Below are 72,089 nucleotides of genomic sequence, written 5' to 3'. Positions count from 1 at the left end.
TCTGTCTCCCCTCCCCCAAAGTAAACCAAGATTGCTCCCAGGCCCCCTTTCCCTCTCCGTCCCCTCCACTTCCCTGTGCAACAGCAGCAGCATTTCCCTCCCACCCTTCCCTGTGCAGCACCAGCATTTCCCGGCCTTCCCTGTGCAGAAGCAGAATTCCCCCCCACACACACACACACTTCCCTGTGCAGCAGCAGCATTTCCTACCCTTCCCTGTGCAGCAGCAGAATTTCCTGGCCTTATCTGTGCAGCAGCAGCATTTCCCGGCCTTACCTGTGCAGCAGCAGCATTTCCCGGCCTTCCCTGTGCAGAAGCAGCATTTCCCCCACACACACACACACACTTCCCTGTGCAACAGCAGCATTTCACACACACACACACACACACACACTTCCCTGTGCAGCAGCAGCATTTCCCGGCCTTCCCTGTGCAGCAGCAGCATTTCCCGCCGCCCCCTTCCCAGCCGCCGCGTTTAAATTCAGAGAAAAGCATTGCACCGCGCTACCGCTGGCTTCGGCGTCTTCTATCCACTGCTGCCAAACCTAGCAGAAACAGGAAGTATTCAGAGAGGGCGGGCTGCAGTGGACAGAAGACGGCAAGGCCAGCATTAGTGTGGTGCAGCCGCTTTTCTCTGAATTTAAAAGCGGGTGAGCCGGCGAGAAGGAGGGGGCTTTGGCAGTGGTGGTTTTGGCAGTGAGTGAGGGCGGGAGGGGGTGTCGCCGGCTGTGCTGTGTTTCTCACTTTCCGATTTGGCTGGCTGCCGCATACGCACTCCTGCTGGCCACGGACCTACTGATGACAGATCAGAGATCACGGAAGCACGCAGGTAATTGCGCATGCGCGGCTAGTGTTTTATTATATAGGATTGGGCAGCTACCTGTCACAAAATTAATTTCAGAAACTTCTCTTCTCTGCTTCAGGATTTCAACCAGCACTAAACGCTGCCAGGCCTTTTCAAACCCAGAAAAGCCATCATGTCCTGAAAAACCCGACGTGATAGCGTGTACTCAGAAGAATCGCCAATTAGATGCTGCCAAAGAACCGTGAACTTTACAAGAAAGCTCTCCATTCAGTTTCATTATTTAAACTGCTAGGATGAAGAGTATTTAATTTGTAAATCCACCACTGTTCTCTGGTCTGTAACTCATGTGCTGCATCACCACCCCTGGTCATTTTTGGAATATCCAAAATGGAAAAATGCAAATCCTCAAGGAGATGTTGCCTGTCAGCCCCAGTTCTAATTTTGCTTAAATGCACTCCAATCTATATTTTGACACATAAGAATAATAGTTTGAGGTGGTTTACAATAAGATATACTGGATAGTCAGTGAAGTGTATAAATCATCAGAAATATATAATAGGCAAAAATATTAAAAGCAATAAAAGCTGGTTTGCCCCACGTACTGTAAATGGCACGTGCACTGTATGGCACTGGTGTTACAATCGGATGTCATTTGCTTGGCTCTTTTACTGCCCCATTCAGGTACATTAAGAACGCTGAGTACAGCACTGAACTGACAAATTTTATAATGTCCACATGCATGGTGGCTATTGCCAGCTATTGCAAAGACCCCAGACTCTGCTTTAAACTGTGATCTCATGAGACGTTGTTTTAGATTGGATCCCTTAGCAAAAGCGAGCCTAGGGAGTTCCTGAAACATGGGGTGATGTTCCAATGCGACTTGATTATATGTGGGGGGTCTTCACCCCGCTGTTGGGATTGTAATAATGTAGGACGGTTGGCACATAAAGCGCATTTATAAGCTTTCTTAATGTCTGCTTTAGGGTAACCTCTCTCAATGAATATAGTTCTCATATCCTCAGCTTTGATAACAAAATCTTCCGTGAACAAGCACAAGCGTTTGAGATGCAGAAATTGACCACTTGGAATATTGTCCCATAAATGACATAGATGAAAACTTTCATATCGCAACAAATTATTTCTATCAGTACTCTTTCGTAGTGGTGGTGAATGCTACATTCTCTAATGTCATCAGAATGTCTTAAAAAGGTAGCTGCTTGTTATGTGTTTGAGATGAAAACTATAAATTTGTATCACAGTTATTGAGCCAATCCAAAAAAACTTTTAACTCAGACTGTGTACCAACCCATACAGCAAAAATATTGTCTATGTATCTCTTCCAAAATAGCAACTGTTGAAAAAACTGAGAAGGATACAGAAACTTATTCTCAAAATTGGATATGTACAAGCAGGTGTTAAGGGCTATTTGGGCTAATTATACCAATAACGCCACCCGCTCCTCAGAAAGATCAAGGTCCTCAAAATGCTGCCGAATGATGTCAACCACAGCTTGATACAGTATATTTGTATACAATGCTGTAAATTCCAAAGCTATTAATATCGCATTTGAAGGGACATCATGCATGTCTCCTAGAAAATTAATCATGCTTGTGGTGTCCTTTATATAAGATGTAATCTTAGGTACTTCATCTTTGAGGTATGAATGAATGAGTGAATAAATTCAGATAGAGGCTCCAGTACCGAACCAATCCCAGATACAATGGGTCTTCCCGGGGAATTCACCAATGATTTGTGGACCTTTGGGACAAAATTAATGATGGGAATCCTCAGATGTTTATGACTTAAAAACTTAAATTCCTTGTCACTAATGACCCCAGATTCCAGGGCCCACAAAAGAATGTGAGAGATCACATTTATTATTGGTAGGATCATTATCCAATTCTTCATAATATACTGCATCAGATAACTGATGCCACGCTTCTTGTGTGTATGTATTGGTATCCATAACAACAACTTGCCCACTGGAAGGATTACACTAAATTGAATTACACTTTTTGGTGGAATTCAATTTGTCATATATATAAAATGGAAAAAGTACTGGCATTACAACAAGGTTATATTAACAAATTTAATAAAATATGGAGACCATTGACAATTTATTCCACTGATCAGATATAATAACACATGTATAGAACATATAGAAGGGGTAGGGAGGGAAAACTATTGTAATATTAATATGATATAAATTCTGAAAAAGGGTTTATTTAATTCACATTGTAAGAAAATTTAATGATAATTTCAAGTGTTTTTTTGTATAATTGAATGTATTACATGTATTTCACTTGATGTAAGAATTTAAAAAAAAAAGAATAAAAAATATTTATACCAAAAAAAAACAACTTGCCCACCCTTGTCTGCAGGACATATGATATTGGTATCTTTAGCCAACTGGAGAAGAGTTGTTGCAGTTTTCTGGTTAAATTTGACTGGACTCTTGTGCTATATGATTCTAAAGCTCGAATATTCCTCTCAACCATTTGTTCAAACACTTGAATGTGGTCCTGGTGGGCACCATGTAGAAGTTGTCTTGAAAGAAGCAGTACTGTGAGAGGAAATGTCTTGAAAGTAGTGTCTCATTTTGTATTTTCTAACAAACTTACATAAAGAAATACATGTGTCCAAAGTGTCATATCGACTCGTCGGTACAAAGGATAACTCTTTATTCAACACTAATGACTCCACTTCACTCATATGTCTTTAAGATAAATTACTTCTCTCTAAAACACTAACTATTCTTTGTACTCTTTTTAAATCTCTAATCTTATAAAGCTATATGGTGCCTGTTTACATATTGCGGCTCCATATACACTGTAAAGAGATTATTGGTCTAATACTAACATACACTTCATTATATATGTTTATGTATATATATATATTAATTCTTTGTTTTTTCATTTTTTCATTTGTATGGACCTTCGGATATCAACTGGACCATAAATAATGCCCAGCAATCTCTTGTCTTCATCAGTCCACTTTATTGTTTATTTACTTAAAACTCTAAAATTCATTTAATTTCATACTCATTCTTAATTTCATAACTCCATAACTATTTCTTCATTGTATTTCATTTTAGTTTACTTCATTTCCTTACTTAGCTAACCTTGAAGCTAAGTAACTAATTAATAAGATTAAATTAGAAGAAAAAGACATTAAGTAAGGAAATGAAGTAAACTAAAATGAAATACAATGAAGAAATAGTTATTGAGTTATGAAATTAAGAATAAGTATGAAATTAAATGAATTTTAGAGTTTTGAGTAAATAAACAATAAAGTGGACTGATGAAAACAAGAGATTGCTGGGCATTATTTATGGTCCAGTTGATATCCGAAGGTCCATACAAATGAAAAAATGAAAAAACAAAGAATTAATATATACATAAACATATATAATGAAGTGTATGTTAGTATTAGACCAATAATCTCTTTACAGTGTATATCAGGGGTCTCAAAGTCCCTCCTTGAGGGCCGCAATCCAGTCGGGTTTTCAGGATTTCCCGAATGAATATGCATAAGATCTATGTGCATGCACTGCTTTCAATGCATATTCATTGGGGAAATCTTGAAAACCCGAATGGATTGCGGCCCTCAAGGAGGGACTTTGAGATCCCTGGTGTATATGGAGCAGCAATATGTAAACAGGCACCATATAGCTTTATAAGATTAGAGATTTAAAAAGAGTACAGAGAATAGTTAGAAGGGCATAATCAAAAGGGACGTCTAAGTCCATTTTCGTCTAAGTCACAAGTCGTCCAAAAGTAAAAAAAACAACCTAGGTCACATTTTCAAAAAATACGTCCAAAATTTTTTTTTTTTCGAATATCGTATAGCTATACATCCTGCCGATCTGATCAAGCCGCTAAATCGTTCATCTTTATGCCACATTTTCGTCCAACTTTTCATCCAAGTCAAAAACGCCTAGAACAAGCCCTGTTGGATGTGGGAGGGGTCTGCAAAGTGATGGACTAAATACCCAGACATGGCACCTAAATAGTGGGGTACCTTACTGCTGTGAACTTCACAAAAAGGATGCCATGTCTTCTCCTCACTACAGCTCCCTTATAGGTCATGGTGAGCCCCCCAAACCACCTCCAGAATCCCCTAGACCCACTTATCTACCACCCTAATAGCTTTTATGGCTGCAGGAGCCACTTATATGCCAGTAATAAAGGGTTTTGGGGGTGTATAGGGGAGTGCACATGTTCAAGTATCAATGCAGTGATTAGAGGGGCTTATGGGCATGGGTCCTCCTCTCCATGAGTCCCTAACCCACCCCCAAGATGGCTTAAGCCACCTCTGTGCTGAACGACTAGGTTTTCCTATGCCAGGCTGTCAGGTGATGATGTTCTGGAGGCTAAATTTTAAAGGTGTGATTAATATTTTTATAGGGGGGAGTCGGTGATCACTGGGATTGTGTGTGGGGGTCTGTTTTATGTGTTCGCAGTGCTTATCTGGTGACTTTAGGTGGGTTTTTGTGACTTAGACCATGTTTTACATGGTCTAAGTCACCACGTCCAAGTTCCGTCGATCCTGGGCTGTATAACTTTCGGTTATACATGCTGTATGACTAAGTCTAAGCCGGCCCATGTTCCGCCCAACTCCCGCCCTCGACACTCCTCCTGAAATGCCCCATTTAGCTTTGGTCGTTCAGCGGCACTATGAAGGTCTAGGTCGTTTAGAAATACGTCCAAAACCTGTTTTTATTATCGGCACTTGGACATATTTGGACTATGTTCGTCCAAGTGCCAACTTAGGCTGGTTTTTGGATATTTTTCTCTATCGATTATGAGCCCCTTAGTGTTTTAAAGAGAAGTGACTAAGGACTACACTAACAATTGGTTAAGATTTATCAAGTGATTTTAAGATAAATTAAACACATTAAATATTACTGCTAAGTTTTCTGCACTTTTGACCGCACCGGCCTGGTGTTGTTGGATTTTTGGGTTCCTCACAAAAAAGGCTTATTTTGAGTTTTAATATTATTGCCATCTTTGATAGTTACACTTCGTTTATTTTGTGACTTATCATCATCTGGGGTGTTACTAGAGGTTTGTGTGTATTAGGACATTTGTTGCCCCAGGACTTGTGCATCCAAATGTAGACAAAGATCTTTGCATAATCCATTTCATCTAGATGTAATAAAAAAAAATATATATACCACTGCATCTACAATGTTGGATGACTTATATATTAGCATACATAGGGCTCCTTTTATAATGCTGAGGTAGAGGTTTCTACTGTGGGCCCGCAAAGTAACCCCCACAAAACCATGATAGTGGTTTTTAGCGCAAGTCAATGCACTGAATGCTCTGCACTTGTCCCGACACTTATAGAGTTCTTATAAGCGTTGGGAGCAGCACAGAGCCTGCCTGCCAGCACAAAGCCAGCCTGCACTAAAAAACGCTAATCACGGTTTTATAAAAGGGGGGGCTTATAATGCCGGCCCGCAGTAGAAACCTCTATCACAGCTTTGTAAAAGGAGCCCTATTGTTGCCACAGGGGGCCGTGAGCTGCACAGGGGTGCCCCTGACTGGTTGCAAAATGAAAAACTGGCACGCTTACCAATATGGGGACAAGCCCTACAGGTATTATTTCACAAGTTTTAAACCCAGTCAAAGAAAAATCAAATACTGTTCACTGAACAGTTTTGTGAATCCACCAGGCAGTGCTTTATTCCACCAAAGCAATAGGCAATGAAGGCTTTGTGAGAAGACCAAGAAATAAATGTTTAAAACAGTCCTTCAGGTCCAAGGTAAACACAAAAGCAAAAGCAACAAAAAGGAAAGCAGTCCAATGGAGGTCAGCTTCTCCTAGGCCTGGACTTTTTCCAACAAACTCATAAGCATGTCCTGATTTCCTCCTTCTCCAGGAAAGCAGTCTTTTTAATATCACAGTTCATACACTTGGCTCTGCGGTTAAACACCAGGAGTCTCCAGCCCATCTCACCTGGGTTGGGAGAATTGTTAAACTTGCTGTATTTTATGGCTGTAAACAGCTTTCATAATTCCCACCCATGAGGTATCACCAGACTTCTCCCACAAATAACAATCCTCAGCTTCCTGGTGGAACTCAAAATCAAAAACAATATATCTCCAACATTCCAGCACTGCAAACAGTTCAGCAATTTAGCACAAAAAAGTACCCTTTCCCCCGCAAAGGGTAACCAACACTGAGGCTCATGTCTCTCTCCTTGCACAAGCCAACTATAATATTTTCAGTGAAGGCAAAAGAATATCCACCACAACTAAATCCTAAACAATCCAGGTACAAGAAGAGCAGAAAAAAAACAAATGTTCATTTTAAAACTTTCAACAAACAAAAAACAGTTCTTGTGTAGGCTTAGCATAATAAATTATATCACACTAACTCACTTCCATGATATCAGGTTCTGTCACCACCTGTTCAGTAACCTCCATGGGCTCTTCCAAGATTATGGTTTCCACCCCTGAACATAGAGAAGCTTCTTCAGATTCTATCAACTCCAGGTCATTACCTTGGCCCAGGCTGGATTCTCTCCCCTGAAGAATGAGGCTCCTTTCTCTTCCCTGCCTTCTGCCATTGTGAAGGGAAAGCTGCCTGCTTTTCTGTGTAAGAACCCCACCCAAACCTGTGTGTACCTGTTCTAGAACTGGGCTCCCTTGGGCTCCTCCTGTGGTCTTCCTGAACACTGCAAGGTCTCCTAAGGACAGTTGGTTACATTTTCTAGTTGTCAGTTTACAGATCACTGTTTTCCCACTGAGTAGGGTTTCCATATCCTCAACACTAAATATATCCTGGCAGAGTTCACTTTCAGACAAGGTTTCCTTAGGATAGTCAGCTAACACAGAAGGGAAATGAAAACTGGGCTTCTGAGTTGGTTTTCTAACCCCAGTACTGCTTTCCTTCGGGTTCTTAAAGGGGACCAATGGGATTGTGATGAGGTGTACATCTGGCACCCTTTATTTGAAGTTCATAGAAGTGCCCTCTAAGGTGTTCCACTGCTCCAGTCTAATTGATCTGGATTTGGATGATTTCAACATGGACGTTTTTGTGATTGAAAATGGGGTATAAAGTTAGGTGTCCTAAGGGTTGAACATCCTGTCAGCCAAGATGTCCAACTAGGCAATTCCCCCTCCCCCCACCCCCACCTAAAAAAAAAAGATTATATTTAAATATCTAGCAGTTTGGCTTTCAAAAATAGACATTTCTGTGCTTCCAACTTTGGACATTTTGTGGGAAACATTGAAGTCGGACTTAAATGTCCTTTTCTAAAACGATCTTCCATCTGTCAGTCATATTATTGTACCTTAGTAAAAGGACCCCTAAGTGAACCTCACTGACTTGAATTACTATTGGATTTATAGGAGGTAACCCTTTTAGAACATAAAATAATGTTTTACAAGCATTAAAGGGCTTCTATAAAATTAACTCATGCTTAAAAGTATGTGCTATGCAATTAGGCATGTGCTTGTAAGTAACTTTAGAAGAGGGGTATTCAGGGGATGAGTTTGGGTAGAGTATCAGTGGAGCTGTAATTTACATTCTGGCAATGTCTGAGAGTGTTGGCTTTCTGGGAACAAATCTTGTTTTTTACAGTGAAACAACGGATGAGATGGATTGCGTCAAAACCTATTGTGCTGTTTGGAAAATATGGCATATCCATCCCAGTTCCCAAGGGGATGAAGAGTTTTCTGGATTGCACAGTATTAATGGCAAAAAAAGCCCACACTAATTACGTGCATATTAATGGACCTGCCTACCTTGGGGACTTATTAAACACAGATGATTAATCTACTAATGATGAAGAGACATGAAATAACTGACATGAACTCAGTGTCTGGGAAACAGTTCATCAAGTTTAGGAAGCATTTTAGATCACTTTAATGCCAACAAGAACTCAAATTTTGAACTTCTCATAGCTTGCATAGGTCTTGGTTTTCCTTGCTACCACTACCTGAGCTTGGTTGGATGTTCTGTGGGTGAGTAGGAGGGTATGAGTGGATGGGTGGGTAGGAAAACTGGGGAAAATAGTTATACTATTTCTTTAAAGCTTTATGAATGGTATTTGTTATGTGTACTACCATATGTATTGGTGCAAGCCATAATTCTGGCTCAGTTAGATTATTGTAATTCCATCTATATCTGCTTGAGTAAAGGAAATATTAATCGGTTCAACTGATTCAGAATACGGTGACTAAATTTATTTATAAATCTTTATTAATTTTCCAGACTTACCAAAAAGTGCATACAAATAGGCATACAGATATAACAATTAACAGCCCTTGTATTTGCACAAATATTAAAAACAAAATACCCTACAACTTCCCCCATCCCTTACCCTCCCTCCCTATCTGGATGTGTGTGGAAAATTAAGAAATTCTGAGAATCTTATCAATTAATCACTCTACAATTTAACAAATGTTTGCAACAGACCCCAGACTTCTTTGAACTTTTTATTGTTTCCCACCTCTTCCGCATCCATTCTCTCATACCTGTAATATAAGTACAAGGTTTCCAACCAAAAGGAAAGGTTTAACCTGTCATAATTTCTCCAATTCCTGATTATCATCTGCATAGCAACCCCCGTCATAATCAAAAGAAGTCTGCTTTTATGTTTGTCGATTGGATTCTTAGGTCTCAATAATGTTCCAAATAAAACCACCTCGTAAGTCAATGGCATAGAAACACCAAGGGCTCCTTTTACTAAGCTGCACTAGTGGTTTTAGTACGCGCTGCATTTCCGCATGTGCTAGACGCTAAAGCCATCATTGAGCTGGCATTAGTTCTTGGCGCATAGCGCGGGGGGCAGCACACACTAAAAACAAATGCGCACCTTAGTATAAGAGGGGGCAAGTGTCATATTAATCTTTCCCCATATTGATTTCCAGAAATTGAGTATCAAGGGGCAATAAAATAATAAGTGATTCAGTGTCCCTTCAAGATGACAATGGCAGCATCTATTAGACTTCGAACTATCCAACTTTTGTAAATGAACTGGGGTCCAAAAAATTCAATATAACAAAAAAAAACAACAAGTTTGTCTCATAGATGCTGATGCTGAATACGGTGGCTAAATTAATTTTTGGAAAAAAGAAGTTTGACCATGAATTTCCACTATTGAGAAATTTACATTGGCTTCCTGTCCATTTTAGAATCTGATTTAAATGCGCTTGCATGATATTCAAAATCGTACACGGACTATTCATGCCCATAGTCCCTTTAACATGGAATTCTCTTTGATTGTCTGTCTCAAGAAATTCTCTGAAGTATAAACTTTCCTTTGTTGAAAGGAATAAAGTCTGTTAGTAATATTTCCAGGTCTTTCTCATATATGTTTACAATGATTTGGAATGATATCCCTTGCTATATTAGAACTCTTTTCTCTCTTCAAATATTTCGTAAATTGATGGAAATTATGCTATTTCAACAGCTTTTGGGTAACAGTATTAAGGAGTATTAATAGTTTCTTCTCCTTTTTATTAATTATTATGCTTCATTTGTCAACTGATTCCCTGTATATTGAACTTTCATGTAAACCGAGTTGAGCTCCTGATTTCAGGAGATGACACGGTATATAAATTTAAGGCTTAGATTAGATATGTGTACATTGTTGAGTTGAACATAGGCAGCGGAACGCTTTTTCATTGGGGGGGGCCCTAACCCCAGCAGGATCCTGTGGCACGATCTCTCTCTCCAGCTCTCAACTCTCTCACCTACTTTCCCCAGCGATAGGGTCATAACTGACCGCCAATTTTGGGGAGGCCATGGCCCCTCTGGCCTCCCCTGTCCAATGTCTATGAAGTTGAATAAATTGTTTTACCGTTAACTGTTTAATAAAAAGATTTAAACATAATTTACATGTCTACTTCACACACTAACTTATGAGCAGGCATAAATGTTCACAGCTTCAATATATGCATAATTTTCTTCAAGGGTTATGCTAGTACTTTATAAATACATATAGGTGCTTTTAAAATATGCTAAAAATAGGAGGCTTCTCTAGCTCCAAACTTAGATGAATGTTATAAAATTACCCTAATTCATACAAACTACTATCATACTGTATACTGTATTTGGGGTTGCCATATGGCTTCAGAAAAAGGAGGACAGATTGAGACATCCGGGTTTCACTTACTAGAGAATGACACGGGGACCATTTACCGCAGTAAACTGCGGGTCACTGCAGTAAATCCGCAGGAATGGGGACAAGACCTTTCACCGCCCTGCAGGAATGGGGACAAGACCTTTTACTGCCCCGTGGGAGCAGTGAAAAGTCTTACTCCAGTGGTAAAAAAAATTGCGCCAGTGTCAGACTCGGCATCTTTTCCCCAGCTCCTCTTGCGCCTATTTTACCTTCAGGAGCCAGCTATGCCACGGTGAAGACAGAAGGAGCCTAAAACCAAAGCCTGAGACCAATGTGATTTGAAGAATAAAATTACCAGAGAGCAAAAAGAAAAAAAAAAAATTTATTTTATATTTTGTGATTAGAATGTTTCAGATTTGAAATATGTATCCTGCTAGAGCTGGTATTAGACATAACTGGGGACCACAAAGTTCAGGCTGTGCTTCTTTAGCTTCTAGCTGGCTTAGGGCTTTCTCTCTGACCAGGGGGCAGTTGCCCTAGTTGCACTCCCTTAACATTATTCTTGCCATGTGTGACTAAAGTATTCTGTTAGCTTGATTTTTCTATGTAGCATTCTGTAGTAATTTGGTTTGTTCAGTTTTCACAATAGTGAAGGGGATATTTGTGAAAGGGAGGGGAGATGGGTTTTGTTGAACATTGCTCTGTTTTATTTGTGTTTATAACATGACAATTGTCAGAGGAGAAGCTTCCACCCACACACACGCGACTGCAGGGTGGTACAGGCAGTCTTCACTGGCATCAGTTTCTTTTCTAAAGCACCACGAAGGTAAGGCGAAGGGAGGGAGGGAGATAGATTTGGCCAGAGGGAGGGAGGGAGGGAAGGAAGGGGCCACATGCGTGATCGGTGACCGTGCACCTTCCCTCCCTTATGTTTCTTTACGCCACGAAGGTAAGGGGGAAGAGGGAGATTCTCGGGCCACTGAAGGGCGGTGAGGTGGCAAGAGGGAAGGGTGAATGCTGCGGGGATGGGTCAGTGAAGGGGACAGCGGGGACGGGGCAGTGAAGGGTGGTCCGGTGACGGGGCAGTGACAGGGACAGATTTTTCCCCCGTGTCATTCTCTATTACTTACATTGCTTTCAATGGAAATAAAACCCAGATGTCTCTAGCTGACCTCTGTACTTCCATTGCTTTCAGTGGAAATAAAACCCGGATGTCTCAATCTGTCCTCCTTTTTCTGGAGCTGTATGGTAACCCTAACTCTATTGAAATCATGCTCTAGGTCAGGGTTGTCCAACGTCAGTCCTTGAGGGCCACAATCCAGTCAGGTTTTCAGGATTTCCCCAATGAATTTTCATGAGATCTATTTGCATGCACTGCTTCTATTGTATACAAATAAATCTCATGCATATTCATGTGGAAAATCCTGAAAATCTGGCCTGGCAAGGACAGAAGTTAGATGCCCCTGCTCTTGGTAAATTTGCATTTCATATTTGGAGTAGAAAGTTGAGTGTTGTGGCCAGTTCACCTTAAAGGAACATCAGGGACCAACTTCTCCTATAACAGTTCTCTTTCTCATCAGGTTGGGTCCTCCAGTATTTGGAAGCTGCCAGAACTTAAAGTGCAAAGGTCCTGAGGAGGAATTTCAAGTTTCACGTGTATTTGATATATCACCCATTAGCAAATTATCTAGGCCAGTGGTATTCAACCCAGTCCTCAGGGACCACCTGGTCAGTCAGGATATCAAAGTCTCTGTCATCCATATTCAATGTGGATATCCTGAAAACGCAACTGGCCAGGTGGTCTCTGAGGACTGGGTTGAATATCACTGAGCTAGGCAGTTTACATAAAATCAATTAATTATATAATAAATAGAAAGAAAACTGTTCTGCCCACACACACATGAAGGTAGGTTGCTTGGTGTTTTGTATTTATTTAGTATTGCCTGTGCCTTTAAAAATTAGATTGTTTCCTTTGAATGGGTTATCTCTGAGTCCCGACACTACATCCCCTCCACCCCTGCAGATGCCTGCAGATGTAAATATTCATGTGGAGTCCGTACCTAATGGGTTGCAGGACAAACCTAAAATAGTGCAAAATTCTATTGTAGCATCTCAAGGGACTGATAACTTAGCTAAATTGCAACTGGTCAGTTTTGATACAGTTGAGATGGTTTCCACTCAAGATGTTCCTTTTGATTTCACTTGATTTATCAGCAGCATTTGACACCATCAACCATCTTTTACTTATTAAGAGACTGTCTTCCATTGGTATTTCTGACCAAGTTCTACATTGGTTTAAAGCATACTTTCAAGATAGGTCAGTTAAAGTTATCTTCAACAATTCATCATCAAATAGCTATACAAACTCTTATGGTATCCCTCAAAGGCTTAATTCTGTCCCCTCTTCTATTCAATATCTTTTTAGCACCTCTTCTCACTTTGAGTCAATCGATTGGATTCTCTGCTTTTGCCTATGCAGATGACATTCAGCTTTTATACCCATTAAATACTGTGGACTCTAATGAGATAACAAATATAAACAATAAGTTAAAACAAATTAGTCAATGGCTAAAAGACAACATGCTGGCCCTGAATCCATCTAAATCTTCAATGATGTTTTTCCCATGGAAAAAGGATCTTACATTTTTATCACAAATACTCTTGGACAATTTCCCACTACAAAAAGTAATAACGACAAAAATACTGGGAGTATTATTGGACCATGAATTATCCTTCCATGATCAGATTAGCTCCGTAGTTAAAAACTATTTTTACAAACTACGTCTCATTAGATCCTTAGCCAAAGTCTTAGAACCAAAAGCTCTTAATGTTCTGATTCATTCCTTGGTTATTTCCAGGCTGGATTACTGCAATACATTATACCATAAAATATATCTCAGAAAGAAATAAGAAGGTTACAAATTATACAAAATACTGCAATAAAAATTATTACTAACTCCAAAAATTACGATCATGTCACTCCCCTGTTACAAAAAGCACACTGGCTACCAATTTCACATAGAATAATCTATAAAATTGCACTGTTAACCTTCAAAACTCAACAAACCAACACATCAATATTTTTACATCGTTATTTGATACCATATTCCCCAGCCAGATCTTTAAGATCAATAGATCAGCATTTGCTGACCATCCCGTCTCTGAAAATAATAGGCACCAGAAGAGCTACAACTTTTTCAATCATAGCACCCCAGCTATGGAACAAGTTACCAATTTATCTGCGTGGTGAAACTTCTGTAGAAAAATTTAAAAGCACATTAAAAAGCCACCTATACAAAGATGCATTCGAGTCATAAACAGGATAACTCTTTTATCAACAATCTCAGGTTCAAATATTTATATCTAACCAGATCTATATATAGGTCACAACTTCTCCCTTTCATTTTTAGACCTTGTTTTATTTGTAAAACATTTTTAATTACCCTCCTGATGTTGTTTTTCCTTAAATGTTCTCTTACTTTCTTTAATAATTGTAGTTTATTCCTGGATGCAAACTAAAAAAACACCATGAGCATTTTCTCTCACATCAGGCTGCTCTATGGGGTAAAGACCTAGAACAACTCCTATTACCCACCACTTTTGAGGTATTCAGGAAACGCCTCAAAACTCACCTATTCTTGAAATACCTAGACAGCTGACCCACTTCCCTCCTTCCCCTCTCTTGCCCTTTCTCCCCATTGTTCCCACATCCCTTAAGTTAACTCAACTTGTACGTCAACTCAACTTGTACCCCATTAATCTTCTGTAAACCGCATAGAACTTAACGGTATTGCGGTATATAAATTGTTATTATTATTATTATTATTAATTGTGTACATTGATTGTATGTTTGCCTGTTTAAATTTTTATTTTGTCCTCCCCCCAAAATTTTTTTATTGTTATACGCAATGAAAATATTTGATATTGCGTTATATCAAAATTTTAATAAACTTGAAAGTTCCTGAGGGTGATATTTCCTTTAAAGATATTTGGCAAGTTATCACCTGGATTGAGAATTTGCTTAAAGGGAAAGTAGCACAATTATGTACTTTTTCTAGTCAAGTTGTGTCTTCTATCTCTGTATTATAAGATGATGTTACAGAAATTAAATTTGCTAGTGAGGAGATGCAAAATCAAGTGAAAGTACTTCAATCAGTACCTCAGATGTGATTGTCTCATTTTGCATCATAAATTGGAACAATTGGAAAATCGTTTGCGTGTTAATAATCAGCACTTTTTAAATTTCCCTTGTCCACCTTTACTTTCAGCTGAAATGTTGCTTAGAAAATATTTTAGGAAAATTTTAAAACTGGAAATATCTGAGTCAATTGTATTTCAGAAGGTTATTTGCCTGCCCTCATCACTAGCAATGTCAACTAGAGCAGTGGTATTCAACCTAGTCCTCAGGGACCACCTGACTAGTCGGTTTTTCAGAATATCCACAATGTATATGAATGAGGATATCCCGAAAACCCAGACTGGCCAGGTGGTCCCTGAGGACTGGGTTGAATACCACTGAACTAGAGGAGCGGTGAATGTAGCCCCAGCATTAGCAGCTGGGGAACTCACTTTCTTCTTAGAGGAAACTCAAGATATAATTTCCACTCGTTCAACTTTGTTGGTAACTCTCTTCTCAGAAAGAGATTAATTGCTAGTTTTAAAGAATTACTTTAAATATAAAAAAGTTGTTTTTTGCAGGAAGCCAATTCAAAATTTTCCAGATGTAACAAGAGCCATGTGAAACTGGTCTTGATCCTGAAATCCAGGGTTTTGGCTATTGGAGCAACTTTTTTTCCTGCGTTTTCCCTGTAGATGTATTTTACATTATCAGGGTAAACAATTTATATTTTTTGATCATTCTCATTTGGAGAAAATTTTTACTGGAACATGAAAAAAGGGTAATTAAAACAAAAATGGATCTCAAAGGTTATAGTTAGAATGGTAACTGTATTCCAACAGGAATAATTTACTTTTAGTTTATCTGCACAAATCTCTCTTTGAAGTGGACTTTAGAATTTGTTTCTTTCTATTTGTAATATTTCTTGTAAAATATCTTTGTTATTATTTTCTTGTATAGCTATACTTGATATATATAATTGAAATTAGTAAGCCCCTCCTTTAAAAAAGCATGCTAGCGTTTATAGCATCAGCCATGGCATTACGAACTCCAACACTCATAGAAAATCTATGAGCGTCAGAGTTCTTACCACCACAGCTGGCGCTAAAAACACTAGTACAGCTTTGTAAAGGAGGGCCTAAATTTTTTTAAAAAATTGGGTTAAAATCAGTTTAAAAACAGTTAAAAATCACATTAAAATCATATTTAAATCATAGCTGTGCAATAAAATGCTCAAATTATGTAATGCCTTCTCTTTCAGGCCCAACCCAATGACCTGTTACCACCAATGAAACTTTTCGGATAAGTTCTTTTTTGTATTCCCTCTCAACCCATCAATTACTGACTTCTTTAAGCACTAGGTTGCTTTGGATTGAAATATATCCCTTTTTGTCTTTGCAGGTACAAGAATATTCAGAAATGGACTTTCAAACCCGGGTAAGTATTACTTTTTCAGTTTGTACGAGAATGTTTTAAAAAAATTGTTTTATCTTTCAATATAGTCCCCTGATAGCTCAATGCACTTCATCCACTTTTCCTGCAATGACTTTAACCCCTTTGAAAAGATTTCTTCTGTTGATCTTCAAACCATCTTCATCGCTTGAAAACCGCTGTCCTTGGAGAGATTTCTTCAAAACTCAGACCTGGAAATAATCCAAGAAGCCAGGTCAGGACTGTAGGGTGGATGGTTCAGCTGCTGAAACCCACATTCTCAGATGGCAGCCTGTAAATTGTTGTAACATGTGCACCAGCACATTGTCGTGAAGAAGCAGCACACCTGCTGTGAGTTTTCCTTGCCTTTTCTCCTAGATTGACTCTCGCAAAGCAATCATTGTGTTGGTATAACTCTCCCCCGTTATGGTTGTCTTGTATAGCATGAACTCCAGAAGCAAAAGTCTTTCATTATCCCAGAAGACAGTTGACATGACTTTGCCTGCAGAATTTTTTGTCTTGAACTTTTCTGAGGTGGGGGGATGACTTGTGTTTCTACTGCATTGACTCCATTTTGGACTCAGGATTAGAGAATGACACGGTGGCTGTTACCCGCAGCTAACCACGGGTAACCCTCTGAAACGGTGAAGGGGGAAAAAGTGCTCACTGGAGCGGTGAATGGTCTTGTCCCCACAGTTAAGGGAGGGAACACGCAAGGTCACCGATCGCGCGTGGCCCCTCTCCCTCCTTACTGGCCGAATCTATCTTCTGTATCACCCTCCCTCCCCCTTACCTTCGCAGCGTGTTTTGTTTAGAGAGCAACTTGCTCAAGCTGCTGGAGTCTGCCTGCAGTCGCATGCGTCTGTGGGAGGAAGCTTCTCCTCTGATGTAACCGGAAGTTGCGTCAGAGAAGAAGCTTCCGCCCACAGACACATGCAACTCCAGGCAGACTCCGGCGGCTTGAGCAAGCTGCTCTCTAAACAAAACGTGCCACGAAGGTAAGGGGAAGGGAGGGAGATGCTCGGACCGCACGAGAGGTGCTGAAGGGCGGTGAGGTGGCGAGAGGGAAGATGGTGGTGGCAAGGAAAATAAGAGACAGTGAAGGGAAATGGGGAACAGAGAGTGGGGGAAGACACTGAAGGGAACTGGGGAGAAGATGCTGAAGAAATTTTTGGGTGACCAGAGAGACAACACTGCACAACCAGAAACTTTTCAAAAATTTATTCATGAGAAACAAAAACCAAAATGTTCAGCTTAGTTACAAGCAAAAGCAGTTTGTGAAGCAAGAAAAACAAGCAAAAAACAAGATTCAAACAGGGTCAGAATGCGCCACAACATATAAGTGCCTGAACAGGCACAGAAAAGGAAAAAACCCTTTAAACAGTCTTTCAGGATTGTTAGTACTTGTGCTGTCTTGCACAACTTCAATTTCCAGCACTTAAGCTTTACTGCAAACACTGGTCTCACTCCTTTCCCAGCAGGGGTGAGCTTATCTCAGTCCTGGCTTCCCTGGGCTAATCAGTGCTGAGCAAACAAACAGGTGATTAGAAAGCTCCTGCTTCTAGTCCAGTCCTCACAGCAAGCAGAGAAAAAAAACCGTTTTTAAAGTTTAATTCAAAAGCATGAAAATAAAACACACTCCTTTCAGGAATTACCGGCAGTAGGGAAAAAGAAAAAGATAAGTTTATTCCAAGCTTAGACTTCTAGTCTTCTTGTAAAAAAAACCCCAACAACTTCATAAGCCTACAAGGCATTAAAGCTCACTTGCCTTAGTGTTCCAACACACTTCTGATTGCTCTGCTGACTCCAGCTGTTTGTATGGCGCAGTCTCCATGGCTTGGTTCCACTGGCTCTCGGGTTCTGGTAGTCCCTCACCAGCCTCTACCAATTCCATGACTTCTGACCTCTCCTGTCCATTTAGAACCTTCAGCCCCGATCGCTGTGTGTGCCTCAAGTGTCTGGCATTCCTCTCCTTCTCCTTTCCCTTCTCCTCAAGATGCTCTGCCTTCCTGTGTAAAAAGGCACAGCCACACCTCAAACCTTCAGGTGTTGCAAGTGCTCTAGATGCCTGTCCCCCTTCCCTCCCTCGATATATTAAGGGGAAACGACCCGCGAGGGAAGCGATGGGACCATTGGATGACTATGGAATAAAGGGAGTGCTAAAGGAGGACAAAGAAGTCGCCGACAAACTGAACACATTTTTTGCGTCTGTATTTACCAAAGAGGATATACACAGCATACTAGAACCCATTAGCTATATGCTGGAAACAAAGATGGGAAACTGACAGGGTTAACGGTCAGTCTAGAAGAGGTATGCAAGCAGATTGATAGGCTTAAGAGCGACAAATCCCCAGGACTGGATGGCATCCATCCGAGGGTCATCAAGGAACTGAAAGGGACTATAGCTGAACTTCTTCAGCTAATAGCCAATCTGTCGATCAAATCGGGAAAGATTCCGGAAGACTGGAAGGTGGCGAATGTTACGCCGATCTTCAAAAAAGGTTTGAGGGGAGATCCGGGAAACTACAGACCGGTGAGTCTGACCTCGGTACCGGGAAAGATGGTAGAGGCACTGATAAAGGACTGCATCATTTATCACCTTGACGGACACGATCTGATGAGGACCAGCTAGCATGGTTTCAGTAAAGGCAGATCTTGCCTGACAAATTTGCTGCACTTCTTTGAGGGAGTAAAAAGGCGGATAAACAAGGACAACCCGGTTGACATTGTATATCTGGATTTTCAGAAGGCGTTCGACAAAGTTCCACATGAACAACTACTTCGGAAAATTGCATGCCATGAAATTGAGGGTGAAATACTCATGTGGATTAAAAACTGGCTGGAGCATAGGAAACAGAGAGTGGGGGTAAATGGTCAATTCTCAGACTGGAAGAGCGTCACAAGAGGGGGTGCCGCAGGGCTCAGTGCCTGGACCTGTGCTCTTCAACATCTTTATAAACGATCTGGACATTGGTACGATGAGTGAGGTGATTAAATTTGCGGACGATACAAAGTTATTCAGAGTAATGAAGACACAGGAAGATTGTGAAGATCTGCAACGTGACATAATCAAGCTCGAGGAATGGGCATCGACATGGCAAATGAGGTTCAATGTGGATAAGTGCAAAGTGATGCATGTCTGGAACAAAAATCTCATGCACGAATACAGGATGTCCGGTGCAGTACTTGGAGAGACCTCCCAGGAAAGGGACTTGGAAGTTCTGATTGACAAGTCCATGAAACCATCTGCACAATGTGCTACGGCAGTGAAAAGGGCGAACAGAATGCTAGGAATGATCAAGAAAGGGATCACGAACAGATCCGAGAAGGTTATCATGCCACTGTGCGCCCTCACCTGGAGTACTGCGTCCGGCACTGGTCGGCGTACATGAAGAGGGACACGGTACTACTCGAAAGGGTCCAGAGAAGAGCGACTAAAATGGTTAAGGGGCTGGAGGAGTTGCCATACAGCGAGAGATTAGAGAAACTGGGCCTCTTCTCCCTTGAAAAGAGGAGACTGAGAGGGAACATGATCGAAACATTCAAAATACTGAAGGGAATAGACTTAGTAGAGAAAGACAGACTATTTACCCTCTCTAAGGTAGGGAGAACGAGAGGACACTCTCTAAAGTTGAAAGGGGATAGATTCCGTACAAATGTAAGGAAATTCTTCTTCACCAAGAGAGTGGTAGAAAACTGGAACGCTCTTCCAGAGTCTGTTATAGGGGAAAACACCCTCCAGGGTTTCAAGACAAAGTTGGACAAGTTCATGCTAAACTGGTGAGGCTGGACTCATTTGAAGCACTGGTCTTGACCTTGGGGCCGCCGCGTGAGTGGACTGCTGGGCAGGATGGACCATTGGTCTGACCCAGCAGCAGCAATTCTTATGTTCTTAGAGCAGGGGTGTCAAACTCAAATCACACAAGGGGATAAAATCTAAAATGCAGGCTAAGTCGTGGGCAATGTGGACCCCAGCACCGGTGGCGGCTCCGATGCTCACAGGACTTCTGTAAGTGTCAAAGCAATTGCTGGCGCTGGCGCCAAAACCTCGCTGTACGCCAGCAAAGGAGGGGGTTAGTCTTAGTAGAAGTATAGGGATGCAACCTTTCCAACCCCACGCCAGCTACAAAATAAATAAAAAAGACTTTTCCTCTCTTTTAGGTCCTAGTTCACGCTTGCAGTCTAACACCAGCTCTGGCAGGATACATATTTCAAATCTGACATATTGTAATCACAAAATAAAAAATAAAATTATTTTTTCTACCGTTTGTTGTCTGGTCATTTTGCTTTTGGTTTCAGTTTCTCTTTCTGATTTCGTCTATTTTCTAATTCTCTTTCCAGTGTCTGCTATCCATTTTTTTCTCCTCTTCTCTCTTACTCCAGTCCCTGTCTCCAACATATTGATTTTTCCCTTTCAACTTTTCTTTTTTTCTTTTCTGCCTCTGTCCACTCAAATCTTGCCTTCTTTCTCATCCTTCTCCTTTTTTAAATTTTCAGCTACCTATCAATTTTCCATCTTCTCTTATTCTGTAGTTCTCCCATTTCCCATCTCACTCCTTTCCCAGCATCCTATTTCATTCTATCTCTCCTCGTGGTCCAACATTTTGCTCCGTCTCTTTTCTGTTGTTCTTCTTCCCTCCCCCCTTGATGCTGAACAATGAGATGGAAGGAAAAAAAAAAAAGAGATGCTACATCTCTCTCTCCCTTCCACCCCCAGGGCTAACATTTCTCCATCCCCTTCCATCTTCAGATTCAACTTCTCTCCCTTTCTCTTCCCAACTGCCCCCTATCCCATCTCTGCCCCCTGTCTGCCTGCCTCCCCCCTCCAGGTCCACCATTTCTCGCTTTCTCTTCCCAACGGTTCTCCCTTCAAGTAACTTTTTCCCTCTTTCTCCACACTTTTTCCTCTCTCTCCCTTCATCTCACTCTCTTCACAGCCCATCATTTCTGTCCCTCCGGCACCGGTCCGATGTCACTGCTGGGCTGGGGAATCTGCTGGACTTGGAAATTTGGGAGTGCTGTGCGTGGTTCCTCTTCCTGCTTTTTGCCTGCCACAGTCTGTCTCCAATGACACGCAACTTTCTGTTTCCGCCTGGGTGGAACACAGTGGATGGAGGGCAGGAGGGGGGAGCCACAAACAGCATTGCCGAGTCACTACCAAGGCCGGCGGACTTTCTGGTAAGGTGGCATCGGCGTCAGACAGGCGCGGAGGGGAGGACACACTAGGCTCAGAAGGGGAAGATCGGGAACGTTGCTACGGGCCGCATAAAAAGGCCAGGTGGGCCAGATTTGAACCGCGGGCCTTTTGTTTGACACATGTGCTCTAGAGTGACATGTACTAGGAAGTGCAGGCTGCTCACCACTCAAACTCCTACTAGAGCAGTGGTCTCAAGCTCAAACCCTTTGCAGGGCCGCATTTTGGATTTGTAGGTACTTGGAGGGCCTCAGAAAAAATAGTTGTCTTATTAAAGAAATGACAATTTTGAATGAGGTAAAACTCTTTATAGTTTATAAATCTTTCCTTTTGGCTAAGTCTTAATACTAATATTGTCATATATAGCTAAAGAGATATATGATCAAGAAAGTGTTTTATTTTACTTTTGTGATTATGATAAACATACCGAGGGTCTCAAAATAGTACCTGGCAGGCCACATGTGGCTCCCGGGCCGTGAATTTGAGACCACTGTTCTAGAGGAATCAGCGGGAATGTCCTCAAACCTATCTGCCTGAGGTTTAAACTGTGTTGTGATTTGCATCTCTTGATTCAGTGTGTGCACTTCTTTGGGAACATCTCTAGCAGACATAGGTTGCACATCACACTACGTGTGTGTACTCTGTCAGTGCCTTCCTTTGCAGAAAAGCCTTGTTTCTCTAAATAAATTGAGATAAAATTAACAATTACAGTTCCCTATTCTAAGCCACCCAATAGATGAAGTCATAGAAACACATGCCACTCACTGTAGCAATCCCGGTCAGACTCAGGAAACAATAAGGAGTTCAGCCTCACTAGCCACTCCAGAGTCATAATTTTGAGAATTTACAATCATTTTTTTTTTTTCAATTCTCCTTTGTGTTTCTTAGTGACAACATGCTAATTACCCAAGTTTGGCACACCAACAAAGCAGCACAGCTCTGCTCCCAACATTCCAAACAGTTCCAGAATAAAATACTTTTTTCCCTTTCCTGAAAACTGAGGAAAATCAGCAAAATTACTTTAAATAAGAGTTTTTCTGAGAGGTTTCTCTCTTCTGTAATGGCATTTCTCTCTTCTGTAATGTCATTGGGCATTTTCTCAAATCCCCAGACTTCAGAACAGCCTAATTTGAAATAGACATTTTTTTTTAAACCTCAATTATCCCTTTCCAGGAACTTTAGTTTCTCCATATTATTTTAAGAAGACAATATTGGTCTCTTATAAAAGTTTCTCTCAAAAGTCTCACTAGAAAACATACCAAACTCCCTAAAACTCTTTCAAAACAGTTATTCCATAAATGAAACTTGCCCAGCTTTTCCTATAGACCCCTGAAAACTCACAGGAACTCACTTAGTTTTAAACCTGTTTTTCAAGAAACCTCAAAATTACTCCAAAATATTTATAATATTTAACAAAAGGTTCCCCTTATAAAGCTGTCACCAAAACTGTCTCAATTTAACATTTTCTGATCAAATTTGACCCAAAAGAACTCTCCTAAAATTCCACTCATTTCACAGCATCCACTTCTTCCTAACTGCCAAACAATTTCCCCTGAACTTGGAACACACACACTACTCCGCATAGAACATGCAACATTCATTCTGCAAGAGGACACCTGGTCCCTCCCCATTCTACCCACAGCTCTGCCCCATTCTGTCCCCAGCCTCGCCCCCACATAAACCTATAGGCACGTGGGATCTCTCAAAGAGAGAAAGAGATAATGGTTACATTACATTACATTACATAAGTGATTTCTATTCCGCCTGTGCCTTGCGGTTCTAGGCGGATTACAAATTAGAAGAAATCTGGACATTTCCGAGAGAATTACATAACACAGATTCGTGTGAGTTATATGATAAGGTAAAGAGTTACAACTTAGAAGATATCAGGATTTTTCCGAGAGAATTACCTACCAAAGATTCAAGTAAATTACAGATTACATTCAAGTAAATTACAGATTACATTCAAGTAGGTTACAGATTACATTCCGAGAGAGTTACCTAGCAAAGATTCAAGTAAGTTACAGATTACATTGGATAATAACAATATGTTCAGGTAACATAAGAAAATTATCTTGCCTTGAAGGAAGAAGTTTATTGGATAAAGAAGATGGTCGCTTATTTAGGATCTGAATATATATTGATAGGTATGATTCGAGGGGTTAACTAATGTATTATTTACGGGGGAGAAAGCATGTGCGAGTAGGGAGGAGATTAGTAAGTAGGGAAGTGTTTTTTGAATAGAAATGTTTTGATTTCTCTTCGAAACACTTTAAAGTCTGTTGTTTTGATCATCAGTTTGGTGATGGTAGGGTCAATTTTTGCTGCCTGTGTCGCTAGAAGGTTGTTGTATAGTTTCTTGCGTCGGGTACCATTGTGAGGGGGGAAGGTGAATAGGTTCTGAGTTCTCCTTATTCTGGGTGTGCGGTAGCGGTATAGGCGGTTGTTTAGGTAATTAGGGGCAGTTCCATGGATTACTTTAAATAGAAGACAGTAAAATTTGAATTGAGTTCTTGCTTTTATTGGGAGCCAGTGAGAGTCTACATAGGCGGCGGTGATGTGGTCAAATTTTCTAAGTGAGTAGATGAGTCTGATGGCTGTATTCTGAACAGTCTGTAGTTGTTTGATCATGTTGTTTAGGCATGGTAGGTAGAGGCTGTTGCAGTAATCTAGGATACTGAGTATAAGGGATTGAACAATGATCTTATAGTGCTCTTTGGTGAAGAATTTTCTTATTTTTCTTAGGTTTCGCATGGTGAAGAATGCTTTTTGTATGATTTTGTGGATTTGTGTCTGCATTGTGCAGCATCTGTCTAAATGTACTCCCAGGATTTTGAGGGTGCTTTGTATTGGATATTTAATTGCGTTTATTTCCAGTTCTGTTATGGATGGTTTTTGTTCCTTCTCTAGTAGTAGGAATTTGGTTTTTTCCGCATTCAGTTTCAGCTTATGGTTCATCATCCATTTTTCTACAGTTTCCAGTGTTGTTTTCAGGAGTCCATTGGAGATGGGGTCTTGGATGTTGAAGGGGAGTAGGATGGTTATGTCATCCGCATAGCTGAAAGATGTTATATTTAGGGCATCTAGGGCTGTGCCTAGGGAAGCTATGAAGAGGTTGAATAGTATGGGCGATAGTGGGGATCCTTGAGGAACTCCGCAGGGGTTTGTCCAAGGGTCGGATAAAAGGTCTTTTGACTTGACTGCGGATGAGCAGATTAGATAGGCCATTTGGACTTCCAAAATCCAGTCAAACTGCCAGGTTTTAGGAATCCCTCTTGGCACCTGGACAGTCCTCTAAAAAGAGGATATGTCCGGGTTTTCATAGACGTCCAGTAACCCTACCCTACCAACGCACCCCAGCTGGCCTTCAACAGTAAACTGCCCCTGATCCCTAATGCCCTCCCTCCCCACACACACACACACATGCACACACACACAGTACTGCCCCTGATCTGCTCACTTTTTCTGGGGCCAGTCAGAGATAATAATAAGCTACACTGCTCAGTTTAGTACCATTGAATAACAGGGATTAGCTGGCCCAGAGCAATTTAAGCAGGCAGGAGCCTCTCCCGTCTACTTAAATCACTTTGAATTTTTTTTTGGGGGGAGGGGTGGTATTTACATGCATAAATGGACACTTACATGAGTAAATAAATAGAAAATTTCCATTTATAGTATGCACATTCCTGCTATCTAAAACTAGGCAGGTTTTTATAGAATTACCCCCTAAGTGATCTCCTGGGATTTGAACCCTGGTTTCCCTTGCTTTTAGCCTACTTCTCTAACCACTGGGCTACTCTTTACAAGATGTGGATGTCTTTTTAAAATGTGCATAAATTAATTTTCACCTAACAACTGAATACAATTTTTTTCTTATTTTGAAGGAAAATGAAACGACTTTGATAAACTTGAGGATCTCTCTATGAATCCAAAACCTGCACATTTGGAAGCATGGTATTTTCTGATGTCCAGCTATTAAAACATATCTGACTCCTACCTTTTGCGTATGAGAACTCCTTAAAAGCAAAGAAACGGTGCCACCTGATTGGCTGATGACTCAGTTGTGGTATATAATTAGAAAGAGGAACAGCTGTGAAAGTTTCCTGACAAAATAACATTCTCATTAAAATAACCTGGGCTGCTGAGTGATTATTCACCAAAACAGGTGACTCATTCACTATTTGCTCTATTGAACACATCTGAATGAAGAAGGGCTTTAGGGAATGGTCACAAACAATGGCAAGGTTTTCAAGATTAAGCAAATAAGACTATGACATATCAAAAAATCTGTGCAAAATGATTTCATGTCAATATTCATAAAGAAATGTTCCAAATGAGTACAGCTTCTGCCCCCAAGTTCATACACTATATTACAATCTGCCTCCTCCATTGCACTGAAAGTCCTGCCTTCCTATCTGCATGTCTGGAATCAAGAGTTACTCAGTGTTGGTATGTGATATCAAGACTTTTACTATGCAACTGCATTTCTCTGAAGACAAGCAGGCCTTCCTATTCTCACTTCTCGGTAATGTCTTCCAACGGAGCTCAGAGTGGACAATTGCTAGCTAGTTGTAGTTACAGTAGAAGTTTCCATCAATGTCGCATCATGCATGCATGAGTGCCATCCAGTCCAACTCACAAACACAGGTTGAGCAATCGTTGTCTATCCACAGAGCAGGGAGGATACGTCTTCATGTTCTCTCACCATAGCGCTTGATTTGAGAGATTACAGTGCCTTTCAGCTCAGGATTACAATTCTTCATTATTGTAAAAACTGTTCCTTTATTATAAACCCTAGTTTGTTTTTTGCAACTCATATATAGCCCCCTTCTAATCTATCACTACCTCAAGAAAGAAAAAGTCTCTTTCACTGGTTTTGTCAAGGAGTTGACTTTGGCAATCCCATTTAAGTTGGAGATGAAGGAGAAGCCTTGGGCAGAGATGTTGTCTGTCCTGAACTATGAGTCTTCTCCCGAGGAAGGGGTTTTAGTACTATTGCACCCTATCCTTAAAAGACACACTGATGAAAAACTGGGAACTCCCCTCTCAGTGCTGGTCACACCTAAGAAGGTGGATATAATGTACCATATCCAGAAGGCTTGTGAATTCGAGAGAGCCCAGCTACTTCAACACTCATTGGTTGTTAAATCTATTCACAAATGAGCTAGGAGCTACAGGACTCTTGGCTCAGCTCCCCCAGGTACAGAGGCCAGGACTCTAGATTTGTTTGAGAGAAAAACTTTTCAGGCCTTGATGCTCACTACCCACATCCAGTCATATCAGCTCTACACAAGTATCTACTTGAAGTCTCTGGAATGTAGTATACAGACTCTTACAGATTCTCTCCCTCTGGAGCAGGCTGCAGAGCTTCACCAGCTGGCCAATAAGCAACTGCAGTGTAGAAAATCTGGCCAGGAGTGCCTAAGAGTGTGGGGATGCACATATTCTATGGCTATGTGTCTCTGACCTTGAACCAGTGGTTAAAGAGAGGCTAGAAGATGTTCCCTGCCAAGGAGACAATCTTTTTGGGGACAGAGTGAAGGAGTTTGCTGACCTCATAAAGAAACATACCATCCAGTCCCTGTCTCAGCAGCCTGCAGCTACAGCCTCCTCTACTGAGAGGTTTTCCTACTACTTTCAAAGGCATAGGTATCTGCCTCCCTCCTGCTCTGCCCAATAATCCCAGCCTCAGCATTCATGTCCCTGCCAGCCCTGTCAGCATAAGTCCCTTTTGGCTTTCGAGTCAAAGCAAGAGGTGAGCTTTTGACTGGCTCCAGGAGAGCATAGCCACAGTTCAAGTAACCATCCTGGATGATTTACCCATATGGGGAATGAAGCTGAATTTTTTCCATCAAAGATGACACATTGTAACCTCCAGCAGGTGGGTTCTTCAAATAGTTACTTTGTTACGCTCTCCATTGATGTCAGAGATCTCTATATTGACCACTGAGGACATCATTCTTCAGCTCTCCGCAAAGGCAAGCACTGGTTAAAAAATCTCCACCCTTCTATAGGCCAAAACAGTCAAGCACATGCCACCAGAGGAAAAAGAAAAGGGATTTTACTCAAGGTACTTCCTTTCTTACTCAAGGTACTTCCTTGTGCCCAAGAACACGTGAGGATTTCATTCCATCCTAGATCTAAGAGCCCTGAACAAATTCCTGGTCAGAAAAAAGTTCAGAATTTCCCTGGGCATCCTCCTTCCCATGATTCAGGAAAAAGATTTGCTATGCTCTCTGGACTTGAAAGATGCCTACTCCCACATTTCAATATTTCCCAGTCAAAAGAAGTATCTCAAATTCTGAATTTAAAAAATCACTACCAGTACCACATTCTGCCTTTTGGCCTCGTGTCCGCTCCCAGGGTCTTTACCAAATGTGGTAGTACAGTAGAAGCATTTCTACTTAGGCTAGGGGTGTATGTGTTTCCCTATCTGGATGATTAACTGGTCAAGAGTGCAACTCAGCAAGGGGCATCAGAGTCCACGTGCAGAACTATTCAGGTGCTGGAGCTACTAGAGTTCATCATAAGCTACCCCAAGGCCCACCTACTTCCTGTTCAGAATACATAGGAACCCTGCTGAATACATTGTATGCTCGGGCCTATGTGCCCCAAGTGAGCACAGGGTCTTTAATGACTCTGGCTTCGCAAGTTCAAAGCAGCAAGCAGGTCACAGTTACATAGTAACATAGTAGATGATGGCAGATAAAGACCCGAATGGTCCATCCAGTCTGCCCAACCTGATTCAATTTAAAGTTTTTAAAGTTTTTCTTCTTAGCTATTTCTGGGCAAGAATCCAAAGTTCTACCTGGTACTGTGCTTGGGTTCCAACTGCCAAAATCTCCATTAAAACCTACTCCAGCCCATCTACACCCTCCCAACCATTGAAGCCCTCTCCAGCCCATCCTCCCCCAAATGGCCATATACAGACATAGACTGTGCAAGTCTGCCCAGTACCGGCCTTATTTCAATATTTAATATTATTTTATGATTCTAGATCCTCTGTGTTCATCCCACGCTTCTTTGAACTTAGTCATTTTCCTCTCCACCACCTCTCTCGGGAGCACATTCCAGACATCTACCACCCTCTCCATAAAGTAGAATTTCCTAACATAGCTCTTGAATCTACCACCCCTTAACCTCAAATTATGTCCTCTGGTTTTTCCATTTTCTTTTCTCTGGAAAAGATTTTGTTCTACGTTAATACCCTTCAAGTATTTGAACGTCTGAATCATATCTCCCCTGTCCCTCTTTTCCTCTAGGGTATACATATTCAGGGCTTCCAGTCTCTCCTCATACATCTTCTGACGCAAGCCTCCTATCATTCTTGTCGCCCTCCTCTGGACCGCTTCAAGTCTTCTTACATCCTTCGCCAGATACGGTCTCCAAAACTGAACACAATACTCCAAGTGGGACCTCACCAATGACCTGTACAGGGGCATCAACACCTTCTTCCTTCAACTGGCTACGCCTCTCTTTATACAGCCCAGCATACGTCTGGCAGCAGCCACAGCTTTGTCACAGTGTTTTTTCGCCTTTAGATCTTCGGACACTATCACCCCAAGGTTCCTCTTCCCGTCCGTGCATATCAGCTTCTCACCTCCCAGCATATACAATTCCTTCCAATTATTAATCCCCAAATGCATTACTCTGCATTTCTTTGCATTGAATTTTAGTTGCCAGGCATTAGACCATTCCTCTAATTTTTGCAGATCCTTTTTCATATTTTCCACTCCCTCTTTGGTGTCTACTCTGTTACAAATCTTGGTATCATCTGCAAAAAGGCACACTTTTCCTTCTAACCCTTCAGCAATGTCACTCACAAACATATTGAACAGGATCGGCCCCAGCACCAAACCCTGAGGGACTCCACTACTCACCTTTCCTTCCTCCTAGCGACTTCCATTAACCACCACCCTCTGGCGTCTGTCCAACAGCCAGTTTCTGACTCTTGCTCCCCCGGTATAAAAAAAAAATTGCACCCGGGTCGGCATCTCCACAAATCCAGCATCCCCATCCCACCCCTCCCCATGCAAGTCGGCACACCTAAAGTTCCTCTCAACTCCCTTTTTGGCCCACACCTATTTTATCTTTAGCCTCAGCAGCCACAGAAAACAATCTTCAGAGGCCTACACAGAGGTCTTCCCGCTGCCGAATCCTTCGTTGATGTAACTTCTGCTGCTTGGGGGTGGGGAATGCTGCTATGGACTGGTCTGGGGGCTGAATGGAAGGGAGATGGGGGCTGGATCTGAAGCTGAACCTGGTCTGGGGCTGAATGGAAGGCATACAGGGGCTGGAGCTGGACCAGTTCTGGGGGGCTGAGTGGAAGGGAGGTAGGGGCTGGAGCTGGACCTGGCCTGAGAGGCTAAGTGGACGGGATATAGAGGCTGGAGCTGGACCTGGTCTAGGAGACTGAGTGGAAAGCAGATGGGGGCTGGAGCTGGACCTGTTCTGGGTGACTGAGTAGATGGGAGATAGGGGCTGGAGCTGGACCTTAGTTTGTCTAACTAAAAGCTCGCAGTGTCAATAACCCCAGTGTGAAAAAGTACCAACAGTACTAATATATAAATAGATTGGGTTTGTTCTGGTACTAATATTCTACTTTAGGAGTGAATACCAGCTGTGACATGAGTTTGGGAGGTTTTGTGCCAATGGCATAACCTATCCTCTCTGGTTAGAGAAGGGCTCTTTCCTAACTAGGTTCTGAGGCTTTTCCTCCTCTTGTGGTGCACGCTGATATTTCATCCACTACAGTTTTTGTAAATAGTGGAGATCCCCAGGGGTCTGTGCTGGGAGTGCTACTTTTTAACATATTTATCAATGATCTAGAGATAGGAATAACTAGTGAGGTAATTACATCTGCTGATAACACAAAGTTGTTCAAAGTTGTTAAATCGCAAGAGGATTGTGAAAAATTGCAAGAGGACCTTGTGAGACTGGAAGATTGGGCATCAAAATGGCAGATGACATTTAATGTGAGCAAGTGCAAAGTAATGCATGTGGGAAAAAATAATCCAAACTATAGCTATGTGATGCACATAGGAATGCACATGGGCTGCACATAGGACTCCAAATTAGGAGTCACTACCCAGGAACAAGATCTAACCCCCTCTTCTACAAAGCCATGCTAGTGGCTGCCATGCAGCAACAGCCCCGAAGCCCTTTAAATCTCTATGGGCTTTGGAGCTATTACCGCGCAGCTTTGTAGAAGAGGGGGTAAGTTTCATCATTGAGGATACATTGAAATACAGCTCAATTTGCGGCGACAGCTAAGAGAGCAAATAGATTGTTAGGAATTATCAGGAAATGAATGGAAAACAAGGATGAAAATGTTATAGTGCCCTTTTATCGCTCTATGTACAGCCACACCTTGAATACATTGTGCAATTCTGGTCAGCATAACGCAAAAAAAATGTAGCAGAACTAGAAATGGTACAGAGAAGGGCAATGAAAAATATAAAAGGGATGGGATGACTTCCCTATCAGGAAAGGCTAAATCAACTAGGGCTCTTTAGCTTGGAGAAGAGACAGCTCAGAGGTGATACGATAGAGTTCTATAAAATACTTAGTTGAGTGGAAAGGGTAGATTTGAATCACTTGTTTACTCTTTCCAAAAATACTGGGACTAGGAGGCATGCAATGAAGCTACTAAGTAGTAGATTTAAAACAAGCCAATATTTTTTCACACAACATGTAATTAAACTCTGGAATTTGTTGCTGGAGAATATGGTGAAATCAGGTAGCTTAGCAAAGTTTAATAAAAGTTTGGATAATTTTCTAAAAGAGAAGTTCATAGGCCATTATTGAGATGGCGTGGGGAAATCCACTGCTTATTCCTAGGATAAGCAGCATAAAATCTGTTTTACTACTTGAGATATATCTAGGTTCTTGTGACCTGGGTTGGCCACTGTTGGAAACAGGATATAGGGCTTGAAGGACCTTCAATCTGTCCCAGTATGACAATTCTTATGTTCTTAGACTACTGCAACACCTTGTATCTAGATATGATATCTGCAGGTCATTCAAAATGGTGCACCATGATTGATCTGTGGTGGCAGTAGATATGAGCATGTAACCCCTTTGCTACGACAGTTGCGTTGACTACCTATTAAATTTCATATAATTTATTAAATGTTAGCTTTGGTCTTTCAATTCATCATAAGGTTCCATGGTATTTGTCAAATGCTATAACTCTGCATCAACTACAATGATCGCTGAGATCTGAGGTGTCAATGCATCTGTTTTTGGTTGGGATACAACATGTGAAGTATGCTAGTACTAGGAAAATAGCCATTTCTGTGGCTATAGTGAACTTATGGAATAACTTGATTGGATAATTGAGATTAGGAGTTTCATGAAGCTTTTAAAAACAACACTTTTAGTATGGGTGGATAAGAAACAGTGATGTAGAGGTAAAAAAATGCAAGATGGATTGTTAATAATTTGGATTTGTTTTTATGTGTGTGTTTTTATTATATTTATATATGTTTGCATGATACATTATGTATATTTTTTGGAACTCACTTAGGTTTATGCGGGCTATATGGATTTAAATAAATAAATAAAAGAGGGCACATTTATTATAGTAGCTGTTACTAACCGCAATGATCAGGATAGCTGATGTAAGTGTAAAGTAGTTGCAAATATTGGAAATATCTTATTTTTGATGGGTTTAAATACAAATATTATCACCTTGTAACAAATTCTGAAACCAACAGGCAGCCAATTCAAAGCTTGCAATATAGATGTAATATGATAATATCTTGATTGACCTGAGATTACTCATGCTACAGTATTCTGTGCAATCTGCACCCCCATATATTTTGTTTTTTATTGAAGTAATTTTTAACTTCCCTTTCCTTCTGTATCTCCCTTATATATCTCTTTAACTTTTAAATAATTTGTAGTTCTTATCCCTCTCTTCCCTTATGTTCTTAGTTTTGTTACGTTTGTCAATAGTCTTGTCAGACCTGATTTTTGTTATTTATTGTATTGTTCCCCACATTTTGTAATTTTATTATTATGTACATCGCTTAGAATTATTATTAAGCGATTAATCAAATCTTCATTAAACTTGAAACTTGAACTTGAAACTTTTTAGTTTGATTTATATCCCGTCCTCCCTGAGGAGCCCAGAACGAGTTACATGGTAACATACCTAACCGTTAACAACAAGGAACAGAAGACTAAGGCGATAGGTTACAGTGAGAAAGGGCACAGGTTTTAGGAAGAACCAAAAGTAAATGATTTGATAAAATCGCAAGGAGAAAAGTTGGAATAGTCTCTGGATGATGCAGAGAAAATGTATTAAAAATAATAAAAATATAAACACATGTAGACATGCAGATGATATAATTTTCTTTTTTCCAGTAGGTGTGTGGGATATAAATTTTGAAAATTTATTGAGTAAATATATGTGTAAAATTGAGGAGTGGATGGGAGAACAAGGTTTGAAATTAAACGTGGTTAAATGGAAATAATGTTCATAGGAAAGTCTAATCATCATTTGCCTAAGGAAGTGAAAGTAATTGATGATGTTCTTCCAGTAAATGAGTCTATAACCATTTTAGGTGTAAGGCTTGAGTCTGGCCTTACAATGAAGGTGCAAGTAACCAAGACTATACAAGCATGTTTTGCACAAATGCATCTGTTACACCGATTAAAACCCATGCTATCGCCATTTGATTTTTGTACAGTAGTCCAGGCCATGGTTTTATCGAGACTTGATTACTGCAATGCCCTGTACCTTGGAATAACAAAAGCAAGGTGTAAGGCATTGCAGGTTGTACAAAATGTGTCAGAAAGATTGATCATGGGATTAGAACATAAGAACATAAGAATTGCCGCTGCTGGGTCAGACCAGTGTTCCATTGTGACCAGCAGTCCACTCACGCAGCAGTCCTTAGGTCAAAGACCAGTTCCCTATTTGAATCTAGCCTTACCTGCGTACATTCTGGTTCAGCAGGAACTTGTCTAACCTTGTCTTGAATCCCTATAGCAGCCTCTGGAAGAGTGTTCCAAATTTCTACCACTCTCTGGGTGAAGAAGAACTTCCTTATGTTTGTAAGCAATCTATCCCCTTTTAACTTTAGAGCATGCCCTCTCGTTCACAGAAAGGGTGGTGGATCAGTGGAACAAACTTCCGGAGCAGGTGATCAGAGCCACCAGCGTGCTCGACTTTAAGAATAAATGGGACATCCACGTGGGATCCCTGCGAGGGTCGAGTTAAGGAGCTGGGTCATTAGCACTCGGACTTAATGGGGTGGGTCAGTAGAGTGGGCAGACTTGGTGGGCTGTAGCCCTTTTCTGCCGTCATCTTTCTATGTTTCTATGTTTCTATGTTCTTTCCACCTTGGAGAGGGTGAACAATCTCTCTTTCTCTACTAAGTCTATTCCCTTCATTATCTTGAATGTTTCGATCATGTCCCCTCTCAGTCTCCTCTTTTCAAGGGAGAAGATGCCCAGTTTCTCTAGCCTCTCATTGTACGGCAACTCCTCCTGTTCCTTAACCATTTTTGTCGCTCTTCTCTGGACCCTTTCTAGTAGTACCATGTCCTTTTTCTTGTACGGCGACCAGTGTTAGACGCAGTATTCCAGGTGGGGGGCACCATGACCCGGTACTGCGGCATGATAACCTTCTCCGATCTGTTTGTGATCCCCTTCTTAATCATTCCTAGCATTCTGTTCGCCCTTTTCACCTCCGCCACACATTGCGCGGACGGCTTCATTGACTTGTCTACAAGTACTCCCAAGTCTCTTTCCTGGGTGCTCTCTCCAAGTACCGCACCGGACATCCTGTATTCATGCATATTATTTTTGTTACCGACATGTATCACCTTGCACTTATCCACATTGAACCTCATTTGCCATTTTGTGGCCCATTCCTCGAGCGTGTTTATGGCTCATTGTAGGTCTTCGCAATCCTTCTCTGTCCTCACTACTCTGAATAACTTTATATCGTCTGCAAATTTAATCACCTCACTCGTCGTACCAATTTCCAGGTCGTTTATAAATATGTTGAAGAGCATGGGCCCGAGCACCGAATCCTGCAGCACTTCACTCATGACGCTTTTCCAGTCCAAGTATTGTCCATTTACCCCCACTCTCTGTTTCCTATCTGCCAACCAGTTTTTAATCTACGTGAGTATTTACCCTCGATTCCTTGGCTCGCAATTTTTCAAATTAGTTGTTCATGTGGGACCTTATCGAATGCCTTCTGAAAATCCAGATATACAATGTCGACCGGGTCACCCTTGTCTATCTGCCTGTTTACTCCCTCGAAAGAAATGCAGTAAGTTTGTCAAGCAAGATCTTCCTTTGCTGAAGCCGTGCTGGCTGGTCCTCATCAGATTGTGTCCGTCAAGGTGATCAATGATACGGTCCTTTATCAGCGCCTCTACCATCTTTCCCGGTACCAAAGTCAGACTCACTGGTCTGCAGTTTCCCGGATCTCCCCTTAAACCTTTCTTGAAGATCGGCATAACATTTGCCACTTTCCAGTCTTTCGGAATTCTTCCTGATTTGATCGACAGATTGGCTATTAGTTGAAGCAGTTCAGCTATGACCCCTTCCAGTTCCTTGATTACCCTCGGGTGGATGCCGTCTGGTCCCAGTCCCTTCTAGACTGACCGTCAACCCTGTCAGTTTCCCGTCTTCGTCTTATCTCCATCAATTGTACTGGTTACCAGTTGTTTTTCAGAATACAAAATAAAGCAGCAATATTCTGCCATCAGTTCTTGTATGGAATCATACCAGAATTGTTTAAAATTAACGTGTTCAGTTATTCACCAAACAGATCATTACATTCTGAGAATTTAGCTTTACTGAAAACAAATGCAAACCCAAGGCTTGTGAAGACTGGTAAGATAACTTTCTGCTATGCAGGAGTTAAAATATGGAACTCCCTTGTGGGCCAAATATGAAATTGCCATGAAAAGGGCTTGTTTAGAAAACTACTCAAGACGCAATTATTTGCGGACGCCTTTTTCTAGCCAATAATTTTTTTCTCTTGTATAATTGATGAATTATTCACGATCTCTTTATTTAAGCTTTGGTATTAGTTTGCTGATATGATCTCTGAGGATTGTTTGTGTGTTTGTCTTATTATGTGTTTTATAATTTTATGTATGTAAATTATGTAAACCATTTAGTGCTAAATGGTATAGAAATTTTAAAAATAAGTAAAAATATATAAATAAATGTAAAAATGTAGAATACATTACAAAATGCAATACAATTCAAATATACAGCAATATCATGAAACAATGCTCTAGTAATGATACATATTTATTTATTTATAAAAAAAATATATCAACTGCCTATTCCTAGGCGGCATTACAAAAGTAACATTCACAGAACAGACAACTTATACAAACATCTCAAATTACAGATCATTCCATGTAAACACAGATCCTCACATTATACTCATCCTAAAACCAGCATTGAGCAAAACATCTTTTATTAAAATGCCTCTATAAAAAGTGTAGTTTTAAGCATTTTTTTTACTTCTAAATATCAGATAAAGCCCTTTGAGGTCCAGTTAATTTGTTCCACAGTGTTACTCCTATGATGGAAATAGCAGAGGTTTTCATACTCTCAAAATGTATTTTTGAAAAGTCCATCAGTGTCAATTGTATCGCACCCTCAGATATCAGGTTCTGAGCAGTCGATAGATAGCCATAATCTGCGATAGATACCAAGGAATCCCATAGTAAATGACTGTAAACCAAAGTTAACATCTTGAAAATAATACGTGATCGCACAGGTAGCCAATGCAGTTTCTTCAGCCAAGGTGTTATGTGTTCAAATTTTCTAACCCCACAAATTACCGTAACCTTGCGGCATTTTGGATTATTTGTAATGCTTTACACTGATTCAAGGCACTGATTTGTTCCCCCTTGGGAAGAGGACCTTAGGTGTCTGAGCCAATCAGGGCCCTAGACCCCCTCCCCATGCATCACACAAAGCACTAGGGAGGGGAAGGCACACCATTTTGGACTAGCAAGCCTCAGAGCCAGAGGGACTGAGTGTCCCTCCTGCTCTCAACTTCTGACAAAAGTACGGGGAGGAGGTTCGGGGGTGGGAGGAGGTTCAGGGGAGCATCTGGTGGCAGGAGAGAGGGGATGGTTCACGGGGGCACATGGTGCAGGGTGGGTCTCCATTGGCAGGAGAGAGTGGGCATCCCTCAAGCCATATTTGTTGCCATGAGTTGCTGATGCAGGAGGGAATGGGCATCCCTCCTGTCTCTCATGGGGGCAACCATCATCGTCAGGGGGGTTGAGGACCCATGTTTGTTGTCAGGGGGGTTGTGATAGCTGTGGTCAGGAAGGGGAGCCGGCACAACTTTTTTTTTTTTAACGGGGACAGATATTGTGCTTGGGTAACACACACAACATCTGTGTTCATTGAAAGAAATAAAAAAAATTTCCTGCCCCGAACAGCTGAGTCTGGTCAAATACTTTAGCAAAAAAGAACCCAATAAGAAAGAATGGCTAAGAAGGTTCAAAAAACAATTATTTCAATTAAACCCACTAGGGACACACACCTTAAGCTTTAAATCCTCAAAATCAAATAAATACTGTATATTGAAATAGTGAATGGTCCTCAGTATACACAACTCAAAGGCCTTTGAGTTGTGTATACTGAGGACCATTCATTATTTATGATTTCAGTTGCACTATCTCAATATATTTTATTTGATTTTGAGGATTTAAAGCTTAAGGTGTGTGCCCCTAGTGTGTTTAATTGAAAGAATTGTTTTTTGAACCGAACAGCTGAGTGGCAGGAGGCTACTTTGGGGTTTCTCCTACCTCTCAGCTCTTCAGGCTTCCCATGCCGGCTCTGCGAATGTGAGAGTCACTCTCACAGAGATCCATCAGACAGGAGAGATGGGGATTATGGTGAACCTCCACGCAAATCATTTGCATGCAAACTTGTTTGTGCATCAATCGCTCTTTTGGAATTGGCCAAAAATCGGATTGCAGCAGACCCACGCGGTATTATCGACCCTGTTATGGCACCCTTTTTGTGGCACCCCACTATTTAGGTGAGGAGAAGATATGGCACCCTTTTTGTGAAGTTCACAACAGTGCCCTGTAAGGTACCCCACTATTTAGGTGCCATGTCTGAGTGTTCAGTCCATCATTTTGCAGACCCCTCCCACGTCCAACAGTGGTTTAGTGCATCTATCTCTAAGTATATCGATTACTGGCTGACTGTTAAACCATGCACAGACCATGATTTGAGTCTTTAATTTTAACCATGATTTAAATATTTAATTTCAAATGGTTGGCATTGATTCACAACCGTGGCATACCTCGTAGTCAAGAAATCCATGGATCTTCTTATAATGCCGATCTATTGTAAAGAAAAATTAAATATCATCAGTATAAATCCTATATTCAACCCCCAGGGTACCTAAGAAAACATGCAAAGGTTTCAAAAAGATTTTAAACAGGGTAGCCAATAATGCAGGTCTCTGCAGAACCCCCAAGGTACATTCCATCAATTCAGAACAATCTTGGCCTTCAATCACAGAAAACTATCTATTTGCTAAATAGGAGGTAACCCATTGTAAAACGGTTCCTGAAACTCCAATCGCCTGAAGACGTTGCAAAAGAATAACATAATTAATAGTAACAAAAGCAGATGAAATCTCTAACAAGACCAACAAAAAACTAACACCTTTAGCAAAAACAGCATGAAATCTTTGCTTGCAAAATGTGTGATTATGTCTGACTATAAGAGTGAAATTGTGTTATCTGTAACATTTACTGCACTAGCCGTAGACTTCCAGAAGTTCTTAGTGAGCATTAAATGCTTTAGTATTAAATGTTTTCTGTGCATGTTTCATATATGTAGTAATAGTCTCTGGTGAATTCATGTAATTTTAATGTACAGAATAGAGATTTTAAGGTGCCAGACAGCCCATGTGGTGGAAGGTTGGATTCCTTTTTCCCAAAGACCAGGATTTTGGAACGGAGAGCTTCTCCCTTCCTTGCCTTTTTGGTAACTCTTTCCACACTCTAGCATTGGCACTGTCATCCTGCTCTTCCTTGCTGCTTGCCTGATGATAAAGATGGTTTTCTATACTGTATGAAGGGGTTTAAGGATACGGTTAATTATCAGTTTTTGATGATGTGTATGCATGACTTGTATTATCTTGCAGCCACTGATGTAGCGAGGGTAAGAGGCTCCTGGGGTGGTGGTGCCTTTCATCCAAATATCATATACATTATCTCTCTGTTACACACTTTTAATGTTTTCAAATGAGGACCAGTGGTCAGTGCTCTTGCATTAGACATCTGCAATCTCTTTAAATCTTAAATCATCAAAGATTACTCTATTTAGAGGAGGGGCCTCAGATCCCCGTGCGCTGCCAGCAGTTAACTTAACAGCCGCACTAGAAGGAAACAACCTCATCGGCCTTCCTCCCCCTCCTTCCTAGCGTTCTAGCACTCAATAGTCAATAGTCAAACAAGCTAAGCTTAGCCTAAGCTAAGTTTGTTTGACTATTGAGTGCTAGAACACTAGGAAGGAGGGGAAGGAAGGCCGATGAGGTTGTTTCCTTCTAGTGCGGCTGTTAAGTTAACTGCTAGCAGCGCACGGGGATCTGAGGCCCCTCCTCTAAATAAAGTAATCCTTGATGATTTAAGATTTAAAGAGAATGGAGATAAGTCTAATGCGGGAGCACTGACCACTGGTCCTCATTTGAAAACATTAAAAGTGTCTATGATATTTGGATTGATCTCTCTGCTTCCTACATATATATTCTTGATTAGTGGTGGTGCCTCTCCCCTGCCCTCTTCTCCGCCCCTCCCCCTCAACTGCTTCCCCCCTCCTGCCACGCGCATGCGCTCCTTCCCCATACCTCTTTAACGATCCTGGCCACGAGAAGCAACCTCAACCTGCTGCTTACGCCACCGTAGGCTCTTCCGCTGATGTCACTTCCTAGGCGCGGGATGAAGAAATGGCATCAGAGAAAGAGCCAATGCTGGCGCGAGCTGCAGGTTTGTGTTGCTGCTCGCGCCCGGAACATTATAGAGATACGGGAAAGGGAAGGGGCGCGCAATAGCGTGGGGGCAGAGAGGAGGATAGGTGGTGGCACCCACCACAAGGTGACGCCCAGGGCGGACTGCCCCCCCCCGCCCCCCCCTGCCTCCTTTTACAGCACCACTGCTTTCAACTACCCCACGCCCTGAAGCGGTTTGTTTATACATGCAAACAAAACATGCATGTTGGCGGCAGATTTTACTAAACAGTAACAGCTGGTACAAGTTAGGCAGCACGCCAGACCAAAGTTACAGATAAGTTTAAATATAACTCATTATATATAATTTAGTAACATTAAAATAAGTTGTTTGATAAAATTCGAATGAAAAGCCGATGAGAAAGGGCAGCGGCTAGCAAAACTCTATGGGGCTCATAATCAAAAGAGAAAAACGTCCAAAAACCGGCCTAAGTTGGCACTTGGACAAACATTATCCAAATACATCCAAGTGCCGATAATAAAAACAGATTTTGGACGTATTTATAAACGACCTAGGCCTTCATAGTGCCGCTGAACGACCAAAGCTAAATGGGGCATTTCAGGAGGAATGTCGAGGGCGGGAGTTGGGCGGGACGTGGGCTGGCTTAGATTTAGTGGTACAGCTTGTATAACCGAAAGTTATACAGCCCAGGATCGACGGAACTTGGATGTTGTGACTTAGACCATGTAAAATATGGTCTAAGTCACAACAACGGTGAGCGAGGCTCAAAATCTGTACATCCCCAGATTCAGAAAGGGGTGCAAAAAGAGTCGAACAAAAGATCCGGTATGGATCACTAAAATAGTGAAGGAAGCGATAGGCATTAAGAAAAATTCATTCAGGAAATGGAAGAAGGATAAAACTGAGGAGAACTGGAAAGAGCACAGGAAGTATCAAAAAGAATGTCACCGTGTGGTTCGTAAAGCCAAAAGAGAGTATGAAGAGAGGCTAGCCAGGGAGGCACAAAATTTCAAACCGTTCTTCAGATATGTTAAAGGGAAACAGCCGGCTAGGGAGGAGGTGGGACCGCTGGACGACGGAGACAGGAAGGGAGTTGTGAAGGAGGAAAAAGAAGTCACGATAAGACTTAACATGTTCTTTTCGTCTGTATTTACGAACGAAGACACAACCAACATACCGGAACCTGAGCAATTCTTCAATGGAAATCAAGCAGAAAAATTAACATCCATGGAAGTGAGCCTTGAAGATGTACGCAGGCAGATAGAAAAACTAAAAACTGACAAATCCACGGGTCCGGACGGAATCCATCCAAGGGTTCTGAAAGAATTAAAGGAGGAGATAGCAGAACTACTGCAGCAAATTTGCAACCTATCCCTGAAAACAGGAGTGATTCCGGAGGATTGGAAGATAGCCAACGTCACGCCCATCTTTAAAAAGGGATCAAGAGGTGACCCGGGAAACTACAGATCGGTGAGTCTCACCTCGGTTCCGGGGAAAATGGCGGAAGCACTGATAAAAGAAAACATCGATGAACATTTGGAAAGAAACAAACTTCTGAAAACAAGCCAACATGGTTTCTGCAGGGGGAGATCGTGCCTAACTAACTTATTGCACTTCTTCGAAGGAATTAACAAACAGATGGACAGAGGAGACCCCATAGACATCATATACCTGGATTTTCAAGGTGCCACACGAGCGTCTACTCCGGAAACTAAAGAACCATGGGGTGGATGGAGACGTACATAGATGGATCAGAAACTGGTTGGCGGGTAGGAAACAGAGGGTAGGTGTGAAGGGCCACTACTCGGAATGGAGGAGGGTCACGAGTGGTGTTCCGCAGGGCTCAGTGCTTGGGCCGCTGCTATTTAATATATTCATAAATGATCTAGAAACAGGGACGAAGTGTGAGATAATAAAATTTGCGGACGACACCAAACTATTTAGTGGAGCTCGGACTAAAGAGGACTGCGAAGAATTGCAAAGGGACTTGAGCAAACTAGGAGAATGGGCAACGAGATGGCAGATGAAGTTCAACGTTGAGAAATGTAAAGTATTGCATCTGGGAAGCAGAAACCCGAGGTACAACTATACAATGGGAGGGATGTTAGTGAACGAGAGTACCCAAGAAAGGGACTTGGGGGTAATGGTGGACATGACAATGAAGCCGACGGCACAGTGCGCAGCGGCCGCTAAGAGAGCGAATAGAATGCTAGGTATAATCAAGAAGGGTATTACAACCAGGACAAAAGAAGTTATCCTGCCGCTGTATCGGGCGATGGTGCGCCCGCATCTGGAATACTGCGTCCAATATTGGTCGCCGTACCTTAAGAAGGATATGGCGTTACTCGAGAGGGTTCAGAGGAGAGCGACACGTCTGATAAAAGGGATGGAAAACCTTTCATATGCTGAGAGATTGGAGAAACTGGGTCTCTTTTCCCTGGAGAAGAGGAGACTTAGAGGGGATATGATAGAGACTTATAAGATCATGAGGGGCATAGAGAGAGTAGAGAGGGACAGATTCTTCAACCTTTCAAAAAATATAAGAACAAGAGGGCATTCGGAAAAACTGAAAGGGGACAGATTCAAAACAAATGCTAGGAAGTTCTTCTTTACCCAGCGTGTGGTGGACACCTGGAATGCGCTTCCAGAGGAAGTAATAGGGCAGAGTACGGTATTGGGGTTTAAGAAAGGATTGGACAATTTTCTGCTGGAAAGAGGGATAGAAGGGTATAAATAGAGGATCACGGCACAGGTCCTGGACCTGTTGGGGCCGCCGCGTGAGCGGGCTGCTGGGCACGATGGACCTCAGGTCTGACACAACAGAGGTATTGCTTATGTTCTTAACCCACCTAAAGTCACCAGATAAGCACTGCAAACACATAATACAGACCCCCCAAACTCTACCCCAGTGATCACCGACCCCCCCCCCTCCACCCCCATAAATATATTAATCACATCTTTAAAATTTAGCCTCCAGACCATCATCACCTGGCAGCCTGGCATAGGAAAGCCTAGTCGTCCAGCACAGAGGCGGCTTAAGCCATCTTGGGGGTGGGTTATGGGCTCATGGAGAGAAGGACCCATGCCCATAAGCCCCTGTAATCACTGTATTGATACTTAAATATGTGCACTCCCCTATACACCCCCAAAACCCTTTTTTACTGGCATATAAGTGGCTCCTGCAGCCATAAGGGCTATTAGGGTGGTATATAAGTAGGTCTAGGGGATTCTGGAGGTGGTTTGGGGGGCTCACCATGATCTATAAGGGAGCTGTAGTGAGGAGAAGACATGGCACCCTTTTTGTGAAGTTTAAGCAGTGCCCTGTAAGGTACCCCACTATTTAGGTGCCATGTCTGGGTGTTCAGTCCATCACTTTGCAAACCCCTCCCATGTCCAACAGGATTTGTTCTAGGCATTTTTGACTTGGACAAAAAGTTGGACGAAAATGTGGTATAAAGATGGACAATTTAGCAACTTGGATGATCAGTTCGGTAGGACGTATAGTTAGACGATTTTCGAAACAAAAAAAATTATGGACGTATTTTTTGAAAATGTGTCCTAGGCTGTTTTTTTTACTTTGGACGACTTGCGACTTAGACAGAATTGGACTTAGACGTCCCTTTCGATTATGCCCCTCCACGGATTTTGTGTTTGATACACAATAGAGTGCCACTTCTGATAGCTCCTTCTTTATAAAAGAAATAGCCTTAATTGAATGAAGAATGAGATGTGTTTTACTTCTATGACAAGATTTATTTGAAAAAGGAATGATTGGTCTATCTTTGGACTGGATGCAACTACCCAATGGCATGCTTCTACTCTGGTTGGTAGAGAAAATGGAGAAGCAGGAGCTGGAAAGAAAGATGCCAGATATGGATTAAAGCATTCTGGTGGCAGACATGAAAACTGCTTTTATACAGGTTGTCTATGTAAGAAGAAAGACATTTTATTTTTTTATAAAAGGCTCACTCAATGTACGTAAAGGCTGGATTCTATAACGGCATCGTAAGTTAGGCAGTGGTAGGTGCCCTGCCGCCGCCTAACATAATTGTTTTAATTGGTGCAGTAATTGACTACACTGTTAGAAAGCAATTAAAAAGCCATTAAAAATAGGCACCAGAATTGCATCTAAACATGGCACCGAAGGTCAAATTAGGCATAGTTAGGGGTGGAGATGATCTTAGGCGCCGTTAGGCATGATTATCCATCAAACTTAGGGACCAATAATGTAGGCCTTTAACAGCACCTACGTGTGATTGACATGAGGCGGTGCCATTTTTGAAGGCGCCAGACAATGTAGATGCCATGTACAGAATCCTGCCTGAAGTGTACATGTATTCAGAAGTATATACACTGAGAACAGCAATTTCACTAAAGTGTGTATTAAAAACATGAGGTTTTGAAAGCGGAAGCATCAGATTCCACAACTTACACAAGTTAAGTGACAGAGTTTGCAAGCTTGTACATTTAAAGGGGATCTGGCCATTTAAATCTATTCCATATATCCCGTGCAATAAGTGGATGGTGAACAGTGCTGAATAAACACAGAACAGCGACCATCATGGATAGCAACACCATCTAGTTATTATTCATACAGCTCTGCAGTTTAAGATAGGATAGCCTTTCTTCTGGCTTAAATTATACCACTTTACCTATAAGGATGGCAGCTGAACATCACTGTCTAGCCATAGATTCAGACAGAACACCCACACTCCTCCTTGCTATATCTCAGCACTATCTGGATCGTACAAAGCCAGTCTGTAAGAATGTTCAGCTACACTATTCCCAGAATGGCAAATAAGAACATAAGAACATAAGCAGTGCCTCTGCCGGGTCAGACCACAGGTCCATCCTGCCCAGCAGTCCGCTCCCGCGGCGGCCCAAACAGGTCACGACCTGTCTGTATCACCAGAAGGGGCTCCCTTGCCACCTTGGTTTCTCATTTAAGTCCTGTCTTCCTATCGAAGTCCTAACCCTCCGGTCTTGCACATGCACGACCTGGTTTGGTTTCTATACTCATTACCTGGTTAGCTTTCTATACTTGTTACATCCCAGCTCCTCCCTCAGTATCCCATGATCCCTTTATCCTTCAGGAATCCGTCCAATCCCTGTTTGAATCCCTGTACCGTACTCTGCCTGATCACTTCCTCTGGTAGCGCATTCCAAGTGTCCACGACCCTTTGGGTGAAAAAAAACTTCCTTGCGTTTGTCTTGAACCTATCTCCCTTCAGTTTCTCCGAATGCCCCCTCGTACCTGTTGTCCCCTTCAGTCTGAAGAATCTGTCCCTATCCACCCTCTCTATGCCCCTCATGATCTTGAAGGTCTCTATCATATCTCCCCTGAGCCTCCTCTTTTCCAGAGAGAAGAGCCCCAGCCTATCCAACCTCTCGGCGTATGGGCAGTGTTCCAGCCCTTTTACCATTTTCGTTGCTCTCCTTTGGACTCTCTCAAGTACCGCCATGTCCTTCTTGAGGTGCGGCGACCAATACTGAATGCAGTATTCCAGATGTGGACGCACCATCGCTCGATACAATGGCATGATGACTTCCCGTGTTCTGGTTGTTATGCCCTTCTTTATGATGCCAAGCATCCTGTTGGCTTTTTTCGAGGCTGCTGCGCACTGTGCAGATGGCTTCAGTGATGCATCCACCAGCACACCCAAGTCTCTCTCAAGTCTGCTGTCTCCCAATAATACCCCCCCCCCCCAATAGATAAGTGTTTTAAAAAATCCGACCTATAATGTATTGGGTCAGTATTGAAAGTGATTTAATTGGGCAGCAGAGGCTAGGCACAGGGAAGGGGAGATGCTGGATACCTAGGGAGGAGGGGTAGGGTAGAGAGAGTTGCAGGACACCTTGGAGGATAGGGAGGAAGATATACTGGGCATCAGAAAGGATGGGTATGGAGGGAAAGATGCTAGACATCTAGGGGTAAAGCAGGATAGAAAAGAGGTGTTGGCCACCTGGGGGGATGGGGAGGATAGGAGAGAGATGCTGGACTTCCTGTGTTGAGGGGCGGGAAGGAACGATGCTAGACACCTGAGAGCTTAGGGCAGTGTTTCTCAATTTGGTCCTGGAGTACCTCCTTGCCAGTCAGATTTTCAAGATATCCACAATGAATATGCATGAAAGAAATTTATATATAATGGAGGCAGTGTATACAAATCAAGTTTATGCAAATTCAGTGTGGATATCCTGAAAACCTGACTGGCAAGGGGGTACTCCAGGACCAAGTTGAGAAACAATGACCTAGGGCATTGGCTATCCCTGCCCAGCCCTGATAAAAATTGAAGACATACTAACCATACAGACTCGGTTCTTTGCAATCCTCTACAATCCATTCAGAAACAACATACCGGGAGCAAAATACTGTTACATCAGCAAATATTCTGAAGCACTGCTTTTCACTAGGTACTGGTGGGTATCCTGAAAAGAATAGGCATATATAATACATGTGCACCTTGTACCTTACAGGTTATATATCTGGTACACAGATATACTGTACAAAGAATAAAAGAGAACGGGAAACCCACCCTTTTTCACCATAAATGTATCTGGCATAATATGAAGCATTGTTAGACATATGTGAAAGTCCTTACTTACAAATGAATGAGAATGAATAAAGTCCTCAGAATTAAAAAGGTAAGTCAAAGCTGGTATCCGGGACCATAAGGCTACCAAGAAAGCCAGCCCATCTGCAGCCCAAGTAGGCAACAGACCCAGACACAGCTCTGATACTGGCAACCAGACTGCCTGAGGAGTCTGCCAAGAAGCCAGATGCTATTGCTTCCAAAGCTTGGCATGAAGGTTTGTGATTGCCATCCAATAAAAAGGAAAAAGAGGAGTGATCTAATGTAGTGGGATAAAACATATCCTACCTCAACCTCTTTTAGATTACTCATTGAAAAAATGTTGACATTATTTTCGATCAAAAAAAATGTTATGGAAAAGTACCAATGTTATAGGAATACTGTACATTTACAAAAATAATGGTGCATGCCAAAAGAAAATATATGTACACATATTTGTACATAATTAAGTCACAAGATGTGCTCTGCTTAAGTATTTTTCTAGCTGAAAGTAATTGTGCTAATCTAGTTAACTTTAGAAACAAATACTGATGATTTTATCACTGAACACTGAAAGCATCACCTAAAAAACACTTGGCATCAGTCTTCAAAGATTTTGACCAGGCATTTTTTTCCCCCAGGGGGGTCTATATTCAAAAGCATTTATCCAGGTAACAGCATCTGCTAACTGGATATATGCCACTGAGAAAAATAATCCATGGGACTATCTGGATAGAACTGCTGAACACAGATCACCATGGTACTATTTGATAGTGCCGGAGCAGTCTAGAGTCAGGGCAGAGACCAAAGTTATCCAACTAGTGGTGATTTTAAGAGCTGCTACCGGGATGACGATGCAGATAACTTAGAACAGCAAATAAAGCTATCCTGTGTAGCTGGATAAGTTAGGGTTACCAGATTTTACATATGTAAAATCCAGACCCCCTAGACCAGTGGTCTCAAACTCAAATCCTTTGCAGGGCCACATTTTGGATATGTAGGTACTTGGAGAGCCTCAGAAAAAATAGTTAATTTCTTATTAAAGAAATGACAATTTTGAATGAGGTAAAACTATATTTTATAAATCTTTCTTTTTGACTAAGTCTTAATAATAGTATTGTAATTTATAGCTAAAGAGACATATGATCAAGAAACTGTTTTATTTTACTTTTGTGATTATGTTAGACATACCAAGGGCCTCAAAATAGTACCTGGTGGGCCGCAAGTTTGAGACCATTGCCCTAGACCCAGACCCAGACCCACCCAGTTCCACCCATCCCTGCTCCATTACGCCTACATCATGCCCCAGCCGCGCCCTAGCCCTACTCCCCTCAGCCTGCTTGTCTCGGTCTGGAGAGCATCCGCACATGCGTGGATGCCCCTCCTGACATGATTTGCTTTTCAAAACCCAGATAAAGTGCCGGGTTTTGGAAAAACCGTCCAGACGCCCGGACATGTCCTCTAAAAAGAGGACCTATCCAGGTAAATCCGGACGTCTGATAACCCTAGGATAAGCTATCCGGTTAGCAGCTGAATATTGCCACTATCCACATAGTGAACAAGGAAATGCAACAGGAAGAAAACCTCTGCACTTGCAAACCACACTAAGACAACAGAGGTGGCTAAAAGGAAGGAAGAACGCCATAGAGAATGTCACCAAGAAAACTTTGCTGCAAAATGACTCAGACGGGTTTCAGCATAAATGAGTGGCATCTCTTGGGTGTCCTTTCTTCCTTTTGGACACCTCTGATCCTTCAGGATAGTTTATGTGTCTAGAGGTTCCCTTTCCTGTTGTTTTTCTTCCAAATTTTAGAATCAATGAATATAAGACTTGATTAGGGAAAATTCCAATATGTGCACAAAAATCGTACATGGTGAAATCTGAGATGTACAGCATCAGGAAAAATTTGCAGTGAGAGCTAGAAAATAGGAATGGAGAAGTGCAGCACCATCCGGCAGTGTGGGAAACATGGGTAATCTTGTACTACTGAGATTTGGCCTTCTTTTTCTTCTCTAATATATTCAACTACCCATTGCCTCTGTTCATCAAGCATCCAGGGCTGGCATTGGGGAGAGGGGGGAGGGGCAAACAGGACAGCTGCCCTGGGCCCCACAGCTCCCGTAGGCTGGGATGTCTTTGCCTTCTTCCTCCTTCCTCATTTTAACATGCAAGGGGGTCACCAGCATGGCAGCGATTCTCTGGCACTGCTTGTGGCTTCCTCAGCAATGTTCCTCTGCCACTGTCTGCTCCCCTGACACAACTTCCTGTTTCTGCTTGTGAGTACCACAGCAGAGGAACACTGCTGAGGAAGCTGTGAGCAGCACCAGAGTATTGCTGTCATGCCTGCGCCCCCCCCCCCCTTCCATTTAAAAAGGTGAGGTGGGCTTTAAAATGCTGTATTCAGGAAAGACAGGGTAGGAAGAAAAAGAGGGGGAGTAGCGTTATATGTTAAAGATCACATTTACTATGTTACTATATTAAAGCCACACAATTGCAGGATCTGCAGGACAAGAAAGTGGCACTGTAGATCAATTTGGAAAGAGGGAATGGTGAATTTACATTAGTGTGATATACAGGCCTCCTTCACAGATGGAAGAAATGGACAGAGATTTAATAGTAGATATTCAGAATATATCTAAAAAAGGGGAAGTTCTACTAATAGGTGATTTCAACATGCTGGAAGTTGATTGGGGTATCCCTATAGTGGGAATGTCTGGAAGGAGTGGAAATGTGGTGGGCAAAACTGAAAGGAGCAATTGTAAGGGTGACAAACCTTTTTGTGAGGCAAGTAAGTAAAAGTAAGAGGAAAAGAAGGCCGCTTTGGTTTTCAAAAGTAGTAGCTGAGAAGGTAAGGAATAAGAGGTTAGCTTTCATAAACTACAAAAGATTGATGAAAGAGGAAGACAAGCAAAAATATCTGGAAAAGTTAAGAGAGGCTGGTCGTGTAGTCAGGAAAGCAAAGATGCGAATGGAAGAAAAAATAACTGACATGGTAAAACATGGAGACAAGACCGTTTTTAGATATATTAGTTATAGGAAGAAGTGCAAAAGTAGCATTGTGAGACTCAAAAGTGAAAGGGAGAAATATGTAGAAGCTGATAAAGAAAAAGCTGAATTGCTTAACAACTATTTCTGTTCTGTGTTCATGGCTGAAGCACCGGGAGCGGGACCACAGAAGACAAACGTGAATAGGGATCAATTTTCAGAGGGTTGTGTTCATGAGGAGCTAGCTAAAATAAAGGTAGACAAAGCGATGGGGCCAGATACTGTACATCCAAGGGTGCTGAAGGAACTTAGGGAAGTTCTGGTGGCTCCGCTGACTGCCCTTTTCAATGAATCGGGAGTGCTACCGGAGGACTGGAGAAGGGCGGATGTGGTCACTCTCTACAATAGTGGAAGTAAGGAAAAAGTAGGGAATTACAGGCCGGTAAGTCTGACTTCTGTAGTGACAAATGAATGGAAACACTTTTAAAATGGAGAATGGTGAAGTTTCTGGAATCCTATGGCTTACAGGACCGGAGGCAACATGGATTCACTAGAGGTAGGTCTTGTCAGACAAATCTGATCAATTTCTTTGACTGTGTGACCAGAGAATTGGATAGAGGGAGTGCACTACATGTGGTGTATTTAGATTTTAACAGAGCCTTTAACACACAGACGTTCCAAACAGACATCTAATAAATAAACTGAGTGCCCTCGGGATGGGTCCCAAAATGATGGGCTGGGTCAAGAACTGATTGAGTGGAAAACGACAGAGGGTAGTGATCAATGGAGATCGCTCTGATGAAAGGGATGCTACCAGTGGTGTGCCTCAAGGTTCTGTTCTTGAGCCTGTTCTTTTTAACATTTTTATAAACGATATTGCTGAAGGGCTGTTGGGTAAGATTTGCCTCTTTGCGGATGATACCAAAATCTGCAATAGAGTAGACACTCCAGATGGTGTGAATAACATAAAGAAAGAGTTGGCGAAGCTTGAAGAATGGTCTGAAATTTGGCAGCTAAAATTTAATGCTAAGAAATGCAAGGTCATGCATTTGGGCTGCAAAAATCCAAGGGAACAGTACAGTTTAGGAGGTGAAGAACTTATGTGCACGACAGAAGAGCAGGACTTGGGTGTGATTGTATGTGATGATTTTTAGGTGGCCAAACAGGTTGAAAAGGTAACGGCAAAAGCTAGAAGGATACTAGGGTGCTTAGGGAGAGATATGACCAGTAGGAAAAGGAGGTATTGATGCCCCTGTATAATACTTTGGTGAGACCTCATTTAGAATATTGTGTACAATTCTTGAGGCCACACCTTCAAAAAGATATAAAAAGGATGGAGTTGGTTCGGAAGAAGGCTACTAAAATGTTGCGTGGTCTTCGTCTTAAGGCATATTGGGACAGACTTAAAGATCTCAATCTGTATACTTTGGAAGAAAGGCGGGAGAGGGGAGATATGATAGAGACGTTTAAATACCTATGTGATGTAAATACACATTAATCGAGTCTCTTTCATATGAAAGGAAGCTCTGGAATGAGAGAGCATAGGATAAAGTTAAGAGGTGATAGGCTCAGGAGTAATCTAAGGAAATACTTTTTTCAGAAAGGGTAGTAGATGCATGGAAAAGTCTCCCAAAAGAAGTGGGATGGTACTACTCAAAGAAGGACGCGGTACTACTCGAAAGGGTCCAGAGAAGAGCAACTAAAATGGTTAAGGGGCTGGAGAAGTTGCCGTACAATGAGAGATTGGAGAAACTGGGCCTCTTCTCCCTTGAAAAGAGGAGACTGAGAGGGGACATGATCGAAACATTCAAAATACTGAAGGGAATAGACTTAGTAGATAAAGACAGATTGTTCACCCTCTCCAAGGTAGGGAGAACGAGAGGGCACTCTCTAAAGTTGAAAGGGGATAGATTCTGTACAAACATAAGGAAGTTCTTCTTCACCCAGAGAGTGGTAGAAAACTGGAACGCTCTTCTGGAGTCTGTTATAAGGAAATACACCCTCCAGGGATTCAAGACAAAGTTGGACAAGTTCTTGCTAAACTGGAACGTACGCAGGTGAGGCTTGACTGATTTAAAGCACTGGTCTTTGACCTGGGGGCTGCCGCATGAGCGGAGTGCTGGGCACGATGGACCATTGGTCTGACCCAGCAGCAGCAATTCTTATGTTCTTATGGTGTGTCTGAATTCAAGAAAGCCTGAGATAGGTACGTGAGTTCTCATGGAGCGAGGAAGAGATAATGGTTAATGTGGATGGGCAGACTGGATGGGTCATTTGTCCTTTATCTGCAATCATGTTTCTATAAAATAATAAGGATGGGCTGTCAGTGATAAAGGCATGGGAACCATCAATGATATGTTATTAAGGACTAAAACTGAGTAGAAAAACACTTTTTGCGTTTTTTGTTTGTCGATAACAGTGTGCATTTTTTTTTTTTTTAAAGTGTGTGCATTCTTTTCCTGATAGTGTGGCCATTCAAACAATTTCACAAGCATGAACCATCATGCATTCTTGAACTAGTGCACATGCATGCATGCACCATCAGGTAAAGAGTGCACATGCTTTCCAAAAAGTGTGCCACATGAAAATGAATAAAATGAAAAATTTCTGCCTGCCCATCCCTATAAGACAGGGGTTCTTAACCTAGTCCTCAGGACAAATCCAGCCAATCAGGTTTACAGGCTATCCAAAATGAATATGCATTGGATAGATTTGCATACGATGGAGGCAGTGCAAATTTATCTCATACATATTCATTGTGAATATCTTGAAAATCCTTTCTATAAGATAATGAGTTCAGTATTCAATCATTGAAATCAGCTTTTTCTTTTTCAAGCATTGGCATCCATCCGAGGGTCATTAAGGAACTGAAAGCTGAACTACTTCAACTAATAGCTAATGTGTCGATCAAATCAGGAAAGATTCCGGAAGACTGGAAGGTGGCGAATGTTACGCCAATCTTCAAAAAAGGTTCGAGGGGAGATCTGGGAAACTACAGACCGGTGAGTCTGACCTCGGTACCCAGAAAGATGGTAGAGGTGCTAATAAAAGACCGCATCTTTGATCACCTTGACGGACACGGTACTACTCAAAAGGGTCCAGAGAAGAGCGACTAAAATGGTTAAGGGGCTGGAGGAGTTGCCTTACAGAGAGAGCGTGGAGAAACTGGGCCTCTTCTCCCTTGAAAAGAGGAGACTGAGAGGGGACATGATCAAAACATTCAAAATACTGAAGGGAATAGACTTAGTAGATAAAGACAGATTGTTCACCCTCTCCAAGGTAGAGAGAACGAGAGGGCACTCTCTAAAGTTAAAAGGGGATAGATTCCGTACAAACGTAAGGAAGTTCTTCTTCACCCAGAGAGTGGTAGAGAACTGGAATGCTCTTCCGGAGTCTGTTATAAGGGAAAACACCCTCCAGGGATTCAAGACAAGGTTGGATGAGTTCCTGCTGAACCAGAACGAATGCAGGTAGGGCTGGTCTCGGTTAAGGTATTGGTCTTTGACCTGGGGGCCGCCGCATGAGCGGACTGCTGGGCACGATGGACCACTGGTCTGACCCAGCAGCGGCAATTCTTATGTTCTTATCCTCCTGTTAGACCAGTACTGACAAATGGCTTATGCTCACCTACCAGAAGATAAATGCAGAAAACACTGAGTTTCAATGATATCACCACCACTATAAGGATTGATGCAGCCCTGCAACACTCCGGTATTCTCTATCTCCAGCAGTTGGATTAATGTAGTAGAAGATCTGAGGGAAGTCTAATGACTAGCTCCTAGAGTTGGCCTGCACCAGAATCAGTCTGTGGACCTTCTCTATCCAAGAAGCAGCTGCAGTACAGGGTGGTAAACCTGAGGGCTCCACTGTGGGAAAAGGGAAATCTGTGTTTCTGTGTGCCTAAACCTTCTTTAGCTGTTATTCCTCCCCACCCCATTCCTAGTTTGGGACTCCAAAGAAATATGGGGCCAATTTTAAGCCATTGGGCAGTGAGCATTTGGCTCACTGCCGATGGTGTTATTCCTGGATATTCAAAGCCAGGACCTGTGAGGGCTTCAGCTTTGAATATCTAGTTGGTTTTAAGCCAGTTGAGATATGGAGGGCCATTTTCAACAGTGCATTTGTCCATTTTGGATGTTTCCTAACTTTCCTGTAAGATGTCAAAAGTCAGGGGCAAAGAAACGACCATTTTCAAAACCACTAAACATCTAAAAAAATTTTTTTTTTTTTTAATCATCTACTTAGACTTCATGGCCACCAGGACATCCAATCTTAGGACACCTAACTTTGTTTGCCATTTTTTTTTACCTCAGTGAGAAACATCCAGATCCAAACCATTTAGATATGTGAAGGGCTACCAAATGGACTGGCCATGCAAATATGCCAATAGAGCATTGGGACACCTTTGATGGCATTGCTGTAAACTTCAAATAAAACAGGGATGTCAAAGTCCCTCCTCGAGGGCCACAATCTGGTCGGGTTTTCTAATCTAATCTAATCTAAATCTTGGGTTTATATACCGCATCATCTCCGCAGATGGAGCTCGACACGGTTTACATGGTTAGGGAAGGAACGGAACTCCAGTGGAATTATATAAGTATGAGAGAAGAGAGGTTGGTGTGAGAGTGCCAGGAGCGGGACGGGGTTACGTTCTGGAGAAGAGCCAAGTCTTCAGATGCTTACGGAATGGTAGAAGGGGGCTCAAATTGCGGAGAGGGGAAGGGAGACTGTTTCAGAGCTGAGTGATTCTGAAAGGGAGGGAAGAGCCAAGTTTACCAACAAGGGAGATGCCTTTTAAGGAGGGGTAGGATAGTTTTAATTTTTGAGTGGATCTAGTGGAGGTTGGATTTGAGGAATTCCAGGATAGAGGGATAAAAGGAGGAAGGATACCGTGGAGGATCTTGAAGGTTAGGCAGGCACATTTAAAGTAGACCCTGGAAATAACGGGAAGCCAGTGGAGTTTGGATAAGAGCGGTGTGACATGGTCAAATTTACTTTTTGAGAAGATAAGTTTGGCCGCGGTGTTCTGGATTAGTTGGAGTCTGTGGAGGCTTTTCTTTGTTAAGCTTAGGTAAATGGAATTGCAATAATCCAATCTGGAGAGGATAATGGATTGTACGAGGACGGCAAAGTGTTTTTGGTGGAAGCAGGATCTCACTTTCCTCAGCATGTGAAGGCTGCAAAAGCATTTTTTTATCAGGGAGTTGAGGTGGTCGTTGAAGGATAATGATGAATCTATGGTGATGCCCAGAACTTTGCTAGAGAATTCCAGCTATAGAGAGGAGCCTGTGGGCAGTGGGATGGAAGTGGGTAATTGATCAAGTTTAGGGCCGAGCCAAAGTAGTTTAGTTTTGGACTCGTTCAATTTCATTTGTACAGTGTGAGCCCAGGATTGAAGTTTGGTTATGCAAGAAGAAATGTTAGCTGCAAGATTGGTGAGGTTTGCGTCGGTCTCGATGAGGACCAGGATATCGTCGGCGTAAGTGTAGAGTGTTTCTAGGGGGGATAGGTGGAGAAGATTCAGGGAGGACATATAAATGTTGAAGAGGATGGGAGAAAGGGGGGAGCCTTGTGGGACTCCACAAGTCGGTTTCCATGGGGAGGAAGAGGAACCATGTTTGGTGACGGTGTAAGAGCGAGAACGTAAGAAGTTCGAGAACCAGTCAAGGACTGTAGAACTAATGCCTATCTCGGAGAGTAGGAAGATTAGAATGTCATGGTGGACAACGTCAAAGGCAGCAGAGAGGTCGAATTGAAGGAGAACGGCAAATTTTTTGTGAGAGTGAAATTGTTGAATCTTCGAGATTAGGGAGGCCAGGAGGGTTTCGGTACTGAAGTTGGGTCTGAAGCCGTATTGATAGGGTAGGAGGACAGAGAATCTTTCCAGGTAGGCTGAGAGTTGGGAGGAGACGATGGACTCTAGCAATTTGGTTAGGAGCGGAATGTTTGCTATTGGGCGATAATTGGATGGGGAGGAGGGGTCTAGGTCAGCTTTCTTCAGTAGAGGGGTCAGTGCAATGCGTCCCATTTCAGGGGAGAAGAGGCCCGATGATAGGGCAGAATTTATGAGTATGGTGAGAGAAGAGATGGCCTGTGTGGGTATTTTCTCAAATAGATAGGATGGGAATGGATCCAAGGTGCAGTTACAGGATTTCAGTTTCAGGCAGAGTTTGAGGACCTGCGAATCGGATACTTGCTCAAAGGTAGTCCAGGATCTGTTGACTGGGACGGGGGTGGGGACCTTTGTAGTAGGATCGGGGGAGGCGGGCACCAGAGGATTGTAGGAGACTACGGGAGGGAAGGAGCTTCTCAAGGCGGTGACCTTTTCATTGAAAAAGTTTGCTAGTAGGTCCACTGATGGGGAGGAGGGAGGTATAGAAGGGTTGGTGTTGGGAGTTAAGGAGCGCCAGATATTGAACAGCATACTGTTCTGGTTTTTTGAACTGGAGATCTTGTCACCATAGAAATTTTTCCTAGCTCTTTTGAGTGTATTGTTGTAGAGTTTAATGTTGACTCTCCAGATTTGTTTATCTGCGGGGGATTTAGATTTTTTCCAGATGCGTTCCAGGGATCGACATTTTTGTTTTAGCATCCTGTGTTGTGGGAGGTACCAGGGGGCCTTACGGGAGTAGGAGATGGTTTTGGTGGACAGCGGGGCGAGAGATTGCAATGAAAGCAGTGCATGCAAAAAGATCTCATGCATATTCAGTGGGGAAATCCTGAAATCCCGACTAGATTGCAGCCCTCGAGAAGGGACTTTGACACCCCTGACATAAAGGATGCCAGAAGTACATCTCACTATAACCTCCTTCTAATGTATGGTGAGCCCTCCATACCTCCCTCACAACCTACTAGACCTAATTGTCTACCACCTCAATAGCCCTTATGGCTATGGGTGGCACCTATATGGCAGTAGGATTTTGGTGGGCTCATACATTTCACCATAAATGTAGTGGTTAGAGTGGCCTATGGATCTGGGCCCTCCTCCCTATGGCTCACTAGCCCACTCACCTAGCTAGACACCTGTGTAATGCTTTACTAGGATTTCGCATACCAAATGCTGCTGTCTTAGAGACAGGTATGTACTATTTCATTCAGATTTGGGGGAGCTGGGAGGGGGTGCTTTCAACTCCTAACTCCTCTCACTTTGGGCTCTGCATCCCCAACCCTATATGTCAGGTCTATCTGTCCAAGTTAGATTGTAAGCTCTTCTGAGCAGGGACAGTCTATAAATATCAAAATGTACAGTGCTGCGTACACCTTTCAGCGCTATATAAGTAGTAGAGGAAAGGGAGCTATTTCATTCAGAAGAGGATAAGTCCGCTGTGATAAGGCCCTTCAAAAGAAAAAAAAAAGCTGCCTCAATTATTGCCCTTGTAACTTCTTGTGGATTGTGGATTCTCTATAATTTATTGCTAGTAAATGTGGTGAAATCAGTTAGCTTAGCAGGGTTTTAAAAAGTTCTGGCTTATTTCCTAAAACTGAGTGAGTGAGTGAGCAAATAGATGGCAGATGAGCTTCAATGTAGAGAAATGTAAGGTCTTGCACATAGGGAAAGGGAACCCCATGTATAGCTATACGATGGGAGGGAGGGCACAGGGGGAAGGCAACCTAGAAAAAGACCTGGGGGTATTGATGGATAAAACAATGAAGCCGGCGGCACAATGTGCAACGGCCTCAAAGAAAGCGAACAGAATGTTGGGCATTATCAAAAAAGGTATCACTACCAGAATGAAGGAAGTTTCCTGCCGCTGTATCGAGCAATGGTGCGCCCGCATCTGGAGTACTGCGTCCAATACTGGTCACCGTACCTTAAGAAGGATATGGCGATACTCGAGAGGGTCCAGAGGAGAGCAACAAGGATGATAAAGGGCATGGAGAACCTTTCATATGCCGAAAGGTTGGACAAGCTGGGGCTCTTTACCCTGGAAAAGTGGAGACTTAGAGGGGACATGATAGAGACTTATAAAATCATGAAAGGCATAGAGAAGGTGAAGAGGGACAGATTCTTCAGACTAGTGGGGACAACAAAAACAAGAAGTCATCCAGAAAAATTGAGAAGAGACAGATTCAAAACGAAAGCTAGGAAGTTCTTCTTCACTCAGAGGGTGGTGGACACCTGGAATGCACTTCTAGGAGAGGTGATAGGACAGAGTACAATATTAAGGTTCGAAAAGGGAATGGATGACTTCCTGAAAGAGAACGGGATTGCAGGGTACAGATAGAGGGTTACTTTCAGGATATTAAATAAATAGGGTATAAACGTTTTAGGTAAGGAGCACTTATAGGTCATGGACCTGGGGGGCCACCGCAGGAGCAGACTGCTGGGCGCGATGGACCCCTGGTCTCACCTGGCAGGGGCAATGCTTATGTTCTTATTCCTAAGATGGACTTGGGAAATCCACTGCTTATTGCTAGGATAAGCAGCATAAGATCTGTTTTACTACTTGGGATCAAACTAGGTGCTTGGGACCTGGGTTGGCCACTGTTGGGAACAGGATGCTGGGCTTCATGGACCTTCGGTCTGTCCCAGTAGGGCAATTCTTATGTTGCAGCGTAGGATCTGGCAAAAGATGATCCCATTTTAGAAGGAATCTGGAGACCCATTACAGCCTTTCTGCTCCAAAAAACTCTCCAGTGGGACAGCCCAGATATGGTTCTGAAGAGTACCAGCTTTATCCCTTGTATTAAGAAGAGATGTCAGTTCTTCCAAACTTCCAAAGGCAGTCAAAGCCATCACAAGAAAGACCACAATCCTGGTGGAAGGAGGGTGGCATTCAAGGATACTCAGGATAGAAGGCTTAAGCTTACGTGATGCAGGCCTTTGCTTCAGCATCCTTGGGGACCCAAATGGCAGTATGCAGAGGTTATGTGGATCCAACAGGGTTCTCAATCGCCAGAGTTGGCATTTTATGATACCCAACTCTTACCACAAAAATTTTATGATTTGTTCCAGATTAAGGTTCAGTCAATAGCTTTTGCATCAGATTCCTTTAGCAGTGAAATTGGGCAGCATAATCAGCCTCCAAGCTCTGGCTTCAGAAACATCCCTTCAAAAGCTGGCTACCTTTTGTAAAAGATTTTAGAGGAAATAGTGGAGGACTTGGTTGAGACTTGCCAAATGCTACCTGAGCACTAAGTTTGTTCAGTATTTTAAGGGGGACAGGGAGGTCCTGCTTCAAGGAAAGGTGCTTAACACTTCAAGAAAGGTCAGTTTATTTATTTGGATTTATTATCTATCTGCCTTTTCATGATGAGATTCATCCAAAGTGGTTTACAATACATTGAATAGTAATCAGGTACTCTTAGGTATTTTCCCTATCTTTCCCTGCAGGCTCACAATCTAACTTTGGAACTTGGAGCAATGAAGAGATTAAGTGACTTGCCCAGAGTCACAAGGAACAGACTGGTATTGAACTCAGAACCTCAAGGTGCTGAGGCAGCAGCTCTAACCATTGGCCACCTCCCCCTCCCTTCTGCGACACACATCAGATCAAAGATGGAGAAGATAAGATTTCCTAGTGAGTCTTGACAGACCCTTTTCAAGGGGCTTCAGGTGGGTGTTCGTCTCATGTTCTTTGAATCAGAATGAACCCATATTACATCAGATCTGTGGATCCTGGAGATTTCACAACATGGTTACACACTGGAGTACGTAGAACCCCTATCAAATACCTTCCTGATATCTCCCTGCAATTCGGTCACAAAAGGGAAGACAGTGGTGGACATCTTGGAAAATCTCTTGCAACTGGGAGTGATGGCTCCAGTTCCGCTAGAGGAGCAGGATCGAGGATAATATGTAATCTATTTCATGGTGCCCAAGAAATGGGGTACCTTAGGAGCATGAATGCCAGACTTCAGGTTCCAAAATTCCACATAGAAACTCTGCAGTCAGTTATAGCCATGGCAGGCAGGGTGAATTTCTGACTTCCCTAAACCCAATAAAAGCTTACTTGCATAACTCCATTCAATTGTTGGACCAGAGGTTTTCAAGGTGCAGAATCATTTCCAGTTCAAAGTGATGCTTTTCTAGCTATGGCTTCCAGGATCTTCTCCAAGATCATGGTGGTGGTTGTCACCTTCCTACAAAGGAAGGTCATTCTCCTACCCCCATGGGCCAGCATGTCCCATCCCTCACTCTACCCTCTATTATGGATTTTTCCTCCAGGAACCTGTCTAAATCCCTTTTAAACCCAGCTATGATTGATTCCTTGATTACTGTACATCTTTTGGTAGCAAATTGCACAATTTAATGATAGATAGAATAGAAAAGTACTTTTCTACAATTTGTTTTAAATCTGCTACATGTTAGTTTCATGGAGTGTCCATTAGTAATGTGGTGAAGACCTGTGCACTTCTTTTGGGTAAAATTAACCTAAAGTGAATCCAAAGGAGAGTACTGAATTGCCATTTTTTGTGTGAGGGAATGACTTTAGCTTAAGTAAGGTAAAGGGGTCTTGTAACCATATTAACCACAAAGGCATATTGTGCCTGAGTGGGAAAAGTTGTATAGTAATATAGGGCCTCTTTTACAAAGCCACAGTAGCAAGTCTCACTTGGCAAATACGATGCAGCCCATTCAGTACCTACATATGGGCTGCATCACATTTGCCGAGCTGGGACTCACTACCGCAGCTTTGTAAAAGGGGCCCTTAGTGAACGACACCAGATCACGGCCAAAATTTCCTGTCCAGTCTGTCAGACTGGCTCATGTATTTGTATAGATACAAATAGGAATTCTGCACAAAGTCCAACTCGACTTCTTCTCACCCAACTCTTACCATGAAACTGAAAAAGAATGAGATAATGACAAATTTTCGTCCTTTCAAATATATAAATTACATGAAGGTATACCTTAGAGAGGAGGTTAGAAATGAAGGCTAAAAGCCATTGTTTAGATAACTCATGAAGTATAGCACATTAATAGGATAATGATTTAGTTTTCTTTTTTCTTGTGCGCATAAAAAAGGACAAAACATAGAACTGTAGTATTTCATGTATAATGGCTTGATTTGTTTCAAAAAGACTGTGGACCAAAGCTGTGCATCTATTGATTTTTTTTCTTTCCAACACTAATTCTGGGTTTTTTTTCACACCTGCCTCTGACAACTTGCAAACATGCTTCTTCAAATGTTGCACTGACCAGAGCGATGCACAGCTGAAATATAAACATGGATCTGGTTCCAATAAGGAGGAATTAATGATTTCGTTTTCTCATGTTTTCAGCATGCATTTTTATAATACTTATCTTTTCTCTGTCTAAAGAAAAAAATGAATGTGAAAAATGTATAATATTCCACTTTTCTTTTTTTTGCAATTATTTTAACTCTTTCATCTCAGAAAGCTAAGATATTTTTGGGAACAGAATCTGAATATAAATGTACCAGCCTGCTAGAATCCTGGAAGCCAGCCTTCAACAACCAGTAAGTTATAAGTGGATTTAAAACCTCCCTACGCAAAGCCTTAAACCAGTGATAAACTATCCTCTTGACTGCGTTAATGACCTTGAACCGTAGCCCACATATTCCGACTTTTATTTCCTTTCTCCAAGTCACCTCTCAGCTGCAAATATTCTTGAAAATGTGAATCCCCCAGCTCTGAGGACAAGGGATAAACAGTCCAAGAACCCAGGCACTACGTATTGTGGCTTTTTTTCATTTTAGGAAGGGTAATATTGTGGTGAAGTAGCCTAATAGTTAGTGTTGAGTCTGAGAGTTTAGGCAACTGCATTCGAGTCCCACTGCAGCTCCGTAAGACTCTGGGGAAGTCACTCAGCCCTCCACTGCCCCAGGTACAAAAAAAATCAATGGCATTTAAACTGGTAGAAATTTGGAATAGACTTCCTGACTCTGTCAGATTGATAGGTCAGCTACAACAATTCCGGAAAGATTTAAAAACTTGGCTGTTCACACAATATCTTAAAGGCTTACCTACTGAAGTGTTGCAGTAAAAGTATATTTCATTCTTTCAGTTCCTATTCAGTTTTAGATCTTAATCTTAACTATTAGAGTTTTTTCTGGAAATGATACATTAATTTTCTTTTTTAGGCTTACATTTTATGTTCATTCTGATCTTATTCATTTGTAAATTGAGTCGAGCTCCTTCGGGAGATGACCCAGTATATAAACTGAAGATTAGATTAGATATGATATCTGTCCAAAAAGTTCCAGGACAGTTTGAATTGTGCACCAATGGGAAGTTCTTTAGAGATGTGCTAGGCGGCGTTGAGTAGCTTGAACCTCCTTTTTTCCGTTAGTTTATTTCTGTTATTGTCTCCAAGCTACAACAGTGTTTGTGAAAGTGTGTTTTTGTGGCTGGCTATTTTTCATTATGTGCTACCTCAATGAGCAGCGCTACAGCGTGAAGTTCTGTTTTAAACTGGGCAAGACCACTACAGAAACTTATGAAATGCTGAAAGTACCTTATGGGGAACATGTCATAAGTCATGGAAGGTGTTTTGAATGGTATTCACGCTTCAAAAGTGGTCATGAATCAGTGGAAGATGTCAAAGTGATGTTAACAATATTTTTGATAGTCGCAGTGTTATTCACTATGGATTTCTGCCACAAGGACAAACTGTCAATCAAAATTATTATCTGAAAGTATTGAAATGACTCCAGGAGAAAATCAGGAGGAAGCAGCCTGAACTTTAGAGGGAGCAGTCGTGGTTCATGCTCTTCAACATCTTTATACACGATCTTGACATTGGTACGACGAGTGAGGTGATTAAATTTGTGGACGATACGAAGTTATTCAGAATAGTGAAGACACAGGGGGATTGCGAAGATCTGCAACGTGACATAATCAAGCTCAAGAAATGGGCATCGACATGGCAAATGAGGTTTAACGTGGATAAGTGCAAAGAGATGCATGTAGGTAACAAAAATCTCATGCACGAATACAGGATGTCCGGGGCGGTACTTGGAGAGACCTCCCAGGAAAGGGACTTGGGAGTTTTGATCGACAAGTCGATGAAGCCGTCTGCGCAATGCGTGGCAGTGGCGAAAAAGGCGAACAGAATGCTAGGAATGATTAAGAAGGGGATCACAAACAGATCAGAGAAGGTTATCATGCCACTGTATCAGGCCATGGTGCGCCCTCACCTGGAGTATTGTGTCCAGCACTGGTCGCCATACATGAAGAAGGAAACCATACTACTCGAAAGGGTCCAGAGAAGAGCGACAAAAATGGTTAAGGGGCTGGAGGAGTTACTGTACAGTGAGAGATTATAGAAACTGGGCCTCTTCTCCCTTGAAAAGAGGAGACTGAGAGGGGACATGATCGAAACATTCAAAATACTGAAGGGAATAAACTTAGCAGATAAAGACAGATTGTTCACCCTCTCCAAGATAGGGAGAACAAGAGGGCACTCTCTATATTTGAAAGGGGATAGATTCCGTACAAACGTAAGGAAGTTCTTCTTCACCCAGAGAGTGGTAGAAAACTAGAACGCTCTTCCGAAGTCTGTTATAGGGGAAAACACCCTGCAGGGATTCAAGACAAAGTTGGACAAGTTCCTGCTAAACTGGAACATGCGCAGGTGAGGCCGGACTCATTTAGAGCACTGGTCTTTGACCTGGGGGCTGCCGCGTGAGCGGACTGCTGGGCAAGATGGACCACTGGTCTGACCCAGCAGCAACAATTCATATGTTCTTATGCTCTTATGTACCCACTCACACCGCCAAAATTCATGAATTTTGCACAAAAACACATGATGACACCTTACTCTTCTGACTTGGCCCCTGCTGACTTCTTCTTGTTTCTTAAACTTAAATCCACGCTGAAAGGAAAGCAATTCAACACCATTGAAGACATAAAGCAAAATTCGACGCAGCAACTTTTGGCAATTCCTGAAGATGCGTTTAAGGACTGTTTCTAGAAGTGGAAACGATGTTGGGAAAAATGTATACGTAGGGAAGGGAAGTACTTTGAAGGGGACCCAATGGAATAAGTTGTAAGATTGTTTAATAAAGTTTTATAAAATCAGTCCTGGAACTTTTTGAACAGACCTTGTATAAATATATAAACTGTTATGATTGTAACCACAGAATGGTAGTTTATCAAATCCCATCCCTATGCATTAGGGGCCATAATCTATATATATCGCCCCAAAAATTGATGCCAATTAGAACAGCGCTTAGAGCGATTCTATGAAATATATGTGCACCATATAGAATTGAGCTAAGTGCTAGTGCATGTCATAACTCTTAAGTGCACCCATTTAGGCCAAAAACAAACCCAGAACTAAATACCTGCTCCTAATTTGTATGGGAATCGGGTGTATTCTGTAACAGTGTGCATAAAATTTAGGAATGCCTACGATCTACCAGTGTTCCCCCAGCCACAGCTCATTTTCAGATTCACTGACATGCAGCATTTTATAGTGTGCACCTTTCATGTTGTGCGCGCAACTTCTAATTAGTTCATGGAATCAGGATGTTACATCAGAGGGAAGGTTTGAGGCAGTGCGAGCAACAGGTAAGAGTCTTTGCTCACTGCCAGTGAATAATAGAATGATTTACAAGGTATGGGGGAGGAGAGTTTAAGTAACACACCTCCTCCATCACCAGGAAGGAGTGGCCCATTGGTTAGAGCTACGGCCTCAGCACCCTGAGGTTGTGGGTTCAAATCCCATACAGCTCGTGACTCTGGGCAAGTCACTTAATCCCCCATTGCCCCGGGTACTTTAGATAGATTGTGAGCCCACCGAGACAGATAGGGAAAATGCTTGAGTACTTGACTGTAAACCACTTAGGTAGTATATAAATACCTAAAATAAATAAATACTATGTGCTGGAAATAGGATGACAGTTTTCAAAAGTTCTGGAGTTAAGGTCTAGATCCCTGCATTAGGAATGTGCACAGGGAATAAAAAGTTTAGGTTCATTTTTGAGTTTGGTCTATTTTTCCTGATTTTCAGACTTTTTTGCAGTTTGTTTCACGCATTCATGTTCATCAAAAATGTTTAACTGATCATTAAAACTTTTTAATATGTGCAAATTTCACATAAATTAATAAGTTGGGCCCGGATTCTCTAAACGGTGCCATTTTTTTAGGCACCGGAAAGCACCCAAACTCAGTATAAAAACACAATTTACATGACGTTTCTAACTGAATTTCAAGGCATCTATTGGCACTGGATTCATGCACTTAGGCCGCCTAATGCCACTGTAGGCGTAGCTAATGCAGGAAGTAGCGTTAGGTAGCCTGGAAAGATAGGCACTGGAAATGTAGGCCTGGAAAACCCTGGCCTATCTTTGCCGGAGGTGTGATTCTGTAACCGGAACTATCGCATGGTTGACACAAGATCGGAAGCCACTGACAACAGTGCCAGTTAGAGAATCTGGCCTTTAATGCAAATTAAATCAATTTTATGTGTGCTGAGTTTCTTAAGGTTAGCTAGTAAACTGAATGTATGCTAATAAAAGGAGAATTACGAGTCTGATATAGTGATCTTAATATTATTGTACTGAGAAACGTAGAGTTACGACTATAGTTTGGTTATGTGGGAGATATAGAAATTGAAGGGCCTGGCGTTGGTAGAAGCTTTGCTTTAATAGTCATAATCTGTTATACATACTATCTGTTGCAATATTATGTATGTTTTTTATGGAAATCACTTAGATTTAAGTTGTTGATAAATTTTAAAAAGAAATAAATAATGAGTGCAAGAGCTAAATATAGGGCTCCTTTTACAAAGGTGTGTTAGGGCTTTAACGAGCGGAATAGCGTGTGCTAGACCTTAATGCCAGCAGTGAGCTGGCGTTAGTTTTAGAAGCGTAATGTGGGTTTAGCGTGCGCTAAAAACGCTAGCGCACCTTAGTAAAAGGAGCCCATAATGGCATAGAGAAGTTTCATACCCTTGCCATATTTTTATGCAGGCCTTACCAGTTTGAGTAGGGAGGTAAAACTAAAAATATACACAGGGGTACAGAAAGGTTCTCAGCCCTACCAAGAAGGGAATGATGTGGAGCCATGAAACTTACAAGTTATTCCACATATTGATCCCTGAGTTCAACACACTTGGCACATCGTGTCTGAAGTTTCTGTAACCAGGGCCGGATTTAGATGAAAAGAGGCCCTAGGCTATTCCACTTATGAGGCCCTTTCACCCAGTGGCGTACCTAGGGTATGTGGTCATAAGATGTTATAGTAGTAAAATATTTTGCAGAGACAATGAGAAAACAGTAAACTGCTCTGAATTTGCTCAAAAAGAAGGAAAAAACCTCAGAGAAGGCCCTCCCACCGCCACAAAGGTGGATATAAGGTGGTTAAGCGATAACCTCACAGGCAAAACCTTCATTCAAGAGTGAGCAATAGAGCAAAAAACTGTGCTTCGCATGTACTAAATCACTGATAGAGGAAAAAATCTATCAGCCCCAAGATAAGTGGTTTTTTCCTCTATCAGTGATTTAGTACATTTGAAGCACAGTTTTTTGCTCTATTGCTCACTCTTGAATGAAGGTTTTGCCTGTGAGGTTATCGCTTAACCACCTTATATCCACCTTTGTGGCGGTGGGAGGGCCTTCTCTGAGGTTTTTTCCTTCTTTTTGAGCAAATTCAGAGCAGTTTACTGTTTTCTCATTGTCTCTGCAAAATATTTTACTACTATAACATCTTATGACCACATTAGTCTCCAATTGAAAGAGTTGGTTGCATATACATTGGTTTTCAATATATCTGAGTTGTTTACAGCTAGTACCTAGGGTATGTGGCACCCGGGGCCCATCATTTTTTGACACCCCCTCCCCATGGAAAAAAATATTTTTTGTAATGACCATGAAACGTAATAAATGGTCAGAATAGAACAGACAGTGAAAATTTTCTTATATTCCAAACATAACATAACATAACATAAATTATGTCTGAATTGTCATGACATCTGAAGTACATATGGAGTAGTTGCAGGTGATGCTTGGGACAGTTCTGATTGTGTTAGTTCGGTTTTATGTGTTTTTTGAATAGAAAGGTTTTTATTTTTTTTTGAAGGTTTTGCAGTCTATGGTCGATGTCAATTGGTTGTAGAGTTGGGGGTCGAGTGTTGCAGCTCGAATGGCTAGGATGTTGTCGAACAGTTTTTTTCTTTCGACGTTTTTGGTTGGAGGGTGTGTGAATGGTGCGTGAGTTCTCCTATGTCTGTTTGAGGTGGATTGAATTATTTAGCTGAAGAAATTAGTTACCCCCTCATCCCACACACATTAATTCTCTTCCATTGTAAAAAAAACATTGATAAGTTCCCAGAAAAAAAATACATTAAAATAAAAAGTGAAAACAAAGGCCCCTACAGATGAGAACATAACATAAGAATAGCCTAACTGGGTCAGACCAATGGTCCATCATGCCCAGTAGCCCATACTCATGGTAGCCAATCCAGGACACTAATACCTGGTCAAAACCCAAAGAGTAGCAACATTCCATGCTACCGATCCAGGGCAAGCAGACACTTCCCCTATGTCTTAATAACAGATTATGGACTTTTCCTCCAGAAATTTGTCCAAATCTTTCTTAAAACCAGCTACACTATCTGCTTTTACCATAACTTCTGGCCACTTCATTTTTAAGTTTAGATCTTTCCTTTCAAACAGAGACCTTGCTAGATGTCAAATACAGCACAAGGTAACTTCACATGGACTTAGCTGTGCAGGAAATGTGAATCTCCTCATACACCCACCATATAGTGCAAAAATGTGAAAAGGTCTGTTTATTTCTTTCGATCACTACATAGCCTAATGCCACACAAGCAGTGCTGTACAAACATATTCTGTAGGTCAATGCTAAGGATAACAAAGTTTCCTTCCTTGGACCAGAAGGAGATACTGATAAACCACTGGAAGAGATTCCAAAACAACACCCAAAGACCCACTCAGTGTGTGAACCAGTTGAGTGGAGTGGACTAACTGGGGGGTGGAAATGGGCCCGGAGTTTGCTCAGCAGAATTTCCCAGACCACCTCTTCCTCTCAACACATTGACACACTGCCACCACCACCACTAGGAACACCTCACTGGGTAGGCCAGCTATGCTACAAACTTTATAAAACACATTATTATATTTTCTTATAAAGCACATATTTTAACTGAATTCTCTGACATCCTCAGCCTTTCCATTCACAAAAATAGAAGGAAGAAAAGTTCCCATTTCCTGCTGTCTCATGTCCCCGGCCTATACAATATTTTTTTTCTGTATACCCTTCAAAAGTCTGACCAAATCCTCGTTTCACTTGCATTATAAAGTACTGAGGATGCCATCTCTCCCCAATCCCAGGTCCTAAAGTCTAAGACAGTAGCACAAACTAATGCTGCCAGATTCAGGAAAAAAAATTTTCGATTCAATTCAGCCTATTGAATTGGTTTTTCAATTCGATTTTCCTGCCCAGTTGGGTGATTTTTTTCAAAACTCCTGGTGGGTTTTATAGCTTTTTCACGCCCTTTGGCTTCTCCTAACCACACTGGCGCTATGGTGTAAATAAAATAAAGAAACAAAAAGGACTTTTCCTCTCTCTGTTAAATCTTAGCTCACGTTTGCAGTCCAACACCAGCTCTGGCAGGATACACATTTCAAATCTGACATATTATAATCACAAAACAGAAAATAAAATTAATTTTTCTACCTTTTGTTGTCTGGTTATATTTCAAATCTTGTTGGGCCAAGGCTCTGGTTTTCTTCCAATAACTTGTTTGCCAGGGTCTCCTTCTTTCTTCTTTCTGCATGCTAACCATCCATCTGCCAACTCTGTCCTCCCTTTCCATTTTCCTTCCCTCCCCAGGAAGTCTGGTATCTTTCCTTTTTTCATCTCCATCCACAGATCCACCTTTTCTTAACTACCCTTTCATCCGGCATCTCTCCCTCTTTCCCCACCACCCCAGAGTCCACCATCTCTCCCTTTCTTTTCCCAATTACCCTTCTATCCAGTATCTCTATCCCTCCTCCACACCATCCCTTGTGTCCAATTTCTCTCCCTTTCTGTTCCTTCCCTCCCTAAATCCCATGGTCCATCATCTCTCTCCCTCTCCTCTATTTTCAGACCCATTATTTCTTTCCCCTCCCCAAAGTTTGGCATATGCACGTCTCTTTGAACACCCCCTTCCCTCTGTGTACTTCTAAACCAGGGTCCCCCCAAAGGCCTGTCCCCCCTTAAAGGTCTGCCTGTCCCCCCTTGAAGGCCTGTCCCACCCCCTTGTAGGCCTGTCCCCCCCTTGAAGGCCTGTCCCCCCCTTGAAGGTCTGCACCCCCCCGAAGGCCTGCACCTCCCGAAGGCCTGTCCCCCCCTTGAAGGCCTGCACCCCCTTGAAGGTTGGCACCCCCAAAGGCCTGCACCCCCCTGAAGGCCTGTCTCCCCCTTGAAGGCCTGTCCCACCCCCTTGTAGGCCTGTCCCCCCCTTGAAGGCCTGTCCCCTCCCTTGAAGGCCTGCACTCCCTTGAAGGTCTGCACCCCCCTGAAGGTTGGCACCCCCCCAAAGGCCTGCACCCCCCTGAAGGCCTGTCCCCCCCTTGAAGGCCTGCACCCCCTTGAAGGTTGGCACCCCCCCAAAGGCCTGCACCCCCCTGAAGGCCTGTCCCCCCCCTTGAAGGCCTGTCCCACCCCCTTGTAGGCCTGTCTCACCCCCTTGTAGGCCTGTCCCCACTTGAAGGCCTGTCCCCTCCCTTGAAGGCCTGCACCCCCTTGAAGGTCTGCACCCCCCCGAAGGCCTGCACCCCCCCCGAAGGCCTGTCCCCCCACTTGAAGGCCTGCCTGCCTGTCCCCCCCTTGAAGGCCTGCACCCCCTTGAAGGTCGGCACCCCCCCCCGAAGGCCTGCACCCCCTCTGAAGGCCTGTCCCCCCCCTTGAAGGCCTGTCCCACCCCCTTGTAGGCCTGTCCCCCCCCTTGTAGGCCTGTCCCCCCCCTTGAAGGCCTGCACCCCCTTGAAGGTCTGCACCCCCCCGAAGGCCTGCACCCCCCCTTGAAGGCCTGCCTGCCTGCCTGCCTGCCCCACCCTGAAGGCCTGATGCCCCGACCCACCCCGAAGGACCGTTCGCCCCCCTGGCCTCCCCGCACTACCTATGAAGCAGCCGCAGCAGGATCGCGACGTCAGCTATCCCTGCGCTGCTTAGGAGCTGCTTCCTGCGCCGCGGTCCCGCCCCCTCCTCTGACATCAGAGGAGGGACGGGACCGCGGCGCAGGAAGCAGCGCCCAAGCAGCTCAGGGATTGCTGACGTCGCGATCCTGCTGCGGGCTGCTTCATAGGTGTGCTGGAAGGTCAGTGGGGTGAGTGGTCCTTCGGGCATGGGAGGGACTGAGCGGCAAGGCCAGGAACACCCCCTCAGGGCTGGCACCCGGGGCGGACCGCCCCCCCCCCCCTTGGTACGCCACTGCTTTCACCTCCCATTTTTAAGTTTGTAAATTACATGAGAGATAATAAAATACATCACCCGGGGCTGAGACCAATTCTCCTCCGGAGCCGGGAAAGGGGGGGGGGGGGAGAGAGGAGCAGCGGGATCCGATCCGGAGCTGGAGCACATGTGCAATTCGGATTCCCCACCCCCGGCTGAATTTTGATGAGTTGCTGGCGCAGGCACCGTGTGGAGTGACACAGAAGCACACCTCATACCACCAGGACTCACGATATTTCAACAACGCATGCACGCTCTAGGATTTTATTATTTATGATATAATCATGAAAATATAAAATAAAGCACGTAATATACATTTTAAAATATGCAAATTAAAACATATGTTAAGAACATACTTAGAATTCCGCGAAATGAAGATATTGTCACAAAAAAAATTTTCAATAGTCTATAAACACTTCACTAAAGTATTGAACCTACTGAACTCAAAAGGCGAGAATCAAATGATCGTGTACGCAATCCTAAAATAAGAATCTTTTCTAATAACATTAACACGTGTTTCATATTATCCAAGTAATACGAATATAACCGAACGTCGGGATATCAATAGGTCTGTTCGTTTGTCTGTTCCAATCTACACCAATCTGCACTTTATTTATGCAAGAACAAAACAGAGCTTAGTAGCATAAGGCACATCAATATTTGCCATAGCAATCAGTGAACGTATGAACTAAACTTTGGTGCAATCTAGTATATACAAACGAACAGACCCAATGAGTCGAACGCGTTGATCTTAACCAATACATTTTTATGTTTGTTTATTAGTCATATGCGTAGAATTTCTCCTTATTTTCGGTTCAGTGTTTTAGTGTTCACTGTTTTTAGAATAGTGTAATTTTAATTTTGCTAACAATTTGAATGTAGGCCCCTCTTGATCTTGAGGTCCTAGGCTGAAGCCTAGTTAGCCTATAGGAAAATCCAGCCCTGTCTGTAACCCTTCCAAAAATACTCTGTGGTTTGGTCACTGAAATACTGCTCCGCTGCAATCACCTCCCAATCACTCAAAAAATATCACCCTTTCAAACTCTTAAGGTCTGGAAACAGAAAAGAGTCAGATGGAGCAAGATCTGGTGAGTAGAGTGGATGGTCTATTCACTGAAACCCCAAATGCTTCAAAACATCCATCGTTCTGCCAGCATTGTATGCAGGTGCATTGTCTTACACAAAGAGAACTTCTTTTTGCAGTTGTTTGGTTTTTTTTCTTTCAATGCCTCCTTTAATTAGCAAAGTAAATTACAGCAGGGCCGCCATCAGAAATTTCAGGGCCCCTTACTGAGCAATCCTATTGGGCCCCCCACGCACCCCTTCCCCCCCCCCCCGACCCCCCCACCCTTCTTCCATGGGCCGAATACACACATACTTTTCTCTGTCACCGCACTCTTTGACCAAAAGATTTGCAAGCCTGCAACCACGTCAAGGTAGACTCTTTCAGCAGGGCCCTAACCTAACCTAAACTAAACTAATCTATACCTATCTATTCTAAACTAACATATGTCTAATACTGAACTAATAACAAACTAACAAACATCTGCATAATAAATAACTAATAAATAATAGTGCTAGTAGCTATAATTCACTTTTGAATGTAAAATCTCAGTTAAGGATTTCGTTTGACCTTTGTAGGCCAGAAGTAAATCACAATTGCACAATATTTTTTGTAACAAGTATTAAATGTGTTTTAATAAATACTGTAAACTTAATAAATATATCATAAAAAACTACACATCTGAGCGCATATCTGAACATACACATCTGTATGATCCCATCCTCCTCTGCTTGCCTATAGCTGCATCATGCATGTTAAAAATGTACGATATGTTGATATGTGCACCTTCTTTCCTTCCCATCCATCCTCCTCAGCCTGTCCTTACACATCCACAGCTGCATGTTAATGATGATGTATATGTTATGATGATAAATAAGTGCATATGAGCACATCATTAACATGCAGCTATGGATGAATATAAAAAAGGAACAATATTCTGTACAATTGTCAATTTATAAATCAGCGTCTTCTCCCCATTCTCTCTTCCCCATTTCCCTTCAGCGTCCTCAGCCCACTCTCTCTCCACTTTCCTTCAACACACGCACATAAAAACAAGCAAATAATTTATATCATTTTCATTCTATTCATTCATAGAAATTAAAGTCTAAATAATGCTAGTCACATAACAAAACATGATTTTACAAAAATAATTCCCTGCACAGTCAAGCCTTCAAGGATTACTAGATGTCTTTCAGCAGTTCCCCTCCCTCCCTCCCCCTTACCTTTGTGGACAAGTCAAAATGATCTACCAACAATAAAATTTTAAAAACACAAAGCACGCTGTACGCAGAGAAAATGTTAATTATCATTTATATTCTGCGGGTTTTCAAAGAGGTCAAGGCAGATGACTTTATGCAATGTCACCTCAGTAACAATTATACAAAAATAGACAAATATTCCCGCGATAGCGGTTTTTAGCGCAGGGAGCTGCGCTGAATGCCCCACGCTGCTCTCAACGCTCATAGGCTCCCTGCGCTAAAAAACG

This window comes from Geotrypetes seraphini, chromosome 3, assembly GCF_902459505.1.
Source record: "Geotrypetes seraphini chromosome 3, aGeoSer1.1, whole genome shotgun sequence".
NCBI lineage: Eukaryota > Metazoa > Chordata > Amphibia > Gymnophiona > Dermophiidae > Geotrypetes > Geotrypetes seraphini.
Note: the sequence above shows the minus strand (reverse complement) of the source record.